This window comes from Epinephelus lanceolatus, chromosome 16 (assembly GCF_041903045.1).
Source record: "Epinephelus lanceolatus isolate andai-2023 chromosome 16, ASM4190304v1, whole genome shotgun sequence".
Lineage (NCBI taxonomy): Eukaryota > Metazoa > Chordata > Actinopteri > Perciformes > Serranidae > Epinephelus > Epinephelus lanceolatus.
This window is the reverse complement of record NC_135749.1, coordinates 3,927,870-3,991,200: the sequence shown is the minus strand read 5'-3', so window position 1 is coordinate 3,991,200 and position 63,331 is coordinate 3,927,870. Positions and strand designations below refer to the sequence as shown.

At 42.3% G+C, this 63,331-nt stretch overlaps 2 protein-coding genes across 3 annotated transcripts; both read right to left on the bottom strand.

Annotated features, from left to right (window-relative positions):
* Positions 1-2,899: 2,899 nt before the first annotated feature.
* LOC117262997 (putative histone deacetylase 1-B) lies at positions 2,900-19,305 on the bottom strand. Of its 2 annotated transcripts, none has more exons than XM_033636120.2 (12): positions 19,154-19,305; positions 16,920-17,032; positions 15,731-15,848; positions 15,569-15,643; positions 12,577-12,715; positions 11,342-11,483; positions 11,159-11,251; positions 10,959-11,067; positions 4,480-4,860; positions 4,231-4,386; positions 4,107-4,152; positions 2,900-3,827 (listed from the first exon to the last, which is right to left on the bottom strand). In XM_033636120.2, the coding sequence occupies exons 1-12, from the start codon at positions 19,200-19,202 to the stop codon at positions 3,800-3,802; spliced, it is 1,449 nt and encodes a 482-aa protein (XP_033492011.1). In that variant the 5' UTR covers positions 19,203-19,305; the 3' UTR covers positions 2,900-3,799. The 2 variants fall into 2 exon arrangements, with proteins under 2 accessions (XP_033492011.1, XP_033492012.1); XM_033636121.2 differs by having other exon boundaries at positions 4,107-4,149.
* Positions 19,306-26,560: 7,255 nt separating this feature from the next.
* marcksl1b (MARCKS-like 1b) lies at positions 26,561-29,279 on the bottom strand. The gene is made up of 2 exons (XM_033636309.2): positions 28,966-29,279; positions 26,561-27,980 (listed from the first exon to the last, which is right to left on the bottom strand). The coding sequence occupies exons 1-2, from the start codon at positions 29,050-29,052 to the stop codon at positions 27,444-27,446; spliced, it is 624 nt and encodes a 207-aa protein (XP_033492200.2). The 5' UTR covers positions 29,053-29,279; the 3' UTR covers positions 26,561-27,443.
* Positions 29,280-63,331: the final 34,052 nt, after the last annotated feature.

Genomic DNA, 63,331 nt, shown 5'->3' with positions numbered 1-63,331 from the left:
AAACTCGACCCCCTGCAGTTTGCATACAACCAACACACTGGAGTGAACGATGCTGTCCTCTACATGCTTCACCGTACCCTAGCTCATCTGGAGGAACCTGGCGCTTATGTGAGAATCATGTTCTTTGATTTTTCAGGCACATTCAACACCATCCAACCCAACATGCTCAAAGACAAGCTCACAGAGATGGCAGTGGATCCTTCCTTTATCTCCTGGATCACAGATTACCTGACAGGAAGGCCACAGTAATTCAGGTTGGGGAGCTGTGTTTCTGGGACATTAATGAGCAGCACGGGGGCTCCACAAGGGACTGTCCTGGTTCCATTCCTGTTCACACTGTACACGGCGGACTTCAAATACAACTCTGAGTCCTGCCGCATCCAGAAATACTCAGATGACACTGCTATTGTGCCGTGTATCAGGAATGGGCAGGAGTCTGAATATAGGGACCTGATAAAAGCCTTCAGTGACTGGAGTCACAAGATCTGTCTCCTCCTGAACACCTCAAAGACCAAGGAAATGATCATAGATTTCCGCAGGTCCAAGCCCCCTCTTCAGCCAGTGAATACCTGTGGGGTGGACATCGAGGTGGTGCCAAGCTATAAGTATCTAGGTGTACACCTGGATAATAACTTTGACTGGTCCCTAAACACAGACGCTCTCTACAAAAAGGGGAGGAGCCACCTCTTTTCTTGAGGAAGCTCAGATCTCTCGACATCTGTAGTAAGATGCTGCAGATGTTTTATCAGTCTGTGGTGGCAAGTGTGTTGTTTTATGCTGCAGTGTGCTGGGGAGGAAGCATCAGACACAAAGATGCAAGGCGGCTGGACAAACTAGTCAAAAGAGCTGGCTCTGTGATTGGAGTCAGGTTGGACACACTGAAGGAGGTGGTGGAGAGATGCACACTGAAGATGTTTGAGGCCATCATGAACAACCCAGATCATCCACTCCACAACACCTTGATGGACCAAAAAAACTGTGGTGGACGGCTCCTCTCTCTTCGGTGCAGGACAGAGAGATACATAGGATCCTATATACCAACAACCATCAGGCTTTATAATTCTTTGACATATAATAGATGAGCTGACAGATAATTGAATTTCCCCTTGGGGATGAATAAAGTAATTCTTATTACTTTTATTACCTGGAGAGGTTGGAAAAACATATACATTTCTTCCCTGTTCCAAAACCAAAACCAAACCCTGAAAAGTGTAGGGTTAGCTAGCTAGCTACTGAAGATATAGCCTACTGAATGTATACACATGCTGCTTTTGCTTTGTAATGATTATAACAGTGAAACAAAGACCGACCCTGCTGTACAGGAACCAGTGAAGGGAAGCAGGGAAACTTTGCTCATATTCAACCAGCTGTGTGTCATCGCAGTGTGTGCAGATGAATGTTGTTTGACTTCCCCCAGAAATCCCTGCCCGTCCAGCAGCGGAGGTCCAGGTGCTGTTGTGACTGTGTTATCTGTGGGCAGTCTGGAGAGATCCTAAGAAGGCCAAAGAGCACACCAAGCAGATCAACGACATCCAGACATCAGTGGATCTCACCATGTTCATCAGTACGATGCTAAGGTACGATGTCTGGGTCCTCTGAGGGCTGTACTACAAAGCCAGTTCAATTTACCCAGGATGAGCACCATGAAAGTGCTAAATTCAAGTTGTCTGTGTGATTTGTGAAACTCTCAATCGATCATTAACTGATAATTAACCGACAGCGTAAACACTGTTACCACAAATAGAAACCCTATCCACCTTATTCTGAGCCCCCATGATACCTAACGTGAATTATGTGTGCAACTTCCGGCGTTGAATCAAAACCGTTTATTTCTAATACTAACAGTTTATTTGCAGTTTGTTTACAGTCCTCTATTCTTCTTTCCAAGAGCAACTGGGAAATAAAACGTGGAACACACCACCTGTTATAACTCAAACAGGATCATGTGATCATACCTCTGCCATCTCTGACAGCCATCTCAAAGCAACCGAGCACGCTAGCAATTAGCTCGCCTCGCTCCGTGAAAATATTACTAACTTTAACATGTCCCGAGCAGCTTAAGGTAACATCTGCTCCTTCTAAAGATGATTTCTGATTTCTGATGACTTATTAAGAGACACTAGCACATAATTCAGTATTAACTGTAGCTCCATGTAAAGTGAATAAATGTGATGTTTCTCAGCTAATCCTCCGCTCGTCTGCATTAACCACGCAGTTTACACGATTTGTTGACTTCTGATTTATTAAAAACTGTTCTGAGTGAAACATGAAGCTGAATTTAGCAGCAGACTTCAGTAAAAATAAAGTAAATACATATTTCACAGTTTATTTTCTAATGTAGGTTGAGACTGAAGTCAGACTGGGATATCATGTACTGACGCTGAGTAACGCACCTGTCAGTCTACGTGTCATTCTCTTCTGATGATTATGATTTAAACTCTTGAGGTTTTGTTTCTCATATCAATGGTAACCATGGCAACAGGAACAATCCCTGTTTGTTCTGGTCACATGTTCAACACACAGTTGCTGAAGACACAGATGTAGCTCAGACTGGTTGTTAGTTGTTAGAGACACAGACAGTGCAACAGGTACCAGAGCTCCACAGAGACATTTTAGAAAATGCTAAGTTAACATTAGTTAAATATTTGTTAGAAATAAATCAGTATTTGCTAAACTGAAGGCAAATGACTTTGGAGAAGAACCAGCGTTGGCGGTTAGCCACCGAGAGTAGCCACTGGGGCTAACCACAGACAGTCTATGGGACTAACTAGCTCACCGCTACTTCTTCTATCTCACAGGAAGTTGTGACCATAATCATTTCTGCAGTCGTGACCTCAGGAATAAGGTGGGTAGAAAGCAATCTAAAAACAAAATGATGAACACAAGGGGTAAACGTGGATCAGTTTTCTGTATGTTTTATTACAAAGCTATGATAATGCAGATTTCACAAGGATCAAACTCCAAACAACCACATGTAGAGGAGCCATTTTACCAGCTCACTCCACCTTCATGTTTAATGGTACAAAATATCTAAAATCTCTCACTTCCACACACACGAGCCTCTGAAGAGGTTCTCAGCCATTCATACTTGAACATACAAACAATGCAGGAGGAGAAAAACACTGAGGAGATAATGACAGGATGACGGGCTGAAGGGACCGACTGTGTTCATGATATCAAATAAGTTAGAGAGGAGAGATGTGTCTGGGCAGAGGGAGCAGTATGTACATGCTAAAGACGACATCATCCTAAACATGCAGTCACTGATGAATTAACACAGCGAGCCAAACGCCAGTTTGCCAGCTGCTGGTTATTCCAACAGTGTCATAAATAGATGTTTAAAAACTAACAGAAAAGCTTTTTTGCATGTGAGCACGAGACTTAGAAATCATCTACATCTCTGCAGGCATTTCAGCGTGAGCCCCACAAACTGGTTTAAATCTGTAACATCATGATAGGAACAGTAATAATTTGGGTGCTTTTCGTCACAGTAAAGCAGACCTGGTTCACACCACAGCTAAGAAGGAATTGTGGCATTTGTTTTATACTATACGGAGCTCCAGGTGGGTTTACACTCGGCATACAGAACAGAAAGGGGCAAATTAGCAGTCACAGATTCATGCCTCTTCACTGAGGTTGAAACAAATGTAAATGTGAATAAAGTGTAAACCAGGTCTGCTGCAAGAACACAAGATCAAACAGGAATACAAACAGGTCCTATCATCGCAGCAGGAGAGTGTAGGAATCAGTGGGGCTCGAGGACGACAGTACAACCAACTATCACTCCCAGTAACGAACTTCAAGTTGTCTTCAACTCTTCTTTTGGTCTGAAACACAAACAGTTAAAGAATTCAAACAACAAAATCCCAGACAGCCCGTCAGTCCCCGTAACGTCTCTTTACTTCTTTGCACAACAGATTTGACGATGAGGGTTTCACAAGTCCCGCACTGCTCGGTGGAAACGGGGCTTTAGCGCCAAGTTCTCATTTGATCGCTCTGATTAATACATTTTACCATCCCTGTTCATCATGTCAGTAGCAGAAACAGTCTCTAACACAGCTGTCGATTTGTCAATCACTGCTTCTGAGCTGCAGTCAAACTCTTACCCTGATGTGTCCATCTTCTCCTCCTCCTTCTCCTCTTCTTTTACTTCTAGGGGGCAGAAAACGAGTGAGTATCACAGTGTTTGTTCATTTAAAAATACCTGTTGGATTTGTGAACAAGTCTTACCTTTCTTTTCCTCTCCTTCCTTCTCTTCCTCCTTCTTGACTCGTTTGGCCTTCTTGTGATTGGCTGCGTTCCTGCGGCCCCCTCCCTGACCCTCCGCCTCATCCTCCGAGTCAGAAAACTCCTCTTCACAGGCTATCCTCTTGTCGTGGGCCCGGACTGAAACACACGTAATACACCGTCAACTCCGACATACTGTAAGTGTTACATCTATGTTAACAACCATTTCCTTAGAACCCGTATAAATCTTACTAGAGACGCGTTTGTCAGGGTCCTCCTCATCCTCGTCTCCACTGTCTGGGTGGGGAGCGTCCTCAGGGATTGCCTGCATCTGGACACCCGGGGCATGAGGCAGCATACGGAGGTTTTCAAACAGACGCTGCTTTATCTTCTCCAGGTATTCGTTGGTGTTCTGGTTGGTCATATTGGACGGGCTGATGTGCAGCTTGAAGTCGGGCCCAAAGTACTCAAAGTAATCATTGTAGGGCAGCTCGTTAGGGATCGAACAGTCCAAGGCGACGGCGGTTTCATATGTCCAGCAACGGGCCACATTGCGAATGGTGTAGCCTCCGCCACCCAGCATTAGCAGGGGCAGGTTGAAACTTTTGATGTATTCAACACATTTGGCGTGTCCTGGAAGAACGAACATACATTCAGTTCTCCTATGTACAAAATGCATTTTTGAGTACTGTCTTAGGAGGTGAATCATGTTTATATTAGGGCTGAACAATATGATCAATATGAGATTAACGATAATGTTAAATATTATGATAATGCTATCATTTGTAATAATTTAACACATATCAAAGTGTGGCTCAGTTCTTGACTCAGAGTTTCACAGTACGTGTGTTTGTGTATATAAATTTATATTTATTGTACTGTGGTCTTGAAGAGCTGCAGTGTCAATTCTTTTATTCAATGTGGTGTGATCACAATACACTTTAGACAGTAGAGTATATCACAAAAATGTAATAAATGTCATCTATAATATGATGTAAGAAGGTCATAGTACAGCATGTCATCCAAAATCATGAAAAAACATCATAGTATAGCATGTCGTCCAAAATCATGAAAAAACAACATAGTATAGCATGTCGTCCAAAATCATGGAAAAACATAATAGTATAGTATGTCGTCCAAAATCATGAAAAAACATCATAGTATATAGTATGTTGTCGAAAATCATGAAACAAAAAAAAAAACGTCATAGTATAGCATGTCGTCCAAAATCATGAAAAAAATGTCATTGTATAGCATGTCGTCCAAAATCATGAAAAAACGTCATAGTATAGTATGTCGTCCAAAATCATGAAAAAACATCATAGTATATAGTATGTTGTCCAAAATCATGAAAAAAAAAAAACCATCATAGTATAACATGTCGTCCAAAATCATGAAAAAACGTCATAGTATAGTATGTCGTCCAAAATCATGAAAAAACGTCACAGTATAGCATGTCGTCCAAAATCATGAAAAAAACGTCATAGTATAGTATGTCGTCCAAAATCATGAAAAAAAACGTCATAGTATAGCATGTCGTCCAAAATCATGAAAAAAAGGTCATAGTATAGTATGTCGTCCAAAATCATGAAAAAAAACGTCATAGTATAGCATGTCGTCCAAAATCATGAAAAAACGTCATAGTGTAGTATGTCGTCCAAAATCATGACAAAAAGGTCATAGTATAGCATGTCGTCCAAAATCATGAAAAAAACGTCATAGTATAGTATGTCGTCCAAAATCATGAAAAAAAACGTCATAGTATAGCATGTCGTCCAAAATCATGAAAAAACGTCATAGTGTAGTATGTCGTCCAAAATCATGAAAAAAAATGTCATAGTATAGCATGTCGTCCAAAATCATGAAAAAACGTCATAGTGTAGCATGTCGTCCAAAATCATGGAAAAAAATGTCATAGTATAGCATGTCATCCAAAATCATGAAAAAAAAACGTCATAGTATAGTATGTCGTTAAAAATCATGAAAAAATGTCATAGTATAGCATGTCGTCAAAAATCATGGAAAAAAGTCATAGTATAGCATGTCGTCCAAAATCATGAGAAAAAAAAAAACGTCATAGTATAGTAGGTCGTCTAAAATAATGAAAAAAGTCATAGTATAGCATGTCGTCCAAAATCATGAGAAAAAAAAAAAACGTCATAGTATAGCATGTCGTCCAAAATCATGAGAAAAAAAAAAACGTCATAGTATAGCATGTCGTCCAAAATCATGGAAAAAAGTCACAGCATAGCATGTCGTCCAAAATCATGAAAAAACGTCATAGTATAGAATGTCGTCCAAAATCATGAAAAAAAAAAACCCTGTCATAGTATAGTATGTCACAAAAATGTCATGATATAATATTTAATAAAAAGTCAAAGTATATTATGTTGTAAGAAATACAGTATGTCGTCCAAAATCATGAAAAAAAAAAGTCATAGTATAGCATGTCGTTAAAAATCATGAAAAAAGTCATAGTATAGCATGTCGTTAAAAATCATGCAAAAAAACGTCATAGTATAGCATGTCGTTAAAAATCATGAAAAAAGTCATAGTATAGCATGTCGTCCAAAATCATGCAAAAAAACGTCATAGTATAGCATGTCGTTAAAAATCAGGAAAAATAGTCATAGTAAAGTTTGTCGTTCAAAATCATGCAAAAAAACGTCATAGTATAGTATGTCGTCAAAAATCAGGAAAAAAGTCATAGTATAGTAGGTCGTCTAAAATAATGAAAAAAGTCATAGTATAGCATGTCGTCCAAAATCATGAGAAAAAAAAAAAACGTCATAGTATAGCATGTCGTCCAAAATCATGAGAAAAAAAAAAAACGTCATAGTATAGCATGTCGTCCAAAATCATGGAAAAAAGTCACAGCATAGCATGTCGTCCAAAATCATGAAAAAACGTCATAGTATAGAATGTCGTCCAAAATCATGAAAAAAAAAACCCCGTCATAGTATAGTATGTCACAAAAATGTCATGATATAATATTTAATAAAAAGTCAAAGTATATTATGTTGTAAGAAACCAAAAAATATATGGTATAGTATGATGTTAGTGTTAAAATTTACTGGGTTGTAAAAAAAAAATCAAAAAATGTCTTGATGATATGTTAAGTGTGACCATGCCTTGTTATATTGTATCACTCATCCCTGATTGCTTTTTCTCCTCTTGCTCCCTCGCTCCCTCTCTCCCTCCTGTTTCCATTCTCTTGCTCCTCCCTACTTGTCTTCAAAGTGCAACACCTGACAGCACCTGGGAGGAAAGGATTAAAGGGAGCTGAGGGGCGGAGTGTGGACACACACCGACATACATCAGCCCCCAGCCACACATGCCTGCAGCCGCAGCAGCACAGGGATAATGGGGAAATGAGTTTCTTCTATTTAGTTCCCAGTCTAAAATGCATTGTTTGCTTTGTTATCTGAGTTTGGGTTGGAGGTTACCGGCAGTTCGGTTTTCAGATTGTGTTCGTGTTTCAGTTTCGTTAGTTAGGAGGATGAGCTGGGTCTGACGGCTCACTGCATGGTCGGCCCAGCGATTCCCCATCTTAAATTTCTTTTGGCCGTTATCTCCAACCCCCTTTTGTTTCCTGTCTTTAGTTCTAAGTATGGTTCTTTTTTTCTGTGTTTATAATAAACCTGGGGTTGTTTTTCCCCGTCAATGGTGCCTGGTGTCCTTTCATATGTTCCTGTCTCAGTTGAGCTTGTGTCTGTTTAGTGAGGCTGTAACATGGTGTGTTATGAAAACAAAAGTCATATTATAGCATCTCACAAAAAAATGTCATAGTATTTCATAAAAGGTTATAGTACAGTATGTCCAAAACTAGTCAAAAGATGTCATAGTATTGTATATCATAAAAAGGTAAAAGCATATTATATTGTAAAAAACAAAAAAACTCAAAACATGTTGTACTACAATAGTATGTTATAGTATGTTATGTTGTAAGAGTCATGGTATAGTATGTCATTGAAAATCACGGGAAAATAGTCAAAGTATAGCACGTCATCCAAAATCACTAAAGAAAAGTCATAGAACAGCATGTCGTCCAAAATCATTAAAAAAAAGTCATAGTATAGCATGTCGTCCAAAATCATGAAAAAAAAAACCCGTCATAGTATAGCATGTCGTTAAAAATCAGGAAAAAAAGTCATAGTATAGCATGTCGTTAAAAATCAGAAAAAAAAGTCATAGTATAGCATGTCGTTAAAAATCAGGAAAAATAGTCATAGTATAGTTTGTCGTCCAAAATCATGAAAAAAAACATCATAGTATAGCATGTCGTTTAAAATCATAAGACAAAGTCATAGTATAGCATGTCGTCCAAAATCATGAAAAAAAGTCATAGTATAGTATGTCGTCCAAAATCATGAAAGAAAACGTCATCGTATAGTATGTCGTCCAAAATTATGAAAAAAAGGTCATAGTATAGCATGTCGTTAAAAATCATGGAAAAAAGTCATAGTATAGCATGTCGTCCAAAATCTTAAAAAAAAAAGTCATAGTATAGCATGTCGTCCAAAATCATTAAAAACAAAGTCATAGTATAGCATGTTAAAAATCATGGAAAAAAAAAAAAACGTCATAGTATAGTATGTCGTCCAAAATCATGACAAAAAAAACGTCATAGTATAGCATGTCGTCCAAAATCATGGAAAAAAGTCATAGTATAGCATGTCATCCAAAATCTTAAAAAAAAGTCATAGTGTAGCATGTCGTTAAAAATCATGAAAAAAACGTCATAGTATAGTATGTCGTTAAAAATCATGAAAAAAAAAAAGTCATAGTATAGCATGGCGTTAAAAATCATGAAAAAAGTCATAGTATAGCATGTCGTTAAAAATCATGAAAAAAAAGTCATAGTATAGCATGTCGTTAAAAATCATGAAAAAAGTCATAGTATAGCATGTCCAAAATCCTGCAAAAAAACGTCATAGTATAGCATGTCGTTAAAAATCAGGAAAAATAGTCATAATATAGTTTGTCGTCCAAAATCATGGAAAAAAAAACGTCATAGTATAGCATGTCGTTAAAAATCAGGAAAAAACGTCATAGTATAGTATGTCGTCCAAAATCATGAAAAAAAAAAAAGTCATACTATAGCATGTCGTTAAAAATCATGAAAAAAGTCATAGTATAGCATGTCGTTAAAAATCATGAAAAAAAACGTCATAGTATAGCATGTCGTTAAAAATCATGAAAAAAGTCATAGTATAGCATGTCGTCCAAAATCATGCAAAAAAACGTCATAGTATAGCATGTCGTTAAAAATCAGGAAAAATAGTCATAGTATAGTTTGTCGTTCAAAATCATGCAAAAAAACGTCATAGTATAGTATGTCGTCAAAAATCAGGAAAAAAGTCATAGTATAGTATGTCGTCAAAAATCAGGAAAAAAGTCATAGTATAGCATGTCGTTAAAAATCATGGAAAAAAGTCATAGTATAGCATGTCGTCCAAAATCTTAAAAAAAAGTCATAGTGTAGCATGTTGTTAAAAATCATGAAAAAAAAAAAAACGTCATAGTATAGTATGTCATCCAAAATCATGAAAAAAAAACGTCATAGTATAGCATGTCGTTAAAAATCATGGAAAAAAGTCATAGTATAGCATGTCGTCCAAAATCTTAAAAAAAAGTCATAGTATAGCATGTTGTTAAAAATCATGAAAAAAAAAAAAACGTCATAGTATAGTATGTCATCCAAAATCATGAAAAAAAAACGTCATAGTATAGCATGTCGTCCAAAATCATGGAAAAAAGTCATAGTATAGCATGTCATCCAAAATCTTAAAAAAAAAAGTCATAGTGTAGCATGTCGTTAAAAATCATGAAAAAAACGTCATAGTATAGTATGTCGTCCAAAATCATGAAAAAAAAGTCATAGTATAGTATGTCGTCCAAAATCATGAAAAAAAAAAACCGTCATAGTATAGCATGTCGTTAAAAATCAGGAAAAAACGTCATAGTATAGCATGTCATCCAAAATCACGAAATAAAAGTCACAGTATAGCATGTCGTCCAAAATCATGAAAAAACATCATAGTATAGTATGTCGTCAAAAATCACGAACAAAAGTCATAGTATAGCATGTTGTCCAAAATCATAAAAAAGACAGTCATAGTATAGTATGACCTCAAAAATCACGAACAAAAGTCATAGTATAATGTCAAAAATAATGAAAAAACATCATAGTATTGAAAGAGGGGATAGCATAGTATAAATATTTGTTTACAAGTCATGTAAGTTATTTTCTACTTTTGATTTAACAATATTTAAAATCTATTTTGTTTGCATGACGCAAGTTATTCATTTTCTGCTTTTTTAGGGAACTTGACTTTTTACATTAAAAGTAAATGTGACCTTCGGACGACGTCATTTCAAGTAATGTGTGCTTTGATTTCAATCATGAAATATTAAATAAATAATCACAAATGGTTCATCTGTGTGTTTGCTTTCATTATTTTAAAATCACAAAGATCAGATGTGTACTCTTTCATTAGAAAAAGTATCCCAGCTTTAATAGTTGAGTATATTTACAGTGCAAATCTTGTCAGTGAACTATGAGGGCAAAAACGAAAAACAAAATTATCATTTATTAATCATAATAGAGGTAAAATGTTCAATTAATCGTGATATTGGTTTGAGGTCGTATCGCCCAGCTCTGGTTATGTTGTCGCAGAGAAGTTGACCTTTGACCTTCATTCACTTCATTATTTGATCCTAGTTTATACCTTTGATGGTGAGGTTGAAGCAGCCCAGTCTGTCTCCAGAAAGAGAATCTGCTCCACACTGGAGCACGACTGCACTTGGCTGGTACATCTCCATGACTTTAGCCATGATCTAACACACACAAACACATATTGACAGCATTGCTCTGATAAACAGTCTGATCGTGGTAACAGCATGAGTACCTAAATGAAAGCAGACTTACAGGTTTGAAGATGGCTTCATAGGACTCATCATCGATACCGTCTCTGAGCGGGTAGTTTACTGCATAGTACTTGCCCTTCCCAGCTCCGATGTCCTGCACACATTGGAGATATTGAATTCCTGTCCATGTGCACACAAGCCATGTTGATGATCTTAGAATGGAAATAAGAACAAACAAACTAACCCTCAGGTCTCCAGTGCCGGGGAAGTATTCCCCATATTTGTGAAAAGAGACAGTCATGACCCTGTCTGTGGTGTAGAACGCCTCCTCCACTCCGTCACCATGGTGGATGTCAATGTCTATGTATAACACCCTCTGGTGGTATCTGAAGAGGAGAAAGAGTTTGGTTAAGAATATCTTAAGAGGTGTTCAAATCAGGGGAGAAAACAGACAGCTGCCACAAGATAATAGGTCAATTTGCTCGATTAAGATCTTCCATGAGACAACTCAGTGTTGCTGCGTCCTTCCTGTCGACCAAGCGTTAGTCGACCAGAAGTCCGTTAGTCCGTTAGTCTGCAAGATTTCATTGGTCGCTTAGTCGCAGAAAATAAATTTAAAAAAGTGAAACTCTATCAGGAGCTGCATCTTGTCAGAATAAATCCAAACCTATCTAACTGGACCATGTGTGACTTTACTTTGAAAGGACAGACACAGGAAGTGTCCACGCTCAGCAGTCAGACAGGAGTCAGGTTAATTTCCAGGGCTGGTACCTGCGGTTATTCCACAGGCTAGTTAATAACATGTCGGGCAGGAAATCCAAAGTGTGGGATCATTTTGAGAAGGTGAAGGACGAACCCAAGGTGATATGTAAACTCATCTTCATTGGTCGACTACAAACATGACGTATCATCTGAAACATGGAAGTAGCTACATGCCCATTAGCCCACAGCGTCATTAACAGGCGGCTCGCTCAGTGTGTGACGTGCACTTGGAGATAAAATATAGGCCTATATTAATGAAAGTTCATTAGTACGGTTTCGACTCCTCCAAACAACCTCTGAAAGTGGTCCAAAGGGCTTTTGGCCACCTCCACAGCGAAGTGCTGAAGGTCTAAACATGCACATGTGAATCAAACAGGCCAAAATCTCAGACAAAAACATGACAACATAATTTTAAAATGAAAGTATTGATGGATGGGGAACGAGCACAACAAGGCACTTATTGTCATCTCTAAAAAAAAAAAGCATAAACACTGCAAGAAAAAGACAAAGGAAGAAATCTGGTGCTTGGCATGAAAAGACGAATTGTTTGATTGTGTGCATCAGACACAAAGCTCAGCAGCAGGTGTAGATCTAATCCGGCTAAACCAGGTCTAAAATGTTTGCGCCAGATTTCTTTGGGGACACAAAACAACTAAAACCTGGCAGATGGATAGAAAGGCAGGATGATTAAATTAAAAGACGAAGGCAGCAGCTTACTTGAGTAGCTCAAGGATGGCCAGGACGATGTCGTTGACGTAGCAGAAACCCGAGGCCTCAGACTTCTTGGCGTGGTGGAGTCCGCCGGCCCAGTTGATGGCGATGTCTGTCTGCTGCTTGTTTAACTTCAGTGCCCCGGCTGGAGAACAGAAAAAAACAGAGTAAAAGATTCAATTTGAGTTCTAATGGACTTTTATAAATGTGCAGTTACCATTCAGATATTATGGGCTTTTTCCAATCCAGTACAGATTTCATGAGCACCCTCTGGTCAGTGCTCTGTGTGCATGTTCTCCGTAGTAAGGACTGCTACAGGTTACCAAAACTATACTTAAATTCAAAGACACCAGTGTTTCTCACAGGTCAGAAATATAATCGTGGTGGTAGCTAGGGGTGGGAATCTTTGGGCACCTCATGATTCGATTACGATTCAGGGGCTACGATTCGATTATAAAACGATTATGGATGCATCTTTAATTTATGTACAGTACAGGCCAAAAGTTTGGACACACCTTCTCATTCAATGCGTTTTCTTTATTTTCATGACTATTTACATTGTAGATTCTCACTGAAGGCATCAAAACTATGAATGAACACATGTGGAGTTATGTACTTAACAAAAAAAGGTGAAATAACTGAAAACATGTTTTATATTCTAGTTTCTTCAAAATAGCCACCCTTTGCTCTGATTACTGCTTTGCACACTCTTGGCATTCTCTCCATGAGCTTCAAGAGGTAGTCACCTGAAATGGTTTTCCAACAGTCTTGAAGGAGTTCCCAGAGGTGTTTAGCACTTGTTGGCCCCTTTGCCTTCACTCTGCGGTCCAGCTCACCCCAAACCATCTGGATTGGGTTCAGGTCCGGTGACTGTGGAGGCCAGGTCATCTGCCGCAGCACTCCATCACTCTCCTTCTTGGTCAAATAGCCCTTACACAGCCTGGAGGTGTGTTTGGGGTCATTGTCCTGTTGAAAAATAAATGATCGTCCAACTAAACGCAAACCGGATGGGATGGCATGTCGCTGCAGGATGCTGTGGTAGCCATGCTGGTTCAGTGTGCCTTCAATTTTGAATAAATCCCCAACAGTGTCACCAGCAAAACACCCCCACACCATCACACCTCCTCCTCCATGCTTCACAGTGGGAACCAGGCATGTGGAATCCATCCGTTCACCTTTTCTGCGTCTCACAAAGACACGGCGGTTGGAACCAAAGATCTCAAATTTGGACTCATCAGACCAAAGCACAGATTTCCACTGGTCTAATGTCCATTCCTTGTGTTTCTTGCCATAATATGAATTTTAACAGTTGTCCAATAGGGCTGTCGGCTGTGTATTAACCTGACTTCTGCACAACACAACTGATGGTCCCAACCCCATTGATAAAGCAAGAAATTCCACTAATTAACCCTGATAAGGCACACCTGTGAAGTGGAAACCATTTCAGGTGACTACCTCTTGAAGCTCATGGAGAGAATGCCAAGAGTGTGCAAAGCAGTAATCAGAGCAAAGGGTGGCTATTTTGAAGAAACTAGAATATAAAACATGTTTTCAGTTATTTCACCTTTTTTTGTTAAGTACATAACTCCACATGTGTTCATTCATAGTTTTGATGCCTTCAGTGAGAATCTACAATGTAAATAGTCATGAAAATAAAGAAAACGCATTGAATGAGAAGGTGTGTCCAAACTTTTGGCCTGTACTGTATATTGATGCACTTTTTCACAACACACATTTCTTTTTGTCTCACTGAATAAGCATTCAACACTTGCAATTTTTAAAAACAGTGCATTTGTAATAAGAAAGAGTTGAATTCATTTCCATTATATTTTATTAAACATATAAATGGAAATGCGTGCAAACTGAAAAGTTACAACTTTGTTGTACGGAACCAAAGGTAACAACAGGTATCTTAAATCACAAGATAAAATGCATAGTTAGAGTAACAAATGATTCGGTGGCGACAGACGTCCACACATCACATGTAACTGCGTTCCTACCTACCTGCCTTCAACAGTGAGGCCATGACTTCTGTTTTGGTTTGATGGTAGAGTGTCGGTGAAATAGCGTCGGGATGGGATGGTGTATCTGGGCTCCAGTGTATGCAGCAGTGCTCGAAATCCCTGATTTTCCACGACAGAATAAGGACGCAAATCCTTGGCAATAAATGCCGCGATGGCCTTCGTAATTCGCTTCGCCTTTTCAGATGACGGTGGCAGCTTTGTAATCGCTTCCTCGATTGTTCTCTGGTCGGCAGCGCCACTAGTTGCCGCAGCAACAACAGCCTGCCGTCTCCCTGACTCCTCCGTCAGGTGGAATCGAGTTACATGGCTTCTCATGTTTGTTGTGTTGCCAAAGTATTTTATTTTAGCACGAGACAGCTTACTAAAACGTGGCTCTTGTAAAGTTCGCTTCCGCCGTCAACGTTGTAGAAGCCAAAGTATTTCCACACATCTGCTTTTAAATTAGAAGAAGCTGTTCAGCTCTCACAGCGAGGTGGGTAGCGGTCAGCCATGTTTGTTTTCCTCTGTGCGCGTGTCGGCGTGTCTGCTCCAGGTGCGCATCCCAAAGTGTCCCGGAGATGACACGTACCGCGCTTCTTAGTGCCGCATTATTTAGAACCTTCTGTATTACTCTAATTAACAGATTTAAATAATCGAAATTTGGACGTTTGTGAATCGATTCAGATTCGTCCATATCCGAATCGCGATGCATCTACGAATCGGAAATTTCCCCCACCCCTAGTGGTAGTCAATGGAAAGGTCTAGTGTAGCACAGTGCATTCTGGTAGTTGTAGGTTTTCTCTGGTCATGTAGCTGATGTCTAAAGTATGTGTCATTGTACAGCATAGACAGCCTCGTTTCATGAGAAGACCATCTTTTTGATGCTACGTTGAAGCTTTTACTTCAGATTTGTTCCACACACATTCATAAACGTCCCTCTATTCTGAAGGTGGTATGCCAGAGGGATCATGGGAAGTGTGTTTGGAGTAACTTACCGACAGATCCACCTGTTGAAAGCTGGCAAAACTCAAACAGACCATCGAACACTGGGCAGTCCTCTCCGACATTGACTGTGAGAAAAGTAACAAGACAAAAAAACATGTCACATGAACAGCGAGAACGCCTCAGCATCCATTGGAAGAGAAGCGGACACTCACATCTCTGCATCTGTTTGCTGTACTCAGACATGTTGTCTGGTCGAATGGACCTCAGGAACTTAATGTAGTCATCGCTGTGGTACTTTGTCATCTCTTCACCACTGGCTTTGTGCGGTCTCTGGAAACAGACAGACAGATTAGGAGGAAGACAGGAACAGCTGACACTTCACTTTTTGTCAGTCGTCACTGGGTACTGTCCGATTTTGACATGTTATGCTTTAAGTCTTTATAGCAGGTCTTAATTCATTTACTTATTCAAAACAGGGCTGGGGCAATATATAGATATATTAAACCAGATACCTCAATATTGATATTGTGATGATATTGTGGGACTGATTTTTGGTGCTTTCACAAAAACAAAAGCTGATTCCAAAAACGTTGGGACTCTGTGTAATAAATACATTAGAGCTGCCCGCAACTAAGAATTTTCCTAGTCGACCAATAGTCATCATTTAGGGCCTTTAGTTGAGTAATCACCCACATGTTTACGATATTCATTTAATTATAAAATTACATATTTTGGGCGGGGCAACACAATGATTTCAGTTTAAGGTCTGAGAACGTTTCAATATGGTTTCGACCTGTCGCAAATCTTTGGTCTGAACTGGGCTTAATAAACGGTCCTTAAAAAAAATTAAAAAACAATATGTGGTGCCAGATGTTGGCTGCCACACTTAATTGAATGTGTTAAATCCTGGGTGATGTAACACAGTGGTGAATATACTCCTGTCCCAATGGTTTTAAAACATGTTGCAAGCATCAAGTTCAGAGTTTTATTCACAAAAAACAAAAAAGGTTTTTCAGTTTGACGATTAAACATCTTCTATATTCAACTGATTATAAAAACCAAAAACTAAACTATATAATTTAATAATTATATTAATATTGTAAACATGTGGGCGACTAGTCAACTAATGGCCCTAAATGATGACTAGTAGTAAACACTACTAATAGGACAACTTATTAAACCACTGGGCCGTATCAGACTGTACCATCTGACATACAGACCTCGACTGCCTGCACTGAAAGGTTAATGAGGAATATGTTTTTTTAAATGCTGCATTCCCTCACCCGCCCCGTCCACTCTCTAGCTTTTAATATTGTAGTCTAATTTTCTCTTACAGAAGCAAAATGACACAAATACATGACGCATATGAAGTATAGATCTGACTGTTGTGATATAACTCACATAGATCTCCATTTTCCTGTACAGCCCATAGTTGAGAAGGAGGTTGTGTGTCATGCGGATCCTGTGGGGTTTCATGGGATGGCCCTGGCCGTAGTAGTAGTTCCCAACATCCCCTGGGAAAGACAAGATTATCAACACAAGGTTACATTATATAATTTGCTTAATACCTATTGCCGGGGTGCATTTTGGCTCTTCTGTGTGAAGACAACTTCATGCCAAACTCCATTCAAAAAAATGTGCCCTACTTATTTGCAAATGCTTTATACCTTTCAGTAAATAAAGTCTGACAATATTACGAACGGGGATGAACCTGTCCTACATTCAGCTTACATATTATCCAAGCAGTTTTTGTTGCAACTTTTGTTTTGTTGAGATTATTCACACAATCTTTAACTGCACATCACACTGTGGACACTGACATGACCTGATGTTAAAACCTGAGAAATAAAACCAGGAGATGGTCAATTTTCCAGACTGTAGCTTGAATTACTCATTGATACTTGACCTATAAGTTTGGCAGCACAGGAGATAGGTGTCAATGACCAGACGTGTCAGTAGGTATTGGAATTTTGTCACATACAATAACAAAAAAAGAAATTAGAAAGCGAGACAATTTCTCTTTAAGTGTGGGCAGAAGTGGTGAATCGTTTCACGCTACAACAGGAGGTTTATTTGCATAGATGCACGGCGTATGATCCTGAATTTAAGCCAGCATCACATGGATTTAGACAGTTGACATATTCTGGTATCACCTCCATATGAAAGATTTTGAAAAAATGGGAGCTTAAAAGTTTTGATAATCTATGTCAGAACATACGGCCTGGGCGGGCAGGACTTTTACAGGTATTTACAACTCCATGATTATTTCTGTTAAAGGTAAAATGTATTAACCCAAGAGAACCACCAACTGTCATTCATACATTTACTGAAGGTTTTATCAGTAAGGTACACCCTGGCATCACATCACTGAATAAGGGCATTACAGACTATGTGAAACAACAATGGAGAAAAGAGCTGGGCAGAGACCTCTGCTGGAAAAACCTGATTCACTTTTTCATCAGAAGTCTAAACAAACTGGCACCCAGCTGTGATGCTGGAGGGAATGTGGAGAAATCATGCTTGACAACGTCCATATGTTTTGGTTCTGGAGGGATATAGCAACGATCATTACCAAAACTTTGGGTTTACGTATAAGAACAACATTCACATCTGCGTTTCTTGGACACATGCCTGATGGATTCAGTACAGATGATATCTATCTACTACAGATCCTGCTGCAGCAAGTACAAAGGCCATCACCAGAAAAACTGCCCCACTGCTGCTGCTGTTATACACTGACATCCTCTGAAACAGACGACATATTCTGTACGACTTCATAAAGATTTGGGAGAAAATGGTGTATTTATTCAGCAAATGAAATACACCGCACTTGATTATTGTGTGTACCATACATGACACTTTAAACTAGAAAAAATTGCCATGTTTTTGCAACATCCCATGACCTCATATTTGTCTTTTTAACCCTGTGCATTGCTTTGTTTTCATTTTATTTTGTTCCTATACTTATTGGACGTAATAATGTTCATACATAAAAAGTATTTTTTAAACACCCTGATAATTAACACATTTAAATGAGCATTTCAGCAGTTTAACAATCCCACTTGTACTGTCTACACTTACATACAGTGTGAAGCATTTTTTTTTAAATATTTTTAACGTCATGCATGATAGAAATGGGACATGCAATATAACTTTAGGGGACTTCTTTGCACGAAAACTTTGCGCTAACTAATCACAGTGACAACCGGTGCACCGGTGCTCACTACTCGGAAGTTGTTAGCATGATGGGGGCACACTGATGTGATTAGCACCGGCTAAATGTAAGGCTAATCTGTTCCGCATGTAATGACCACATTGCGGCACATTCACACATCACAGTCCAATAAAAGGTTTGACTCCATTAAGGAAACGTGTCTGCTCTGTAGACTTAAAACCGAGAAAACACACCACACTACTGCGTGCAGCCTAAGCTAGCAGCTAGCTAAGCATACCATGTAGCTAACACAGGGTAGTTAGCCACTTTAGCATGCTAATGTTAGCTTGCTAGCCACCGGATGGCTAGCTAGCATGGTCGTACGGCACACTTATAAAAATACCAGTAAAATGTCCTAAACATTCACATTAAGGCCGCGTCATTCATCAGAGAAGCGGAGGTGCACGGGTTGGATATTTACCGTCATAGTAATAGCAAACTTTTTTCTTTGTTCCTTGAGACAGCGCCATTTTACACCAATTACCCCACTGATTCGTGCCCACCGGCTCCTCTCCTGCACCAAGGAACTAGCGCTGAGTTCTCATCAACCAATCACAGATGCTGTCCCGCCCGGCTGGGAGGCGCTGGTTTACAAACCAAGGACCACCGAGGCTGCAGCTACAACCAGACAGTGTCTAGACAGCCACAGAGCAAGTTGAGTTCACTGATGAAGAGGGGAGTGAAGAAGCTTGTGTGTGATGTCCAGCAGTGAATCAGACAGTTGATCATGTCTGTGTCTGTCTGACCCCACTCTGCAGGGAGGTCATAACCCACTGAGGCTCAGGGTCATGGTCATCATACAGTATGTCATCATATGACTGTCATGATTCTGCTCGAAGTGGACACTCAAGTGAAAATCAATAAGGACATGGGTATAAAGGCAAAGTTCTCTGAAGAAGGGGACCTCACGTCCACACACACACACACACACAGACCCTGTGGAGCCTGCAGGCCTGAAACCAGCCACACCAGTAACACAAATATATTTATACACTAAACAAAAATATAAACGCAACACATTTTTATACAGTCTATGAGAGCAACACATCTCCTTCGCATAGAGTTGATCAGGTTGTTGATTGTGGCCTGTGGAATGTTGGTCCACTCCTCTTCAATGGCTGTGCGAAGTTGCTGGATATTGGAGGAACTGGAACACGCTGTCGTATACGCCGATCCAGAGCATCCCAAACATGCTCAATGGGTGACATGTCCGGTGAGTATGCTGGCCATGCAAGAACTGGGATGTTTTCAGCTTCCAGGAACTGTGTACAGATCCTTGCAACATGGGGCCGTGCATTATCATGCTGCAACATGAGGTGATGGTCGTGGATGAATGGCACAACAATGGGCCTCAGGATCTCGTCACGGTATCTCTGTGCATTCAAAATGCCATCAATAAAATGCACTTGTGTTCGCTGTCCATAACATACGCCTGCCCATACCATAACCCCACCGCCACCATGGGCCACTCGATCCACAACGTTGACATCAGCAAACCGCTCACCCACATGACGCCACACACGCTGTCTGCCATCTTCCCTGAACAGTGAAAACCGGGATTCATCCGTGAAGAGAACACCTCTCCAACGTGCCAGACGCCATCGAATGTGAGCATTTGCCCACTCAAGTTGGTTACGACGACGAACTGCAGTCAGGTCGAGACCCTGATGAGGACAACGAGCATGCAGATGAGCTTCCCTGAGACGGTTTCTGACAGTTTGTGCAGAAATTCTTTGGTTATGCAAACCGATTGTTGCAGCAGCTGTCCGGGTGGCTGGTCTCAGACGATCTTGGAGGTGAACATGCTGGATGTGGAGGTCCTGGGCTGGTGTGGTTACACATGGTCTGCGTTTGTGAGGCCGGTTGGATGTACTGCCAAATTGTCTGAAACGCCTTTGGAGACAGCTTATGGTAGAGAAATGAACATTCAATTCACGGGCAACAGCTCTGGTGGACATTCCTGCAGTCAGCATGCCAATTGCACGCTCCCTCAAAACTTGCGACATCTGTGGCATTGTGCTGTGTGATAAAACTGCACATTTCAGAGTGGCCTTTTATTGTGGCCAGCCTAAGGCACACCTGTGCAATAATCATGCTGTCTAATCAGCATCTTGATATGCCACACCTGTGAGGTGGGATGGATTATCTCGGCAAAGGAGAAGTGCTCACTAACACAGATTTAGACAGATTTGTGAACAATATGTGAGGGAAATGGTCTTTTGTGTATATAAAAAATGTTTTAGATCTTTGAGTTCAGCTCATGAAAAATGGGAGCAAAAACAAAAGTGTTGCGTTTTTGTTCAGTGTATATCTAAATTGCAAGAGAATACAAAACACTAACAAAACACCTAAGACAGTGAATACAGGCCAGTAAATTAAGTGTTGTCAGGGGATAATGGGACAAGGTTATGTTGGCTGCAGTGTGTGTGTGTTTGTGTGTGTAAAATCAGAAACACTTAAATCCATTGATGAATTCAAGGGCATCATAAAGGAAGTGGTGACAGAGACGTGTGCTTGTTTTTCTTGAGAGACCACTATGTTTGAATCGTTGTTGTTTTATTGTGGATTTTTGTATTATATGTTGCATTTGTTGTATTTTAAATGTGTTCTGATTGGCTGCTACCTCGGACAGGTCTCTGTTGTTAAAGACATTTTCAATCTCAATGGGACTTCCTGGTTAAATAAAGGTTGAATAATTAAATAAACAGTTTTCCTTTGGGGATTATTTGCAGTTGAAAACAGGTAATAAATCGCAATCAGTCATTTTGTTCTTTACTGATTTGGATGTTTTGTGAAGTGTTTTCCAGACATGATCTCACTCTTCAGTCTCCTGTTTCCACTGATGATGTGTTCATCACTTTGTATAATTTTGTCTTTCTGTCTGACCGTTGATGTTAATTTAGTCTCGTGTTTCTGTCATCTTGGGTATGGTTACAGCTTCCCCTAAATATCTGGTCAACTGTGATCTTATCCGCTTTCGGTCATGTGGGTTTCTCATATCGTCTAAAGTTCTAATAGCCTTGGATTCCTAGTCATCATGTTTAAGTGGTCTACCATTCAACGTGACTCTATAGTTGTCCCACAATGGAGCGATGGGGGAGTTACTGACCTTAAAGTTGATCAGGTTCAGAAAAAAGCAGCATGCCACACTACAAAAACTGTTCAGAAATGGCCCGTGGAGCGTGACAAAAAGCTCCAGGTGTAAATTTCCCAGGTCCCAATCTGCTCAAGGATTCTTGGGATGTGCCGGTACCCCAGATGTACCCCTAATCCAAGGTGGGGCCTCCTTGGATCGGACTTGGCTCTGACCTGTCGAGGCATGGACACAGGATCTCTGGGAGTGTCCTGTGGTGTCTGGCACCAGTGCGTTGGCGGCAGATCCATTGAGTCCAGTGGGTTGTGAGGTGGGTTAATGGCACGTGCCACAGATGCTCATTCAGATTGGGATCTGGGGAATTTGGAGGCCAGGTTGACACTTTGAGGTCTTTGTCACATTCCTTGAGCCATTCCTGAGTGATGTTTGCAGTGTGGCCACTGCCACTGGGGAGTACTGTTGCCATGAGGGGGGGTACTTGGTGTGCAACGGTGTTTGAGTGGGTGGAACATGTCAGGTGGTCTCTACATGAATGCCAGAACCACAGGTTTCCCAGCAGAACAATGCATTGGAACACAATAATCAAAGTCATTCACTTCACCTGTCAGTGGTTTGAATGTTTTGGCTCATCAGTGAAGTGTCGTGTGTTTCGGCCATTCAGATGTTGCAAATAATGTCGGACAGGAACACGCATGTCATTGGCAATTTCTGCTCATTTTAGAACACAGCTGCAAACATGATTTGAAGAACGCATGAAATGTATATTTTTCCAAATGTAGTCACTGTGCTGCTTTACAGTGCTGCGTACAATGAGACTGATTGTGCATATTGGTGCAGGCTTAGTGCTGGAACAGACTGGGAAACCAGACAATAGGTGAGCAGCATCGTGGCGTTCCACATACTGACCACCAGGTGGCAGTGTAAGCTCACATGTGTTTGGCTCTAACTTCCAAATCTCTGCAGACCCTGTCTGTTAGTGCTGAATGAGAAATGAAGCACCCCTGAGCGGATCAGCCACAGAATCTCATGTGTAGTATGCAGCGCAAACAAAACAGCCATATAGTGAATAAACAGAACACTGGAAAGATTAACTCCTTGTGGAGCAGCCATGAATAATTTACAGCTCACTGAACCTGCTGCCAGCGTGCAGCATAAAGACGAGGAAGATTTACACAGTTTCTGTATGAGCTGTGATGATTCTGCTTGGTATTTAAAGACATGTATACTGAAATAAATCAAGTGTTAAGGCCTGAAGAAATCGTCTGCTTCCAGAGCTGGACAGCTGTATCGATGCAGAGCCACAGCTTTCTTTAAATAATTCATAATTGTTTGAAGACTGGGTCTAATATAGCTCAGATCTCAACTCATCATATCACCATGTGAACTAGGTCAGTTCACCCAGAGCAGGACTGCTGTGTTCAGGGAGGAATACTGTAGACGTGAGGAGGAGGAGGAGGAGGAGCGAGAGGAAGGGCAGAGGTAATGGTGCTGATCTCAGGGCCATAAGACTAATAGAGGGTCAGGGGTCACTGGAGCTGACATGGTACTGTTGCTGTGTTCATTTACTTTCAAACCAATCAGCTGAAAACACGAACGACCCGTGTGACGTGTCGATGGAGCGCCACGTGAAATAATTTGACACTTAATCTCATGTCAGTTAAAATACTGGCCGTTTGCTTTTATTTTTATTGGTGGATCAGTGTCTTTGTTGTTAAATGATTAATGTTTCTTTATGTCGAGGACAGAGGGTGCTGTACTGACTGTAAAGCCCTCCGATGCAAACGTGTGATTTGTGTTTCTGGGATCTGTAAATAAAATCTAGTCGACACGAGTGAGTGACAGTCCAATAACGGCTAATATTACATGAATGAGAAGCATAGAAATTTATTGATGCCAAAGTTTGGCCTGTTCAGATTTTATGGATTGCATTAACAAACCTTATCACTCCCACTGTAATAATGTGCATGTGCTGCAGCCACCTGGGGTCCACTTATTTGCTCATGTCACATCTATCAAAAAATGACGTTTCCTTGTGAAAATGACTGGCGTGTTAAAGCAAAATGTGTCACTGTGATTAATAACAGCCACAGTATCAACAGGTGATAATTACCAGATTATGGTGAATGGTTAAATGCAGCGTTTCAGGCACCACAAGTAGAAAACTGACTTGCTAACGTTAGCCACCATGAGCTTGACAGGCTGGAGCAGCAAAACCCCTGAGTGCGTTCAACTGAGACGTGTTTTATTGGTTATGAATTTAACCTTTAAAGGGGAGCTACGGCTATTTTCAAAATTCATACATTTTCCTCCTTTGGTCTGAAACAGTCCAAAAATATGACTCAATATGAAGAACTCTCTCCCAAATCCAAAAATTAGAGTGCTAAAACTCGAATTTGTGATGTAATTGGGTAAAAAGTCTGAAGGTCCTGTCTACATCCATAGAGACATTTTTGTATACATATTTTTCCTCTTCAGTTTTAGAAAATAATTCTGTCCCACACCCTCCATTTTATGTCGCCAAGGACCGCCGCTGTCTCTGTCCTCAGTGGTCTCCAAAGAGCACATTCGTATCTTAGCTTAGCTTTTTCAACACCGACTTGAGATATCATCACCGCTGATTCCCGCTCACCCCAAACATGCTAAATTCTATCTTCTATTCCTCATTGACAACAATCCGACCCTGTGTGGATCCAAATCCATTGTTTCTGGCAGACTTTAAACCACGGACACTGAGGTGGAGCAAAAACAGTGGGCGTAGGTAGCAGACGGCTCCACTCGTCCATGAAGTGGTGTAAAGTCGTCAGTTAGACCAAGCAGTGCTAACAACTTGTTTCTACGCTCATTATACAAATCAAGAATGAGCATGCATGAATTGAAGAGATGATGCCATCGTGTCCCAAATGCACTGTTTTACACGTCAAGGTGTTTTAAAAAATGTTGAGGTTTGTGTGCGGACAAGAGGTCCAGATGTAGATGAAACTATCCATCCATTTACATCTGTTTATCCAGGGCCGGGTCGCGGGGGCAGCAGGCTGAGCAGAGCACCCCAGCAACACTTTCCAGCTCCTCCTGGAGGACCCCGAGGTGTTCCCAGGCCAGATGAGATATATAATCCCTCCAGTGTGTCCTGGGTCTGCCCCGGGGCCTCCTACCAGTGGGACGTGCCTAGAACACCTCTAACAGGAGGCGTCGAGGAGGATCCTGATCAGATGCTGAACCACCTCAACTGACCCTTTTTGACGCGAAGGAGCAGCGGCTCTACTCTGAGCTCCCTCTGGATGTCCGAGCTCCTCATCCTATCTCTAAGGCTGAGCCCAGACACCCCACAGAGGAAACTCATTTCTGCCGCTTGTATCCGCGATCTCATTCTATCGGTCACTACCCAGAGCTCATGACCATAGGTGAGGGTTGGGACGTAGATGGACCAGTAAATCGAAAGCTTTGCCTTCTGGCTCAGCTCCCTCTTCACCACGACGGTTCGGAACATCACCTGCATCACTGCAGACGCTGCACCAAACCGCCGATCCATCTCACGCCCCATTCTACCCTCACTCGTGAACAAGACCCTGAGATACTTGAACTCCCTCACTAGAGGCCTTACCTGTCCCCCAACCTAGACCTAGAATCCACCTGTTTCCGGCAGAGAACCATGGCCTCAGATATGGAGGTGCTGAAAATATCTGTTTACAAATATATCTGTATAGACAGGGCTGAGGTGACACTGAGAGCTCCCAGGGGAATGTTGTGAGTATTCTGAGAACACTTCAACAGAATAAAGCTCATTTTACACCCTATGACATCACAAGTTTGAGACTTCCCTGGTTTCTGGCTTTGTGAGAGAGCAGCTCACGTTCACAAATATTGTTTGAGCTTTCCTCGGAAATGACAATAAAATACTGGAATTCCTCATTTAGGTGGTGTTCCCCTTTGATTTGTACAAAGATGAATGGATCATTTCGTCTTAGAAGAGTGAAAGTCTGGTTTTAAATTGGGTTTTGAGGTCAAATATGGAAGGACACGGTGCAGCTGCACTGATTTAAGTTTCTGTTTTCTTTCTTTCATTAGTCTTACAGACACCAAAGAAATGCAAACTGTCAGAGTCAGTGAAGTATCGGCCTGAAGGGGATGAATGTAAATTGTGTATCCCTGATCCTGTGACTAGATTACTGCCAGTGTGTGTTTGAAGACAGACATTTCCGTAGTAACTTTTAATGTGACAAGCAGGCTTCAGATCCTCTAATGAAAGTTTACCACTTATTATTAAGTGAACAGTGGAGGAAAGAAGTACAATTGTAGGGTACTTGTACTTTACTTGAGTATTTCCACTTTATGCCACTCAATACTTGTACTCCATTACATCTCAGCGGCAAATACTGTACTTTCTACTGCACATTTAATAACTTTTGTTCCAGATTAATAGAAAATATACTCGTAAATTCTGACGTAAATTAAACTACCTAGATTAGCTCCATCTTTAACAGCTGCACCATTTAAGTGATAAACACATGAATGCATCATCATAATCCAATAGTATGTTTATTTTTTATTACTTTTACTTTTGGTACTTTAAGTACATTTTGTTGTTTACACTACTGTACGTCTACTTAAGTAAGACTTTATATGCAGGACTTTATCTTGCAGTATTTCTACACTGTGGCATTAAGTCAAAGATCTGAGTGCCTCGACCTCTGCAAATGTAATGCAAGATGTAATAACCATAAGGACACACGAACAGGCAGGTAACCAACATTTATTTACCATTATCAACTTTACAATAAAACCAATAACATCTGTCAACATTAGCAAAATAAAGAACAGAAATCAATCCAATGTATTTACAGAGACAAAGCAGATTCAGGCTCACATACGACAGATAAACAACTCTGCTTCATATCAAACCGCAACAGTGAACATAGCAAGCTTAAGTGTTCTTTTTTCATAGTAAGGTAAAAATCAAAGTCGTCTATTTTTTTTTTCTTTAAACAAACAAGTAATAGCTTCTCTGAATCTTTAAGATGGTTTTCTATAATACACCACAAAATACTTCAAATTTGGGTTAAAATATAGGAATGTAAAAAGTTGGCGAGTCTCTGAATTTTCTGATTTCTTTTTTTTTTTCTTTTCTTTTTTTTGTTGTTGCTCTATTCAACAGTCATTTCAAGTGGTGGTGGTGTCCTAGTATCTCATCTAGTTTCGTTCCTTCAGCGAGGAGGCATCTCGATCTGCAGATTTTTAAGGGAAAAGATGCGTTGACTCCGTCCTTCTCCACCCATCCTTCATCTATACTTCATGGTGTCATTAGCTCGTGTTCTAGCCATTAAAATCCAGTTTCCACATAGCGACCAACCCACAGCCTCAATCTCAGTCCAGGTCCAGATGTCGAGCAGTAACCAGGGAGGTGATCTAGTGAATCTAGTCTGTCGTCTTGTTATCATGACGAAAAGTGGCACGTCGAAGGAGTCTCTCACATACATGTGTATATATTTACATATACATATATCCATATACATATGTATACATATACACATATATATATAAATATATATATATACTCTTAAATTTTCTCTCTCTCTCTTGAAAAACAGTTCACCCAGTTCATTGTGAGCTAAAGGTACAATCACTCTTTCTTTTCAGAGGGAGCGGGGGTCGAGCTGCTCTCCTCTGTTGGTTTCGTGGCCTCGGGGGCCGGGGCAGCTGCCTCCTTGGCCTCCTCCTTGGGGGCCTCCTCTTTAGCCGGCCCCTCCTCTGCCTTTGGGGACTCGGCCGCAGCAGCAGCCTCCTCCTTCACCTCCTCTTTCTTCTCCTCTGCAGGAGCAGCGGCTCCGTTCTCGGCAGGCTTCTCCTCAGCGGGGGCTGCGGCAGCGGCGGCCCCTTCCTCCTTGACAGCCTCGCTCTTCTTGCTCTTCTTCAGGTTCAGTTTGAAGTTGAAGGACTTCTTCAGGGAGAACTTCTTCTTCTTCTTCTTGGGGGTCTCCTTAGTTGCAGCCTCGCCTTCAGGTTTGGCAGCCTCTCCATCTGCAGCAGGCGCCGGCTCGATGGCGTCTCCTGCGCCGGCTTCAGGCTCCTTGGCTGCCTCGGCTGAGCCGTTGGTGGCGGCAGCATCACCATCAGGCTTTGTGGAGACATCACCGTTGGTTTTCACATGTCCATTCTCCTGAAATGAGGTTGACACAAATTAATCATCATGAGCCTCTAAAGGTGACACATCAGGATGAAATTAAAACAGAAACTGAATGCACATGCATGAAAAACAAAGGGGGCGATTTTACACGTTCATGTCTCGTTTCTTTTCAGAGCATCGTCGTGCTCATCAATTATCCACCGTGTCGCCCGGCTCAGAGGCGACGCCTTGCAGTAATCTAATCAGGCGATAGGCGGCGGTAGCGCCTCACAGACCGGCTGAGGTACCAGACAGACATCGGCTCAACAAAGACGAGACTGGAGCTCATCGATAGAAGGATGGAAACACTCCCAGTTGATTATTACAGTTATTTAAACCCAAATACCCACCTTGAAATGCAAATTGCTCAATTAAAACAATTAAATACAAATATAAAATCTATTTTTTTCATCTCTTGACAGGTGTAATTAACGTGTAATACAAATTTTTTTATTCATCATGATCCAATAATGCTCTAATGTATGACATGTATCATTAATGTGACTCAGCTCACTTGTTTAGATTTTTGGAAAGTCCCAGTTTGTCAACTAGGTGTCCAGACGACAGGCTCGTGCTTTAAACAGGGAGGAGTGCCTACGTGCGCTCGCGCTGCCCCCCCCTCCCCCTTTAATGCCTGGCACTATCAAACACACTGTGCGGATTTTGTGTCAGACCTCAGTCCCAAATAAACACACACTACACATGCTTCAGCTCAGCCTGTCAGCACACACACACACACACAACATGCTGGCTCCTTTATAATGGTTTTTTGGGGGGTGCTCTGAGACCACCTCGCGGCGGGAGACAGCGATGCTGAGCCCCACCTGACTTGCCCCAAAATGTCCTCACATATAACTGGTATCGACTCAGCGTCGAGTAAATTTGGTAAACAAGTGTTTTCGAGTGAGAAATTAAACTTTTACGGTGTGTCGCCGCCCCCCTCCATCACTAACACACAGCGACAGTGTGAGCTAATTACCTGTCCGTTGGTTTTGACAGCAGCACCGTCGGCGGCGGCAGCGTTCGCCTCCGCGGCCACATCTCCTTTGGATGACTGGGATCCCATTGTCTTCGGTGAGTTTGTTTCGTCTTCTAAAGCAAATTAAAAAGAAAAACTAAAAAAGAGTGGTGTCAAGTTAATCCAACCCCAGGGCGAGTGACGTATCCAGCGGTGAAACGACGAAAACAGAGTGTTTTGTTTCTTATTTCTCGGTTAACGTCCCCTCGGCGGCTCCTGTGCTCGGACTTGTCACCGCGGTAGACAGAGACCCTCTAAACTCAGCACTGGTTGAACGCAACGGTTGAACATACAGCAGGTTCAAGGCGCCACCCGTGGGCGGGACCTGCTGGGCTCTGACCAATCAGCTGGCAGTCTGAGGGCAAGTCTAGCCAGCGCCGGCCAATCACCTCTGACTCTCTAATTGTCCCCGCCCCTCAGAGGACCCCCAGCATTGAAATCAATTGAGTGGAGCTGAACTGTGTTTTAAGGCTTGAAGGTGAAAAACAACACTGACATGACATCAAGATAAAACATTAATATTATTCCCATTAAATTACCTGTTCTTATTTTATCAGTGCGTGTGTGACCATTTAATTCTGCTCATATGATGGCTGAATCTGTGCTCCTGAGGACTAATTAATATTGACACTTTTAAGACAAACTTTAAAACCTACATGTTTTTATGTGGTTTTATTATTTTTATTTATTTTATTTTATTTTTTATTTTAGTTATCATTTTATAAAATGTTTTTTTTTTTAACAATTTTATCCTGTTTTACATTTGTGTACATTTTATATTGCTATATATATGTATATTGTGTATCATTCTCTTTTTATTTTCTACAGCACCTGCGGTTGCTTTCAAATGTGCCATATAAATAAACTTGCATAAATAATTCAATAATGTAAATAAATAATATACAAAAATAAATAAATAAATTAAAAAAATACACTTAATAAATAATATAAATACATTTTAAATGTTTTCAGTGGTTGTGGTGGTTTTAATATTTTTTCAGTATTTTATAAAAAAAAAATTAACGTATGTAATTGCTTTTACTGGTTTTATCCTGTTTTGCATTTGTGTACATTTTATATCGCTATATATTTGTGTGTCATACTCTTTTTATTTTGTACAGCACTTTGGTTAACTGCGTTAAATGTTTTTAAATGTGCTATATAAATAAACTTGAATAAATAATTCAATAATATCTAAATAAATGAATGTAATACATTATATAAATAATCCAATTATATATTTAATTAATATAAATAAATTCAATAATATAAATTTGAAAAGCAGTTGCATTTGAGGGTATGTAGACGTGTGTGCAAGTGCTTAAACAAAATGTCCTTGGTTGCCCCACTACAATGAGTACTAGTACAAGCTAGTTTGACTTGAGTTTGATTTAATTGATTTAAAACATTAAAAAACAGAATATATTGTAGAAAAAAACCCTACAAAACAGAGACAAACAATAAATTATGAACATACTTACAATAAGAAACATAAATTAATGTCCGATAAGGAGAAGGAAGAAGCAACATGCTTGTATATACTGATCCATCACTAATCAAACTATGACATAAATACACTCTCCTCACCATCGATCAACCTCACCTTTACACCACTGCACTTCTTAATACCAAAGACCAAGCTCAAACAAACAGCAAGCCTTTTTCTTTTCTGTTTTTCTCGGCTTTGGCTTGACATAAATGATAAACAAACCATCAGCAATGATGCAGCTGGACTTTCTGTTCATCGATCAGTGGATAAATCAAGTGATGGTTTCAGTTTACTCTACTGCAGTTTCACTTTGGAATATTTATTATGCAAGCAGGAAAGTTTCTGTGTGTCTCTTTTGGTTTCATTATCACCAAAGATGCTCACACATATCTTAAATTACAATCTGATGCAGCACTTTGTCAGAGTTTCAGTAAAATCTAATTGTTGCCAGAAGCATATTTTTGACTCAGGGTCCTGTTGTAACAAGAGGAAGTGTTGGTAGTGACATAAGCACTTTGTGTGTCCTTTTCATACAGCAAATTCTGGAAAATCCAAAATGTTGATCTTATATGCTCTACCAGTTGATGCAGTTCACCAGAAACAGAGCACCTACATGCAATCTCAACATGTGACCAGTGTTCATTAGCCTTAGCTGGCTGGTTAGCACGGCAGTTATTTGAAATAACTGAATTATGATGGTCATGAGGTCGTCATGAGACAAATATATGACAGATGACATGACGCAGGACACAAACTGAGACAAAACTTCAGCCTACAGGTGAAAAGTTCAGGAAGATATGGAGAATCTGGACTTGAAATGTTACTTCAGAATATCTTGCATCTACTTTCCCTTCCCGTCAGCGCACCCTGCTCCTCTCTGTCCATCAGCTTCTGCCAGGAGCAGCTGAACAGTAAAATGGACCCACTTTTGTCATACAATGGTGAATAAGAGTTTAATCTATTGTCCGATGTTGTGCTCTCATTGTGGATGTGGGGACATGGTAACTGGGGAACAGGAGCGGCGTCGGGATGAACAGCATGTCACGCTGTCTCCTCATGGCTACATGACTAAATTTGTTGTTCACTTCCGCTTGTCAACAGCATACCAGAGGCAAAAACATGTCAATGTGATGATCATGCACATTCCACCTGATCATTTTCTCCCACACACATTCCTCCAACAGCTGTTAACGCCACAAATCTCAGTTACGGGAGGAAAAGACTTCAGTGTTCAGTGTCACAAACGCTCTCTGCTGCGACCAATCAGCCTAATTGATTTTGCAAGACTCGGGAACATTGGAATGCGTGTCAGCAGCTCGTCTTGATGCTGCGTCCACCAGCTCCGCACATCACATGTAAGTCAAAGCACTCTGTGGCCACATTACATAATTATTTTAAAAAATGTGTTCATAATGCAGTTAAGAGAGTTATATGAGTATTTCACAGTCCATGCAAACATTTTATATAATGTGTTAAACAACACGTTGTTAATACCATATTATGTAAAATGATAAATGCCACATTCATGTAACTGTATTAATTGGATTATGCTATCATTTGAAGTATTTCACTGTTACATACATAGTCTAGTTACGTCAATACAGAGATGAAGTCCCTCCCTTCTGGCGGACCACCAGAGGACCTCATTTTGGGAAAAAAAAGTCAATTTAAAAGATGACTTTGTAAGTAAATAAAGTTTTACATTTTCATGATGCTTCACCCGACACTTGTCGCTGCAGATTGGTGTTAAGCACCACAAATCAAAGCCGAGCTGCTCTCAACATTTTAAGCGCTCCAGTGATGTGGTGAAGGCTTAGTAAGCTAAATAGCTATGCTAGCTTTATGTGCAATGTGGTGCATGGGGCTGTGACATGATGTGAAAATGGGGCTCAGACACTGATGAAAAGTGAAAATATTTTTTAACCAGATACAAACTTATCATGACGTTCAGTCGATTTGCTTTGTGGTGAGTAGCAGCCGAAGACAACATCGCCATGTTAACAAACACTTGAGTAAAACTTCAACAGCAACAATAATGCAGCTAGCAGGTCACGGCATTGTGTTGTAGCTTGTTGTGTGAAAACAGCACAAGACTGTGAAAATGCCTATTTAGAATTACCACACAAGTGGCGTGGGTCAGTTGTGCCAGCAGCTGTAAACATTTTTTTCAACATGCTAATATTATTAGCACAAGCCTATGGTATTTTACATTGTATAAATTAGCCTAGCAGCTAGCAGACTTTTCCTCTGCTCATATGAAGCCAGGATAAATCACACACAAGACTTAAAATGCTATTTTAGTGGAGGCTTTATTGTCTTCACAATTTATTGTTTCTTATCTGTGAAATTAAAGTAAATCAAAGCTTTGTTTCCACTGAGGGAAATGGTTTCAGCTTACAGAGACAGACAGGAGGTCTGCGTCACTGTGATGTGTAGGTACATTTGCAGGAGGTGCACGTCAGGCGACGGCATAGGGTACGACATAGGCTTTACACCCACGCAGAGCCTGCAGTGCAGCAACGGCGTAGATTCGATGCAGAGGTATAAATCCAGCATAAGGAGCCTAAAGCCAAATCTACAATGAATAAATAAAAATGTCACGACTTTATGTTTGCAGGAGTGTCCTCACACTTTTGGTCATATTTCATGAATCATGCTGAAGATACGTATTTCTTATGTGGAGGCTGAAGAAAAGTGGAGTATAGAATTGTTCCTTTATTATTCACAGAAGTCTGATTCTCACCCTCTCTTGGAGTTTAAATAATTAGCAGCACATCACTGACATAAAGTTTTATTGTTGTATTTGCAGGTCTGGATTCCTGCATGCATCCAAATGTGATAAAACATAAATCAAACTTTTTCTGCTTTCCTTCTTGTGCTACTCTGATGTTTGCCCTCGCGCTGGCTTCATAGCAGTCACACTGAGAGGACCAGCTTTTCTCACACACATATCATGCTGTATCTATCTAGCTGGCCTTGTAAATGTCATAATAATGTGTCCACTGTGTACTGAGGAATGCCTGGCACGCAGGCCCTCCCGTCTCCTCAAGCCATCTTCTCCTGTGAATGGGCTTCTTCAGCCTGCCTGAGGTAACTCAGCCCTCGGTGGGGGAAGAGGCAGCGACCATCATGGGTAACTTTTGCAGATGGATCTACATCAAGTGCTCCTTTCTTCTTCTTCCATGAAAACCCAGTGCCTGTGTGATGGTAATGACCGCGGTGCTGAGGGCAGTGACGAGGCGCAGCCTCATCGTCTCCTCATCGCAGCACTTGACACTTTGCTCTGTGTAATGTGTGTCTGTGTGTGTTTGCACATGTGCGTCTGTGTGTTATGTGCATATAAGGGAAGCATTGTCATGGGACCAGTGAGCGTCAGGGGGTGAAAGGCACAGAGAAGCAATCCTTCACACACAGACACACAATATGTACCGGCACACACACATACAAAGCACGAAGGGCATCAGCTGTGACAGAGTTCATATAGATGGGCCGAGGGTTGGAATGCAGAGAGGAGGATGAGGGGGGTTTGATCTCTGTAACAGAGCCGAGGCCTGAGATGGAAAGAAAGGGAGAAAGATGACAGCCAGAGGTGTAGATGCAGTCACATCATTGTTTGGATGGCGTGCTGATAGCTGAGTGATAGCATCAGTGTTGCCAGGGGATGTGATAAGAGGTCATCAAACAACCGTTAAACCCACCCCACCATATACAAGTCTCCAAGAGGGGATGGATTCTGGAAGTGGGATGAAAACAAGATGAAAAAGTACAAAAATGGTACAAAACCAGGAGGATCCAGAAAGAAAACTGTGGATGGAAGGGCCAGGTTTCTACTTAAGGTCTAGCTACTAATAAAGATTTGATCGGGCCTAAAAAAAATCAGGCCTGATCCTACATAAACCAGCTCAGTTTCTGTCAAGCCTGACCCAAACCCAAATCATGGAAGCAGTTAAAAAAAAAAGTAAAGGCTAAAAACAACTAAATTCTTTATACAAAATATATTAGCTTTGTCAGCTGGTTCAGTTAGTTGGGTGACAGTTCCTGTAAATATTTAGAAACAACTACGTGTAAAAGTGAACTTATTAAACTACGCTGAGTGTGAATTTACAAGCAGCTGGTGCAACTGGCTCTTGATCAAAACTCTGATCATAATTCTTATCACACTCACGTACCTGTGTGGACTCTGATCAAGCTTTATGGTCTATTCACATTGCCAGCATCTAATATACACCACTGTAACCTTAATAAATTATAACCTGAATACATGCTGACATAATTATCCATCATATTAGAGCTAGATGACATCAGTAATGAATCAAGGAGGTAATATCGTCCTAACATGTCAGTCTGTCCCTGGCTACAAGGCTAATGGAAGAACATTAAGATAAAAAAGGAAGAATCAAGGATAAGGGTGTTTTTTGACATTGTTGCATGAATGGACACATTTTCAGTGGCCTGTTGTTCTGGTGGGTAAACAATCAGTGACATTCAACCTTCCTCTGAGGAAGTCACCTAACAGTCCGGTGGCTGTGTGTCACTGAGTCAGGGCGTGCTGCTGTGAGTAAGGTGCTTTCCAATCAGTCAGTGGTATCATGGTAAATAAGAAGGTGGGGAAACTGAAAGTATGATGTCATATTCATAAAGGCAAACACCCACCGATATGAAACCTTCAGTTGAGTGTGTATGGTTTGCAAAGGCTTCATATGAACTCCATTAAAGCTTAATGGAAAGTTAAGCCCCTGTTTCCACTGAGCAGTCCGGTTCAGTTCAGTTCAGTTCAGTTCAGTTCAGTTCAGTTCAGTTGAGTTCAGTGCGCTTTCTGTCTGTCTCCTCAGTGAAAAGTTGTGGATGGTCCCAACACAAGCGTTCCTTAGCGTCCCCATGTTTGGTCCCCCCTCTGTTGGGGTACCTAGCACACAGATCTGGTACTAAAAGGTGGAGCTGTGAACACTGCAGTCTGATTGGTCAGTAGAGGACGGTCACTCTGCTCAGGGCTGAGTTGTGTCTGGTTTTGAGGCTCATGTAACCACTGTTCATACTGTGGAGAGTTTTATTAGTAAACTGTAACTATAAAATGAAAGGATGTTTTGCTGCCTCTCACAGCAGCTGGAGTCTGAGAAAAAATAACTTCATTCACTGGGCCGACTGCCGGCAACTTTTAAGGTGGAACGTTAACTTGTAATGTTACTCAATGCATGAGTTGATGACGTGAATCCATCAGCACACCTTAAATTTCACTGTGACAACTTTGACCATCACTTTAGTTTTTATATGACACACACTTTTAGTAATGACTTTAAAAATATAGATGAATTTGGAGCGGATTATGTGAAGGTCATATATTCTAATCCTCACTTCCTGTGGGCTACAGCAACACTAAACCCCTGAGCTTGCCTGAGAAGGACTAAATGCAAAAACCCGCTGGTTCCAAAGGTACCACACCGAAAGTGTTTGGTGGAAACGGGAGCATCGTCTGTAAAAAAAAAAAAATCATGTTCCTTCTAATCACAGTGTTGAACTATGGTCAAAAAACAGCACTCATCAAATATGAATTAAGATTCTGTTACTACATTGAATATTTCTCACCTCAGATGTTTTCATAAACATATTTTAGTCACTGTTAAGCTGTGAAATCTAAAAGTTTGTGCCAGCTGTTGGGCGGTGTTTCATTATGGGTTTCTCATTTTACAGCTAAACAGTAAAACATGTTTCTAAAAACCAGAATCTTGATTCATATTTGATCAGCGTTGCCTAGTGTTTGACAGTCTGACCTCAGTTCACGAGCAGTGAATGACAGCTTTGTAAGAGACTCATTGGTTTTGGTTGGTTGTTTGTAGAAGCACTGTGAGGACAAGTGCTTTTCATGTCAGGCTGTTCTCATGCACTGTTTGTACATTTTCTTGCAAAAAGTGATGCACCATGTTTTTGGGAAGGCTGTGATCACATGTCGAATGTGCTGATGAGACTAAAGATGGATGCAGTCCCAGTAAGGAGGCAGGTTGGAGCAGTGGATGGATGACAACACACAGGACTTTCCTTCCAAACTTACCCAAGGAGAACTTTGACTGTGTGAACTTTGAGTCATTTTATGGTACGTCGTCACCATGTTTGTTTCACTAAAGGTAATCACAGTAACTTTACTTGCCTGAACCTGACCTATGTAACATTACGTGAAGTACCTAACTCGATGTTAGCAAGTGAAGAAGAACTAACTATTCAGAATCTAAGAGAAGGAGAGAAGGGGCTTGGTGTATTATAGGAGGTCCCCCGGCTTGTTCTCACGAGATTTCGGCCGCGCTTTGGAAAGCAGAGCTAGATGGTAAACAAACATGGCAGCACACCGGTAAGGTAAGACAACACGTTTACATGTCGTTTTCTATATGTTCTCTGACATTTATCCTAACGATATGAGGCGGTCTTTGTGGAAAAAAAGCTTGTTTAGTGGACTAACTTTGCACTTGAAGGTTGCCCGTTCACTTACGTTTTAACAGGTCTGACGCTACTATGCGCCCCGGCTGTATCTAGGCTAACGGCTAACATGCTAACTATTATTTTTATGTCACTAGTCACTTGAAACAAATTTAGGACGATAGGAAACAGGTTGAAATAAACCGAAATTTCCCTTTAAGGGCTATCTTGTGACTTTAAAATGGGACACCCCTCAAAGGCAAATACATCTTAAGACTGTGGGGGGCAGCAATCAATACGCCAAAACTCCATCCAGTCTGTCAATTCAGAAGAAGAAATATACGTCATCAGTCGTCGATAAAAAGACGCAACTTCTTTTTTGTTTTTTTTTCCGACACTTTATTTCAATTCTTGTACAAAACAAGCAGTGACAGGCATGAACAGAACAAATATGCCAGGGTTAAGAGAAAGAGAAATAAAACAAACAAATAAATAAATAAAAAAGTTCAGCAGCTCAAACAATTAAATTGTTTACATATTTTCAGAGTCTTTATAGCTTTGGAGTTTGTGGAGTGCTGAATGGTTTCTAAGTATATAGTATGTAGTATAGTTGATATAATTTTGAGGGTTTTTCAAGGGTTTTCTGTTACAAAACTTACTCTTATGAATATGGATTTTCGCTAAGATAATAGATAGATTAATGATATAGAACTGATTTTGTTTTGAAATGCTGACATCATAAAATCCAGACAGCACATCTTTGTACAGTAGTGAAAATAGAACATAAATGTTGCAACGAATATACTCGACAAAATCTTTCCAAAAAGTGACAGTACAGGGGCAGCAAAACAAATGTACAGTTACCAAACAATAATCTTCGACAATGCCGTCTGCAGCTGTGCTGATTTCATATTGAAACAGAATGCTTGATCACTAGGGGAACAGTTGCCGTTGTGACCGAGAATTATGTTATGAATATGAACAGTTCACAAGTTACACATTACTCACTCCCATAGTTTTTTTGGAGCCTGCTTGCTTTTTGTAAACTTGTCTTCATTGGTGGCCCTGAAATGGAACAGAGATAACAACATTACTTTCTTTTCTTTTTTTATTTTTTTGGGCTACCTGTCAGATATTCGTTAAGTTATTTGTTTAGTTACATGTAATATTGCAGGTATTATCACAATGAATACTGTAGTCAACAGCCAACAGAACTGGTGAGGCTGTTTACACAGTCACACAAGTGTTACCTGGTGACTTTCATCCACGTTAACGTTTCACTCTTTGTGTTATAAGTTGATATTCAACCAAATAACCTGTACCACAACAACCGACGTAACTTATTCAACGGAAAGTCACCAGATAATACGATCACTAACGTTAACCTGCAGCTGTAACGTTACCAGGTGCAGATTCTACGGCTACAGGAGATGACACCGTCCGGCCATCTTACAATAATGTCGATGAAAACATTTCACCTATATTAAAACAACAACTACATTATCACTGAGAAAAATGACTTTTTGTAACTGAATGACAGTATACCCGGTTATCAGAGAACCGGGGTTACGTGCAACGGCTTTGTTAGCTAGCCAAAAAAAATATGTGTGTTAAGCTACAAAGAGGTCTATAGTCCATAAAATGACGTTAAACTAAGATAATGCAATGGTTATCATCATTTTAAAACAACTATTAACAAGGAAAATACTCACATTGATAACTCTGCTTCCTTATGCTTGTCGCCGCCATCTTGCATTGACTGAATGGTCTGTACTCGGCCGGGTTCGGCTGGGCTCGGTGGATGATACGCAAAGGATTCTGGGATAGCACTCACTGCCAAGGGTGGTCCTGGAAAATCTTAAAAGTGAGGGCCATACAGCCCTTATTCTTGACCCTCAACAGCACTAGCACTTCGCGGGAGCGTGGATTTTTGAGACTTAGGGTTAAGATTGAGGGTTAAAATAGGAATTGGGGTTGGGCCATAGCGTCAGCAAAAAGTAAATTTTCTAAAAGTCACCATCTACAGCTTTAAAGCTTCCAACAGACTAGTCTCTCATCCTGAACTCATCTGTCACCACCAACCACCTCAAACACTGGAAGACATTTATTTTAAGATCTTGTTCCCTCACTGGAAGTTTAATTGAGCCAATCAGACCCTTTAAACTTTCTCCATGCCTCGCTGTCACCTTGTCACACCACGCTAAACTGTTCAGCCTCAGGGGATACTCCGAGTTGTCTCTGCCCTTTGACCCAGTCTTCTACCACCCTTTGATCGCATGGCTGGAGATCATCGCCCGGGGCTCATCGTATAAGTGCTGACTTCATCTCTGGGTCACTGTTACCTGCCCCGAGGCTTTTATCCCGTGGCTGTCGTAATTTATTTTCATGTCAGCTACTTCTTTTAAGTTATGTATGATCCCAGAGCCCACCCCCTCACTCTCGTTCTGTCTGGCAGCAGTCAATGAAGCCTTGTGTATGTATTCCTGGATGTTGGGCTGCGGGTGAGCTCCGTCTCCCCAAGGCTCCATTGTTCTGCGCTTCATCACCCTATGGATGAGCGTCACAAGTCTTGCTGGAGGGCGGAGAAGAGACAGCAGTGGCTGGGTGAAGACAGTGAAGGAAACAGAGCTGAGTTGACCGAAGGGACAAAGGATTATGGGTATTAAATCACCAGAAACTGAGCTCATGAATGCTATTTCTGGACGCTGCCATCATAAACAAAGATGTTTAGATGATTAAGTCAGGTTTTTTTAAAGCATCATTCATTCCCTGCCCTGGATTATAATCAGCCATTTTAATCAAAGCCAGCCAAGCTGCGGTCAATATCTCTTAAGTGCTCGCTCAATCGTATGAGCACAGATTCCCAGACCTCGTGGAGGGACAATAGATAGCATATGGCTCAGTGTTTGAGCTGACAGATGTCCATGCTGGACAAATAGAGAGCAGAGGAAAAAACAATCATGACTTTAGCTTTGAGCCCGAGTGGCCAGGGGTCAAGGGGGGTCAGAGTTAAGGGGCAAACAGCAATGGTGCAAGGAAATGGGGAGGTGGAGTGTTGTAGTACAACAGTCTTGTTAAATACCAGCTAAGTAGGTCACATTAACATGTTGTCTGGAGCGACAAAGACACACTTACAGTTATAGTGGTTGATTTTCCTCATTTTCCCGGGATCAAGTGGTTTCACTGTTGAGTTGTAATAAAAAGTCCAATGAGCAGCTTCAGAGAAATGTTTGGGACTTTCCATTTACAACTCAAATAGTATTATTGACCCATTTAAACCAGTGGATCACGCTGCCAAGCATACACCCGGCATTTTACTTTCACTTTCACTTCACTTCTTCTTTTTCTGCCTCTCATTGCGCTGTGGTCAGAGGGGGAATCCCTGTGGGGATTTCCCCAGAGAAGGTATTTCTGTGTGTGTGTGTGTGTGTGTGTCACAGTGTAAATACTGTAGTAAAGAGAAGACGTGTTGTTTGACATTTTAAAGCAATGTAAAAAATTACCTGTATTTTTTAGGAGTATTACTGCACGTCTCGATTGGGGAAATAGGCCCACATTTTCAGGAAATGAAGAAGAGTTTGTTCAAATGTGGAATTTCAGCATCACCGACGAAAAAATAACCCGACTCAGCCTTCCAGTTTGTCTTTGTTTAACATACTGTACACACACACACGCACACAAATACGCACACACGCCTGGCACATGCAGCACTGGAAATGGTGTCAGCCCAGTATAAATCCCTTTTGACATATGAGCATGCCAGTGACCTTATTACCATGACAACAGTATCTACATAATAATAACGTCGTGGCAATGCTGACACAATATGACACAACAGCGTGGACACTTATTGTGCGATGTGTTGCTGAGAGGTGACCCGCTCGCTTTATATTTTCCCTTTCTTCTGTATCCGCTCGCCTCTTGTGGTTCATGTATTTTTTCCTTGTTTTGCCCTGATTTTTCTGTGTGTGTGTGTGTGTGTGTGTGTGTGTGTGTGTTGAGTAATGTGTAGTGCATTTGGAGGACTCAGGTTTATGGAAAAGTCTTTGAGCTACAGAGAAAAGCATCCTTCCTGCAGCTCTCAAAGCAAGATTGATATAAAGGTAGGTCAGGCCTGTCTCTGGGCTTGTGAGCTTTCACTTCCAGTTTGTGCGTGTGTGCGTGTGTGTGTGTGTGTGTTTCAAATCTGTGTACACCCACGCAAGAGTCCTAAAATAAATGCTTCTTCTTTCATACATGTGAGCGCATTCAGCAGAACTGAACAACACATCCACCCCCTCCCTTTCCCTCTTCTGCCTCCTCCTCTCTACTTTGCTTTCCTCCATCCATCTTGAGAGGGAGAGAGATGGAGAGAACGTCAGAGGGAAGAAGGGGAATGGGAAGACCAGGACGGAGAGACAATCAGGGTTTAACGCTGCATTTTGACCAAACGTAGGAGAGTCTTAGGAATGCATGGAGGGCAGGCGACTTCGAGGAAAAGGAGAATGAAATAGAAATAAAAAGGAGATGCAGCGCTTACAGACTGTAGAAGAAGAGCTGGGTAATCAATATGGGAGCTCAGCTAAATTAACTGTGTGTAAATCAATCAGTATATTAATTCATTTGTCACACACAAGCTACATCTCCAGTAAAATGCATTCCCATCAGCTCCCGTCTTCCTGTATCGTTGGCTGCTGCTTTATAATTGTCCATGTTTGACGACCATGGAATGATTAAACTGTAGTTTTGGGTTCAGCTGCTTCTGTTGTTTCACAAATTAAATGCACCACTGACTCAGTGATGATGTCATCGGTGGTTGGTGCTCCTGACTGTGTCGTGTAGTGCAGACTATGAGGTGGCCTCTGATTGACTCCATCTAAGCAAGATGGCCGCCGGTTGCACCTCCCAAATATGGTCACCACACCTCTGAGTGGCATATTCACCTTATTCCTAGCCCCCATGATACCTTGCGTGAATTATGTGTGCAACTTCTGGCTTTGAACCGAAACCGGCAATTTCCAAGGCAACAGTTTGTTTAGTTTGTTTACAGTCCTCTGTTGAAACACACCACCTGTTATAGCTCAAACAGGATCATGTGGTCATACCTCTGCCATCTCTGACAGCCATCTCAAATCAACCGAGCACGCTAGCAATTAGCATGCTAACAGTTAGTACGCTAACAATTAGCTCGCCTTGTTCTGTTAAAGGGAAATTTCGGTTTATTTCAACCTGTCTCCTATCGTCCTAAATTTGTTTCAAGTGACTAGTGACATAAAAACAATAGTTAGCATGTTAGCCGTTAGCCTAGATACAGCCGGGGCGCATAGTAGCGTCAGACCTGTTAAAACGTAAGTGAACGGGCAATCTTCAAGTGCAAAGTTAGTCCACTAAACAAGCTTTTTTTCCACAAAGACTGCCTCATATCGTTAGGATAAATGTCAGAGAACATATAGAAAACGACATGTAAACGTGTTGTCTTACCTTACCGGTGTGCTGCCATGTTTGTTTACCATTTAGCTCTGCTTTCCAAAGCGCGGCCGAAATATATCTGGCGAGCTCTAGATAAAGCCCAGCTGGATACTACTCCAGGTGGAGGTGTCTCGTCCTCGGTCACATCCAGACCTTGAAAATAAGGCTGCAACCGGTCCCATTCCTTGCAACAGAGGCATTCCTCTTCTGTGGGCACTGGGGCACAGCATTCACAGGTACACCACCAATCTCCAGAGCTACGCAGCCTTGCAGCAGCCATTCCTCCTCTCTCGTCCTCTACCTGTTGCGCCTCTCTCTCTCTCCTCCTCCATTCAGGCTGCTGTCCGGTTCTGCCTTCCAGCTGTTGCTGCTTGTTCTCGCGATATTTCGGTCGCGCTTTGGAAAGCAGAGCTAGATGGTAAACAAACATGGCAGCACACCAGTAAGGTAAGACAACACGTTTACATGTCGTTTTCTATATGTTCTCTGACATTTATCCTAATTAATCCTCTGCTCGTCCATGGTGTCCCTCCATTGTGACTGGGATTGCTTGTCAAAAATGTAGAATGCAACTCAACCGCTAACTGTTCAGTTGGAGGTTTTATGTGTTATGTTAGTAGCTGCTCATGTAGCCTCAAGCAGAGATGGGCTTCTTTCCACATACTCTCACTCCGACCTCGTCACATGTCCACGTTTGGTCATGGACTTTCCACGTCCACATATGACGTCCAAGGTACCCTGGGTGTGTTGGTTGTTGACGTTCTGGGACGCTGTGTCAACGTCAGCCTGTTACATGCATTGTCTACTTTCATAATACACTTCTGTTTTCACAGGAAATTTAACGTTTACATCAAGTCTTCTTCAAAATAAAAGCACCATGTTCCAACTTCTTCATAACTCCACACACTTACTCAAACTTTTACTCAGTTTCAAACTTGCAGTCTTCAGCTCCAAACCAACGCTGTTTTTGCCAGCGCAAAATATGGCAGACCTCACACAGCTCCCCCTGAAGCCACAAAAGGCTTTACACAGCTGTTTTCACATACGGTGTGGTACAAGGCTACTGTATGGTTGATGGACTTTCCCTGTAAGAGGAAGATATTAGTGGCCGACAACATTTCAACCTACTGCTTTCCTACCTATGACCTACTTTTACCTGCCTTTATTTGGCTGAATTACGCCACAGGTTTCCTGCACGTTCACCCACGCTGAACAACTGACCCAACTGAGTTTTAAGGAAAATCATCCAGATCCCAGCTCATATTGGAAAATACAGGAAACACTGTAGATATGCTGAAGCTTTCCAGGAAGTCAGACCTCCATATTTTAATATCACATTACAGGTAAGAAGTTTCCAAAGCTGTTCTGACACGAGTTTCCTCACCGCCACCTGCACATTTCCATCTGTCGAATCCTTGCTGGGAATCCATTAACATTTTCACTGATTGCACACCCTGTTAGCCGACCTCATTTACACACCTCATTTGGCATTGTCAGTCCGAAGGAATTCATTCAGAACTCAGAGATAATCTGCATGTGGACAGTTGGCAAACTTAAGTGAGCAGGAGAGGGAGTGAGAGGCAGGTAGTGAGGGATGGATGGACGGGCGGTGAGTCAGAGGAGAGATGGAGGCAGGGAGAAGAGAGGGAGAAGTGCTGATGAATGGGTTGATGGCACACTGACCCACTAATATTGCAGCTGCATTGCCCATGGCTTTGCCTCGGCCTGGTGTAACACACACATACTCACAGTGATACATGCACACCCACATGTGCCTGGACTTACTGCTCCTTATATCAAAGGCCTCTCTGGACAAAGACTCTAAGGGTTACTTGTGCATCATTTCTTATGTTACGCTGCTGAATGAAGCACTGAAACCGCACGCTTCCGAATTTCGGCTAAATACCTCTGACTGTCTGCTATTAAAGGTCATGAAATAGAGGAAGCGGTGTAGCGCCCGCACAGGAAACATCCACCACCAGATTACACAACTTCTGCCCCAACTGGCTTTCTAAATCTGTCAACTGTATTTTTGGGTTAGACGCCAAATTAGTTTCAGGGTTTGGCCTTTTGACTGTGTGGGCAAAGGGAACTTCAGTTCAAGTGTGAAACATGTCAGGTCCTCTGAGGATGATCATCATGTGATGATGTGAAGTCGTTTGAGAGGAAACCTTTAACCCATAGCCTGGGGCCAAAATGTAGAGCTAAGGTTTAGGGTGCATAAAGTGTGTCGTTGTTTTAGTAAAGAGCTGAAGTTAGCGTTAGATGCAGACTGGTTGATTCTGTCATGTCTTTGTTTCAGACTCTCCGCTCCATGTGTCTGCTCTTCCTGCAACAGCATGAGTGACCTTGTTTTTATTCTTTGATTTACTTCGGAGTTGAGGGCTCCTTGACTCCCCCATCCTCTGTGGACAGTGATAGGTCCCTCCCTGTAGAGAATCAGAAGCAACTGGCTGCAGTGGGTGCTAGCAGTGTGTAGAGAGTCAGAAAGCACCTCTGACAGTGAGAGCAGTGTCTCCAACACGTTGTAATTGTATTTTGGAAACAACTGTACGCATCTAACAAGCATTTCCTGTGAAAACAGAAGTGTAATTTGAAAAGACACATGTGGGATGAGAACGCCTCTGTCAGTCATTATGCTGAGCTAAAATAAAAGTCTGCTGGCTGAAGGTTTCTCGAACTGTCAAACTGTTTGTTTAAGACTTCTGAGCTTCAACTTTAATGCACAGACGAGGAAAAAACTGACAACAAATTGACACTTGGCTAAATCCCACCCCTGGACGCAGACTGGCCAATCATAAGTGTCGTTGAGAGTTGTAAAAGCGCTGTATAAATAAAATGTATTATTATTATTATTATTATTATTATTATTATAACGTTCAGACCAGGGTCCCACAACAACACAGCTGTGCTCCATTGACTCTAATGCAGTCGTTTCAGATTTCCTTCATTTTCAGGCTGGTTTTGTGGATTTGGAGCTAAATGTTGTGTCTGGGGCACGTCGTGTATTAATGATACTCGTTACCTGGAGAGGTTGGAAACAGATATACGTTTCTTCCCTGTTCCAAAACCAAAATCAGACCCTGAAAAGTGTAGGGTTAGCTAGCTAGCTACTGAAGATATAGCCTACTGAATGTATACACATGCTGCTTTTGCTTTGTAATGATTATAACAGTGAAACAAAGACCGACCCTGCTGTACAGGAACCAGTGAATATTCAACCAGTTGTGTGTCATCGCATTGTGCACAGATGAGCGTTGGTTAGAGATCCGTGCCCGTCCGGTGGCGGAGGTCCAGGTGCTGGCAGCGGCACGGAGCGAAGCCAAACACTGTTCATCTGCCGGGCACCAACGGCAACTGGCCACGTATCATGCCAGCGTTAAAGGACGCCTTATTTGGTTGGTTTCTAATGCTGCTAGTCAATGCCCAAGTGTCAGATTTCGACGACTGGGCTCCATTTTGTAGACCCCTCTGTCTGCTTATCTCTGCAATCACTGTGTCATTTTTCAAAAAATATGATCATATTTCTCCAGGGAGTGCAGTTAGTGACAGTGTGGGCTCCATGCTTACTCTGACAGCTTGTCGGATCATCACAAAGGGGTGGGGCTTAGCCAAAGGTCAATTAGTATGAAATAAAGATTTCGTCCTTTTCAGAAGACAGAATCTCCTGCAGGATGTGGATGTCAAACATTTGCAGAATACCCTGACCACAGCTCTCTCTGTGAGAAAGCAAATGAAAATGGTTTATCAGCACCTGCCTTTAACATGAAGACCATAATTCTATGAACAGCACTGAAACGCTGTTGCTTATTTACAGTCTCTACAATCCAGATGCCTCAAACTCCCAGAATTCAATGTTTCCTGTGCAATATTTTTCCTTATTAGATTTGAAAAGCCTCTGAAACAACATTTAGACCATCTGGGGACACTTACATTTGATGCTCATCTCTGTTATATCTGCATTTATTATCATCATAGCTATAAAACTACCAAACAACCGACCATCACTCTGGGTGAGTTTGTCGTTACTGTATAGTTAACCAATTAAATCAATCTGAGCGGCTGATATAGATCTAATTAAAAGCTCAGCGCCTCAGTGGACATCAGTGCTGCCGCTGATGGATGCCTCTCTGAAATTTTATACACAAACACACCAAAAAAACAGGATGACACATATCCTCAGGGAGAGGAATCACACACACACACACACACACTCAGAGTGTGCAGTATTAGGATGTGATGTGACTGAGAGCTAGTGACAGCTCTGTGCGAGAACGCTGGCTGGATATGTGCTCTTTCAGGGTGGCTTGACACTGCCCCTTTAATATCACCATTACAGACAACGAAGAGGCACACCGGTGGGATGACATCCTCTTTCTGGGAAAAAAAAAAGGCCAGACAGAGTGTTGAGGACTCAGAGAACGCCACGTCTTTGTTTGTATTTGCAGTTGTTAGCACCACAAATCATTTTATCATCTCATTAAGTGTGAATAAACAGACGAGGAAGGTGAGACAGGTTCTCTGCCGGCCATATGGGGCTGTAGCCTACAGCGCTGCTCACACAAGACCAAGCAGTCAGCTGGTTGGAGGGAATAAAGGGCTACTATGTAAACCCAAGACCTTACACCACATCCTCAGCCTGACCCAACACAGCTCAACAGACCGCCGGCAGGTCACATCATTTCCAAAGAATGTGGAGAATCTGCATCATTCTCAGTGTGAGGTGAATCTGTTTATCATGTGGTCGGCGTGACGGTGAGGTAACGAGATCGAGTAGTTGGTGGAGGGGAAAGTAAACGAAAAGGGCAGCAGCACTGGCATACTGGCAGCCTGAGAAGCTACAGTAGCAAGGCTGCCCTTGGCATAAACACACACACACATACACACACACTCATCGACTTTACCCTCCCAGCACACCCTCCAGGCTGGCACATGGAGCGGTGGGGGGAGGGAGAGGCTGCGTGCCCAAGGATGAGACTGAAAAGAGAGAGCGATCCAGGGATGGCAAGATGGCTGCGTGGCTCAGCCTGCCCCTCGCACTCCCTGTTACACTAAAGACAGGCTGCTCAGCTAGACGTGGAATCATTCATCTGCTCAGATCAGAACATCTGCAGCTTCCACCATCAGCTGTCTCATCTGAAAATCCCATATCAAAGACACACACATCACACACTGGACCGATCCTGAAATGATTCCTGTTGGATCGTTTTTACTGGAAGTGCTCTCAGGTCTGAACGCAGACTGTGCACCTTTGAAATGGCGCCTAAAAGACATCCAGAATGTGATTAGTACATGTTTTTGGGTGGTGGTGATGTTGCACTACAGGCTGATGATTATATAAATTACAGTAAAGAGAAGTGATAACTAGGAAACCAGACGAGGCGAATGAGTTGGTAATCAGCAAAGACAGAGAAAGAAAGAAGGAGGGGTGTCGGTGGAGAAGTGTTGACCTAATTCTGTGCAAATGGCTGCTTGTGTGATAGACAGAACTGTTGGTGCTGTGTATTGTAATGCCTACGACTGGGGTTGAGCCAGGCATGTGTGTGTGTGTGTGTTTAGGCTGTGCACACATGTGCTATCTATGGCATGTGTTTAAATATGATATGGTATAGATATATTTTTGCCATACTGCTGAAAAATGTGTGTGTAGGGGGTTGTGTTGGGGGAGGAGAGACACTGCTGCAGAAAGGAGTGAGGGGAGAAACTGGAAACAAATTCAAGCATCTAGTTGAACATGTTGGACAGTTAAGTGGGATTTATAGTTGTGCGGCAGACACTGCGCTGTGGCCTACACCGTTGTGAGCATTTATACTTGTGCGGGGGTGTGTCTGTGTCACTCTGCAGTTACACCTCAAAAACACTAGTCGGTGGCGGGGTTTCTGTGAAGTGCTGTAAAGTTTAGTTGATTCAAAACACACATTAAACACACATTAAACATGGCTTAATAGAGACAGTTTCAAACACAAATCAGCTTCACTATAACTCGCAGCATTCACAGACAAACACTTGTCTTTATCTGGACACATTTTCCCCACAAATGCAACATGCTAACGTTATTAGCACAAGCCTATGGTATTTTACATTGTATAAATTAGCCTAGCAGCTAGCAGACTTTTCCTCTGCTCATATGAAGCCAGGATAAATCACACACAAGACTTATAATTTTAGTGGAGGCTTTATTGTCTTCACAATTTATTGTTTCTTATCTGTGAAATTAAAGTAAATCAAAGCTTTGTTTCCACTGAGGGAAATGTTTTCAGCTTACAGAGACAGACAGGAGGTCTGCGTCACTGTGACACTGTGGAGTTACATTACTGGGGAGGTGCATTTCTGCTGTCTTTAGGTTTTTGAATGTCAGGAAAATAATAGAATTTTGAGAAATCTAGACCAAATGTTTGTAGAGATTTGGCTCACTTCTGTGGATAAATCAAGGATTAACACAAGAAACAAAAAACTTGATACTTTGCATACATTTTGCAGATAATCTTTTCTGATTTTCTGCACAAGCTAATTTCAAACTAGCAAAACAGGAAAGAATAAAGTCTTTAGATCACAGTGGAAGGGAAATATACACTGCGACCAACATAAATGTCTGTGTGTCTGTCTTACTGTCTTCTCTCTCTTGTCTTCCTCTGTTTCTTGTTACCTGTTGTCCAAGTTGACAGAATCATACGTGGCACCAATTACCCTGGTCTCAGCCTGTCAACTGGAGGACAGCAAAGCCAGAGGAAGTCAAAATGACAGCTGAGTGTCTCCTTACCCGCCACTGCGGGGTCAGAGGCTCTCACGGTAACAGCGATGCACATCTCTGATCTGTGCTTTTGTGTGTGTAACAATAAGCAAATACAGTACGTCAGAACTTTACTGACTTTCAGCCACACTGGTCCAGATTAAAATATCTCAACATCTATTCGATGGCTGCAGGCTGTTCTCATGCACTGTTTTCCTTTGAAAAGTAATGCACCAAAATTCATACATATACCTGGTAATCGTGAGTCAGTATCGTGTATTTGGGAAGGCTGTGATCATGTGACCGATGCACTGATGGGAGTAAAGCAGGAAGCGGTCCCAGAAGGAGGCACAAACACAGGACCTTCCACCAGGAGAAGGGTAAATCAAAATAAATCCAAACCTATATGACTGGACCATGTGTGACTTTACTTTGAAAGGACAGACACAGGAAGTGTCCACGCTCAGCAGTCAGACAGGAGTCAGGTTAATCTCCAGGGCTGGTACCTGCGGTTATTCCACAGGCTAGTTAATAACATGTCGGGCAGGAAATCCAAAGTGTGGGATCATTTTGAGAAGGTGAAGAACGAACCCAAGGTGATATGTAAACTCATCTTCATTGGTCGACTACAAACATGACGTATCATCTGAAACATGGAAGTAGCTACATGCCCATTAGCCCACAGCGTCATTAACAGGCGGCTCGCTCAGTGTGTGACGTGCACTTGGAGTTAAAATATAGGCCTATATTAATGAAGGTTCATTAGTACGGTTTTGTATTTCTCTGTAATGTAGCACAGACGTGACCCCTAACAGGATAAGCGGTTACGGAAAATGAATGAATGAATGAATGTCACAGACTGTTGATGGAAAGGTCTTAACCTGAGCTGAGCACAGAGCAATATTTTATTTTGATTCCACCTAAATATCCATAAATATGTTTATTCCTATTTGTAAGCCGGACTTGAGAGCACCATTATCTTAATACTGCTGCAGAGGCTTTTCCATCCCTGCATTAATAAAACCAGATGAAATGTAATTGTGTTCACGGATTACAGTTTTCCCATCAAATGATTCTGAATATCGGCACAAAACATCTGCTATTGGCAGTTTCAATCCGACACCGCTGGTCATAAAATCATTATCAGTGTAACACCACAGTGTTTCGTGTCTGCACGTTTGTGTGAGCCAGCACCAGAACGCCTCTGCATCCTTAATCCAACAGTTATAAAGCGCCAAAGTGAAACCAAACAAACACTTCTGCTTTCCAAATGAGTGTCTATTTTTGAAGCGCATCTACCAGAAGCGAAGGAACGGCCTTGATCTGCTGTCAGTGATCAACAGATGGCTGATTAGCATTTCCAAATCTGTAGTCAAACTCTGGAATGAAATGGGGAATGATTGGAATTCAGCTGGAGACTTTATCTGCTCACACACACACACACACACACACACACACACACACTCACACCATTGAACAGTGTCTTTCTTTTACCTTTCCTCCCTTTGATTAGCAAGTAAACATTATTCCGATGGCTCATTGATCGCCTGGGAGTTTTACACAGATAGACTGTATTTATGGCCGTGTGCCTGTGGAAAAACACACATGAGAGCAGCACAATTTACTTCTCCTTTCACACTGCTGCCTCCTCATCTATAACACACACACACACACACACACACACACACACTCTTTCTCCCTCTGTCTTGCTATCTCTCTTGCCCTCTTCCATATCACTTTCCAATCAGCTAAATTCCCCTGGCACGGCTGAATAATGTGTCATCATTCACTATAGCAAGCGCCTGTGCACACCTCACACACACACACACACACACACACACACTCTGGTCCTATCCTATAATGTCATTATGGCACCCACTGAGTCAAATTACACTGAATCAATAGGTCTTGTTTATCTGCTGGGGGCCTCCCTGCTCTCAATTACAGCCCAGGGGAACGTCTAGGGAGGCGAGCGTGTGTGTGTGTGTGCGTGCACGCTCCACGGTGTGCTTGTGTGTGTGAGGTCTTTTTTAAGATGGCCCTGGCGTTATCAGCGTGCCTCTGTGGCGTGCCTCTACGTGACCTTGTGTAAAGGCACTGTTGTGAGTTCTTGTGGACAGTCCCATTGCCAGCCCTGCACGGGGACAACAACAACAACAACAACAACAACAACAACAACATGGCGGCAGATATTGCCAATAGCCAGATAAGCTAATTGACTCCCTGACTGTCTCAATGAAAAGCCCATTGAGATGCAGCCCAGCATCTGAGAAGCGGCACACAACAATGAGAGGAATGTTAATGACTTGCTTTTTTGACTGCAAGGTAAACAGCACACCAGCCCCAATGCCTCTTAGCATTCATTCAGCCACACTATCACATGGCACACAATGCAGCTGTTATAGGATTCAGCCAGAGACATTCCTGGAATCACAGGAAGTTACGGTAACAGTTGGAAGATGCCAGCACGAGGGGCTGTTCTGGACTAACACAAGGGAGGGGTGCACAGGTGAAACTTTAGTTTCATCTTCTGAGTAGATAACTCTTGTTTTGATGCTGATATGAGACACATCAACCTTAAGCACCTTTCACACATGCACTGCAACCCAGAGGAGCTGTATGTCCAAATGCAAATGTCCTGATCAGTACGACCAGACATTAAACTCTTTACTCTGCCAGCTGCCTGGTACAAAGCTGTTCTGCAGAATTCACAGCATTGGTTGTATTTTAGCGAGTCATCCCTGCCTTTTCAGTGGCTTTTTTCACCCCCCCTGTTACTGGGTTTCGGGGAATAGACATCGCTTCATTTCCTGCCAAGTAGTGCCACAAAAAGAGGAGGTTTCTTACCAAGACATTCCTGCGTTTCCTGCTGGGTAATGCCACAACACCAGGTGGGTTCTTACCACCACGAAAGCCACGAAAGCGATTGGTTTTTAGCGAGTTATCCCTTGCCAAGACACTGCTGCTGGAATAATGCCACAAAAAGTGATTGTTTTTTTCTGAACGGTGGTGTTTTTTAAGACTGGGATTATGTTACAAACACTGGTTATTTCAAGCCAAACATGATTTTTTTCCCAACCATAACCAAGTGGTTTTTGTGCTGCAAATTGCTGCATTTCCAATGAGGATAGTGCCACAAAAAGCGGCTGTTTTTTAGCCAGTTATCTGTGTTTTCAGCTGCTTTTTAGCCCCCATACATGGGTGTTTGTTTGCGAACCGTTACTGTGTTTCTGACGGGGTTAGTGTCACAGTTTTTTTTTTTTTTTTTAATGGAGACATCACTGTGTGTCCTGCTGGGTATTGCCACAAAAAGAAGTGGTTTCTTACGACATTGCTGCATTTCCAGATGGATAGTGCCACAAAAGCCAGTTATCCCTGTGTTTACAGCAGCTTTTTAGCCTCCAAACATGAGTGTTTTTTAGTGACCTGTTACTGTGTTTCTGACGGGGATAGTGACACGAAAAGTGGTGGGGTTTTTTACCCAGACATCGCTGTGTTTCCTGCTGGAATAATCCCACAAACAGCAAATGTTTTTTCTAAGATACTGTTGGTTTCCTGCCAAATTTGCGCCAGAAATAAGTATTGTTTCTACAGATACATTCCTGCTTTTCCAGCAGGGATCGTGCAGTGAAAAGCTGTGTTTTTTAATTTAAACATCACTGCATTTCCAGTGGAGATAGTGCCACAAAAAGCCATTGTTTTTTTTACCAAGTTATCCATGTTTTCAGCTGCTTTTTAGCCCCCAAACATGGGTGATTTTTACTGCCTGGTTACTGTGTTTCTGACGGGGATAGTGACACGAAAAGTGGTGGGGTTTTTTACCCAGACATCGCTGTGTTTCCTGCTGGAATAATCCCACAAACAGCAAATGTTTTTTTCTGAGATACTGTTGGGTTTCCTGCCAAGTTTGTGCCATAAATAAGTGTTTTTCTACTGATACATTTCTGCTTTTCCAGCTATTCTGTCCAATGAAAAGCAGTGTTTTATTATTTAGACATCACTGCATTTCCTGCTGGGTAGTGCCACAAGAAGAGATGGTTTCTTTTCAGGACATCATTGCGTTTCCAGTGGGGATAGTGCCATGAAAATCCACTGTTTTTTAGCAAGTTATCCCTGTGTTTTCAGCTGCTTTTAGCCTCCAAACATGAGTGTTTCTTAGTGACCTGTTGCTGTGTTTGTGACGGGGATAGTGCCACGAAAAGCGGTGTTGTTTTACCAAGACATCGCTGCGTTTCCTGCCAGAATGATGCCACAAAAAGTGATATAGTGAGATATTACTGGCTTTCCTGCCACGTTTGTGTCGGAAATAACAGTGTTTTTTTTACTGATACATTTCTGCTTTTCCAGCAGGGATTGTGCAGTGAAAAGCTGTGTTTTTTTAAAGACATCAGTGTTTTTTTCTGCCAGGTAATGCCACAAAAAGAGGTGGTCTCTTCAGTGCGTTTCTAGTGGGGATGGTGCAACAAAATGCATTTTTTTTTTTTTTTTTTTTTACCAAGACATTAGTGCGTTTCAAGCGGGGATTGTGCAACAAAAACTGGGTATTTTAAGCCAAACATGATCTTTTCCCGACCATAACCACATAGTTGTTGTGCTGACAGCTAAACACAGGTAACCATAGCGTATATCTGCAACATTAGTTTGCAGAAATGTCCAATGTCAGATGTCACATAGTTGATCTTGTCTGTCCTCTGTGATGACATTTGTGTACAAACTCACATTTGGATCAGTAATCGTCTGCATCTTTGTCCAGGTGACACCTGTGCTTAAAATGCAATGTCAACACATTAAACAATATCACCTCATTCATTTTGTTTTTTTGTTTTGACAATGATATTATAATCCCTACAAAAGGCGTTCTGGGTGGGCTGCAGTGATTGTCAGCAAAGGCGATAAACCCCTCCCAGGGGGTCGGTCAACCCTTGTGTGTGGACACTTTCACAGACAAGCAATTAGCACACTGAATACAGACCAGACAGCCAATTAGAGCAGCACCGTTAAGCCCCCCCCCACCGTATGTAAATGAGGACAGGAATTTGCAGAAAAGCACTGGAGTGCTGCAAAAGTATCGGCAGCAGAATTGAAAAAATGAATGCAGATGTAATTAGGAAGCTGCGGAGAACGAAACTAGATGAGGAATATGTGTGTGTTTAAAAGAGAGGAATCCAAATTATGAGAGTGGGAAGGAAGCAGAGTGATAAAGGGAGGGGTGGGGGATTAGGAACGAAGAAGCAAGGCGAAGGACAAGAGGGTGAGGGGGTGGAAACAGAGCAGAAGAAGAAGAAGAAGAAGAGAGAGAGACTGGGATGAGACCAAATGCAGGCCCACATGAATGTTTCAGAGACGTAGTGAAACAGGCTTCCAGTCACCCTGCATACTAACACGGCCCGCTGTGTATTTATAGGGCGGGTTGAGTGTGGGACTGTATGCAGGTGCAAACTGAGGCGCTCCTTTTGATCATATAGATGAGAGTGTGTGTGTGTGTGTGTGTGTGCATGGGAGGATAAGTTCAGCTGCAGAGGCTTGATGAAAACCCTGCCATGTGGTGAATTTTGTATGAGATCACAGTATCGCTCTTGATCACTTGAAAGACTTGTCATGGCGCAGCCCGTTGTTTGCAACACATCGATCTTCTTTTCCCTCCCCTGGGTTTCATCACGCCTCGTTTCTAGAAGCACGCCGCACATGTCCCGGCCCGCATTCGCTGTGAACAGGCTGTGTCTTATCTCACGGGTTTGCGAGGTTGTTTGTGTCTGTGGTCGGCCGGTGACGCCTGTCATCAGTTCATGTGTTCAGCCCCTCGTCACATTTAGTCATGTTTGTTAAAGTCAGCGTGTCAGGCTCAGCTGCTCCACTGTGGCTCAGCTGAGCCTGAGTATACGTGTGTTAATGGGACTGAGCTCATGATGATTAATCCAGTCACATTAATGCTGTTTCCTCTTTTTAATAATGAGGCTCTTTGAAAATAGATTCTCCAGCTGATATGATCAGACGCTGGAGGCTGATCACAGTTACTTATTTACAGTCATCTTTTAATAAATCAATACTGATCAATACTTCTATCAGTTCACTAGCAAAGAGGATGAAGATTTAAAATCCTTTATGGCAAATGATGGATTACAGGTTCAGAGGAAAGGGAGAAGGGGTGAGGATTGAGGCATGAGACAATGAAAGGATAAGGATGGAGGGATGATAGGGTGTACAATGAAGGGATGATTGTCAAGGGTTGAATTGATGAGGGATAAATGGATGAGGGATGAAGGGATGAGGGCTCAAGGGTTGAGGGATGAGGGGATGCGGGTCAAGGGATGAATGGATGAAAGGTTAGGGATGACAGGATGAGGATCAAGGGATGGGGGATGAAGGGGTGGGGTTGAATGGATGAGGGATGAAGGACAAAGGCTTGAGGGATAAAAGGATTAGGGGATGAGGGTCAAGGGACAAATGGATGAAGGGTGAGGAATGACAGGATGAGGATCAAGGGATGAAGAGTGAGGAATGAAGGGATGAGGGTTGAAGGGTTGAGGGGATGAGGGTCAATGGACAAAAGGATGAAGGGTTAGGGATGACAGGATGAGGATCAAGGGATGAAGACTGGGGAATGAAGGGATGAAGGGACGAAGGGATGATTGTCAAGGGTTGAATTGATGAGGGATGGAGGGATGAGGGTCGGATGAAGGGATGACGGTTGAAGGGTTGAGGGATGAGGGGATGCGGGTCAAGGGATGAATGGATGAAAGGTTAGGGATGACAGGATGAGGATCAAGGGATGGGGGATGAATGGATGAGGGATGAAGGACAAAGGGTTGAGGGATAAAAGGATTAGGGGATGAGGGTCAAGGGACAAATGGATGAAGGGTGAGGAATGACAGAATGAGGATCAAGGGATGAAGAGTGAGGAATGAAGGGATGAGGGTCAAAGGGTTGAGGGATGAAGGGATGAGGGTACAGTATGAGGGTCAAGGGTTGAATTGATGAGGGATGAAGGGATGAGGGTTGAAGGGTTGAGGGGATGAGGGTCAAGGGACAAAAGGATGAAGGGTTAGGGATGACAGGATGAGGATCAAGGGATGAAGACTGAGGAATAAAGGGATGAAGGGACGAAGGGATGATTGTCAGGGGTTGAATTGATGAGGGATGAAGGGATGAGGGTATCAGGGTTTAGGGATGAAGGGATAAGGGGATGAAGACTGAGGAATGAAGGGATGATTGTCAGGGGTTGAATTGATGAGGGATGAAGGGTTGAGGGTAGAAGGATTTAGGGATGAAGGGATAAGGGGATGGAGGGTGAGGAATGAAGGGATGAGGATCGAGGGTCGAATGGATGAGAGATGAGGGTCGAAGGGTTGAGGGGATGAGGGTCATGGGATGAATGGATGAAGGGTTAGGGATGACAGGATAAGAATCAAGGGATGAAGAGTGAGAGATGAAGGGATGAGGGTTGAGGGATAAATTGGTGAGGGTCAATAGATGAATGGATGACAGGTTAGAGATGACAGGATGAGGATCAAGGGATGAGGGATGAAGGGATGAGGGGATGAGGCTCAAGGGATGAATGGATGAAAGGTTAGGGATAACAGGATGAGGATCAAGGGATGAGGGTCGGATGGTTGAGGGATGAAGGGATGAGGGGATGAGGCTCAAGGGATGAATGGATGAAAGGTTAGGGATAACAGGATGAGGATCAACGGATGAGGGGTGAAGGGATGATTACCACAGTGTACCCATCTTCCTGTGGCTGCAGGTGCACTGGACTTTTAAAGGGAATTCATGTTACACCCAAAATGCACTTATGATAAATTAAGGGACTAAATAAAAGCACTTTGCTTCTTGTATCTTACTCTGCGCCCAGATTATGAGCCGTTTAACTAGAAAAAGTTGTTGGATAGATTGTTTACAAAGAGTTCTTGGTTAGCTGCTTCCACCTGTTTCCAGTCTTTATGCTAAGCTAAGCTAGGCTAACATAGCTAGCTCCAGCTTCATATTGAACAGAAATGTGAGAATGGTATCAAGGTTCTTATCTAACTCTCAGCAAGAAAGCAAATAAGTGTTTTTACCAAAATGTCAAACTATTGCTTTAATATCTTGGAAATCATCAGAGAAGCTGTTTTACTTTTGATTCTAAACGATCCCGTTCATTGGAGCATTTTTTTTCACAACAGTGAGACGTTCAAGATTCATATTGTTGAGGATTCCCTTTCTCTGTCTAATCCTGTGTTTACGTCTGGTCCCTGTTTCCCCTGCCTCATATCTCCCCCTCCATCCGTCTTCCATCCTGTGTATAGACTCCCTGCACAGTCTGTCTGTTTACAGAGGGAGCAAACAGTGGAATGAATGAGTGGGTCACTGTCAGGGTCACTTTCTCTGCATCCTCTCCTCCCTCCATCCATCCAACGCTCCCCGCGGCCACATCGCCCCGTCCTTCCCCTGCCCCTGATTATGTGCTGGTAATGAGAGGTCTAGACATGCTTGATCAGGATTAAGGCCCAGGGCGGCAGGCAGGCAGGCGGAGCAAGGTCAAGCAGGGAGAGGCGGCTTTAGCTTGGACACATACACCCCTGTGGGCCTGGGACGGGCACCAAAGAGCCCAGCCAGAGGTTTTTGAGGAACGTTTAAGGGTCATAGAGAGGGACAGGAATTAGGAGATAGAGGGGATGAACAAATGTAGCCATCACAGAAGTCCTAGTTTCTGCAGGCTGGCTGTGTGCTGACGCACTGCTGGTGTGCCAATATCAGGAACAACACAGATGTGTGTAGCAGGGGCGGATTATGAGACAACGGGCCCCTGGGCACAGACATGCAGAGGGCCCCACCACGTCTCCGACACAGGAGACGGACACAGAGTTCACAGCTGTTCATAGCCTCTTTTGATGTTGTTTTGCGTCTCTTTGTAGATGTTATGCATCTCTCTGTAGTTTGGTGTCTTTGTGATTGTTTTGCCTCTTTCCATAGTCATTGTGAGTCTCTTTGCAGCAGCACCTCTTTATAGTAGTTTGTGTCTCTTCCTGGTCGGTGTCTGTCTCCAGGGGGGCCCCTGAAATTTTGGGCCCCTGGGCCTGTGCCCAGCAGGCCCGTTCAGTAATCCATCCGCATTATTTAGTGGTAGTAGTGGTGGGGTAAAGTCCACAAACTAAGAGATGAAATCCTTTCGATACACTTTCAGTCAACAGACTGTATTTCTTGAAGTGTCCAGTAGAAAATAAGAGTTCTTATGTTTCCTTGCTGAAGTTTCCATCAACTGCACAATGTTCACCCTCAATGTCTCTCAGCTGTCCACTGAGCAGCAGTTCTCACTCGTTCTTCTGAGGTAGCTACGGCACAACAGACCTCTTAACTGAAGCGGTGACAAGAGCCTGGAAAGGCTTTGTCTCTAGATCCACTAGACTCCTCGAGGATTTCAGGATTAATGGGCAGGCTTGGAGGAAAGTGGTCAAGGATCTGGCCAATACAGCTGAGAGGTGCAGTCACTGGCTGTGGCTGAAGACAAAGGATACTGTCTGGGCCCCTGGGTGACCACGGAGGAAACTCCAGAGATGAAATATACAATGAAAACAACTAAAAATGGCCGACGTTGCTACGTTGATTTTAATGGGAATGTCTGTTCTCCTCTCACTCTCTTTATGTGGGTAAAGCTTGGTGATACAGTCGTCTGTTTTTCATTTGCAATGTGTCTGAAGTACAGCTGTGACATTTTAACCCTTCAGACTCTGTGTTTATAGACTTTGCCTTTTCAGGTGTGTGTGAGTGTGTTTGAGGTAAAGGACACCAGCTGTTGACATAGGTGGCTGTCTGTCCACTGGGTATAATACAGAAGACACAACATAGCCAGCGTCCAGGTCCGTCCTCAGAGCTCCCACATGGACCTGATTTATGATCCTTCCTAAACATCCAGGAGAGGACAGGGATCCTGACACGGGGGACGTCTGGGCCGTGACAGGATCCCTTGGTGAAAGTAGACGGACCAACAGGGAAAATAGCTTCCAGCAAGAACAAGAACTCCGAATTTAACCCTCATTACCTTTCTTTTTTGGAACCAGCATGGTCCAGAGAGAGCACTGCCCTTCTGCTGGTTGACATGATGGACAGTGTGTCTTCCCTGGTGACCTTCAGTGAAACATGGAGGGTCCAGCCATTTTTGGAAATGTTAACATGCTGCTTCAGAGTGGGATCTCTGAGGCCTGTTGGATACAGACAGGAAGACGAAGGTTAACTGAATGTTTCACTTTTATTCCTAACGTTCACACAGAGACGTAAAATAACACACAACTATTATTAATTAAATTAAACACGCAGCAGTTTTTTTTTTAAAGGTTTGTTGGGGTAAATGTTTTCATATGTGTTTGGTACCATTTCTTTGTGTCGCAGTTTGCCGAGCACATGGTTCACACGGAGGACGCCAGACGTGTCCACCTCAGTGTTCACCTGTGAATATAAGTAGAATACGCACTGATTAATAATTCATTGTCTCAGTAAGTTGTGCATTTTGAAGGATAAAGTGAGACTCAGCATGAGCAAACTGTTTTCGCATGAGTTGTTTCTTTGTGAGCACAAACTTACCTCTGCCCGTCTTCTTCCTCCTTCCTCAAGGTGTTCGGGCAAAAGAGTTCACCAGGGGTTTGAGCACCTTTTATTAGTTCTGGGAGGGAGATACCAAGTAGGAGGAAGGTGGAGGGGAGTTTAAGTGTCATGTGCATGTGTTAATATTTATGTAAATTATTAAGGATTATCTTTGCAATGGGTTGGTTTGTATAAATGTATTGATAATGTAACAGGTGTGTTTCATTGTTAACCTTATTTTTGGTACATGCCAGAGAGGGATCACGGAGGCTCAGGTATAAAAGCCAGTCAGTCTGTGTATGGTGTTGGAGCTTGAGAACATGGTGCTGAAAAAATAAAGGTACCCTAATTGGACGCCTCCTATGCTCGAGCCAGTTAACAGGAAATGTCTGGTGACTCAAGGTTAGACGTTTTGCTACGTTGCTGTGTGTTTGTGGCTGCTTAATGCACAGTGCAAAAGATCTGAAAGGCTCTGTGATCATTACTTTTGACATGCATGTAGAGTTTGTGTCAAATGTGTTTCATTCGAGCATGTCGACATATAACCACATAAATGTGCAAGTACAGTATCTAAATACACATACATGCAGATCGATCATAATATGCTCTTTTTCTTTTCTTCCCTGAACATATACTGAACAGTAATAACTCAGAAAACATCATTTTTGCAATGTAAACACAAATGTGTCGCCGACAAGGACGTGACAAGAACGTGTGTCATCAGCGCAGGATGTTGAGATTGTTTTGGTGACAGTGAGCTGATGCTCCATAACGGCCCATTTTTCAATTGAGTTGGACTAAAGTGGGATTTACACTTGTGCATCAGCTCTATGCAGAGCCTACACAGATCGCCTACACCTTTGTGAGCATTTATACTTGTGTAGTGGTGTGTCTGTGTCACTCTGCAGTTACACCTCCAAAACACTAGTCGGTGAAGTTTAGTTGATTCAAAACACACACTAAACACACACTAAACACACATTAAACATGACTTAATAGAGACAATTTCAAACACAAGTACACAAATCAGCTTCACTATAACTCGCAGCATTCACAGACAAACACTTGTCTTTATCTGGACATATTTCCCCCACAAATACAACATGCTAACGTTATTAGCACAAGCCTATGGTATTTTACATTGTATAAATTAGCCTAGCAGCTAGCAGAGATTTCCTCTGCTCATATGAAGCCAGGATAAATCACACACAGGATTTAAAATGCTATTTTTGTGGAGGCTTTATTGTCTTCACAATTTATTGTTTCTTATCTGTGAAATTAAAGTAAATCAAAGCTTTGTTTCCACTGAGGGAAATGGTTTCAGCTTACAGAGACAGACAGGAGGTCTGCGTCGCTGTGACGTGAAGTTACATTTCTGGGGAGGTGCACGTCAGGCTACAGCGTCGATTTAATGCAGAAGTATAAATCCTGCATAAGTGTGGTGTGACCGTCCATTGTTTCGCCCTGTGGAAGGAGAAATGTTAAATTCTGCTGACAGTGTTGGCTCCAGCTGTTCTGACACAACTGCTAACGTCACTGGTAAGAATACTAGTGAACAACTAGCAAGAGTGTGGACATAATAACTGTGCCCTGCCCTTTGACCTTCTAGTGTAAGTGTATGTAGACTGCTAGAGACGCATGATAGACACAGGTGTCCACTCTTTCTGTGCAGAGCATGCTGTATAGGATTTTTCAATGTAAGAAAATTAGAATTAATTCACATGATACCAATGTTTTGCTCCACAAGGCGTTCTCCATGTGACTCCTCTGTGTCGGCCCTGGCTTCAAACATTACGTGTTTGCATTAACGTGGCTCCAGTGTTGTCATACAACAGCAGAGAGCTTATGTAAAATATCCAGATAATGAGGGTAATTAAGAAGCACTTTTTTTCTGTGGAACATCTTGGCTGATGTGTAAATGGGTGTGTTGGCTCACACACACACTGTGACAGACTGTGATAGACTCAAATGGTTGAAAGACCCGTATTCATGCTTCATTCCCATTCACAGCTCCTTCACACACACATACAGTACACACACACACACACACACGAGGACACTGAGGGAATGATAACAAAGACATGTTAATGTGTGCTAATGATGTCGTTATCTCCTGACGGGTGCAAATGGAGCGAGAGATTAACACCGATGCAACAGGGGAATGAGGTGTGGGTTCACCGGCACATGTGCGAGTGTGAGATGTGTTGGAGGAGGTCGCTGCGTGGAAGATTGTCAAGAAAGAGGCGAGACACAAGAGGGTTATGCATGGCTGTGTGTGTGGGTGTCACACTCATTTTACAGACCCCACTTCCCCTTGAACCTTGACCTCCTCCTCTGCTTGCTAAGCATCCCACAGGAAGACACACTGACCCCCCCAGAGAGCGGCTGAGCGTCTCTGTGGATGTGTATTTGTGTGCCCTGCCTCCCAAATGTATTTTGTTTCCCTCTCTCTGTCTGAATTTCAGCTGAGTAAAAACATGTGCAGTGAGCCGATTGTCCCATTCATGTCACAAGCTCACTTAGGTCCATTTGACTCCACAGCGTGTCATTTAATTGCCACTATAGCTGTGTACGCCGGCGCCTGCTCGCTTTTATCATGTAGCTCATACGGCCACATGCTTTCACGAGCTTGCATCATGAACACCCACACATGTGGGCCTACACTCTCACTCCTCTTCAGATGAAATATCTCTCTGTGAGAGTCTTAAAGGAACACAACAGGGGTTTTAGGAAATTGCTCATGTAGGGCCAAAGTCATACGTGAGTTCCTGGTAAATTACAGCCATTATTACACCTTGAGTGTCAAAGGGTCGATGTCTTTGTCCTAATGGGACACTTGTTTAAATCCTGGCCAACAGACCTTTCACTGGCATGTGATATCAGGAGAAGCATATGTGGCAGGTGGCACAGAAGGAAAAAGGCGAGCAAGTAACAAAACGTGTAGCTCAGCGTGTGACGTAAACAGTGACGTGGGAGGGAAGCCGCGGCTGGTCAGTCCTTCGGCGATTCTCTCGTAAGTTGGTCCGTTCTTCACCGTCCCCGTCATCTGACGGTTAATGGCCTCTTTGTTTGCAAGGACAAGGAGGGCGCACAATTCCTTGTCTCCCCAGTTGCTCATCTTTACAGTGTCTGTCAGGTTTGTGTTTCCCTCTTGCTACTAGCTGCTCGCTAATTCCTGCTATCAGCTGTTTCCTGTTTATCCACCGCCAGTGGGTCACACGTGCAGCGTCATCAACAGCTCCTCCCACAAGTCTTCAACAGCCCCTCCCGTTGCGGAAGGCCGCCTCATTCTTTTTAAACCAAAAGGGTTCCACCAATATGTCTACCCTACGAGGCGGAAAATTGGGCGCCTTGGATCAACTCACCAATCCGGCTCTGTGTGTCTAAACGCTCGCAGCTTGCCGGCAAATCGGCCCAACATTCGTGGAAAATCTGGCAGTGTAAAAGGGGCTATAGAGACAGACAACCATTCACACCTACGGACGATTTAGAGTCACCAATTAACCTGCATGTCTTTGGACTGTGGGAGGAAGCTGGAGCACCTGGAGGAAACCCACGCTGACACAGGGAGAAACTCCACAAATCCTTAATATGCGTAGAGAAAAAAGTCTGCTAGCTGCTAGGCTAATTTATACAATGTAAAATGCCATAGGCTTGTGCTAATAACGTTAGCATGTTGTATTTGTGGGGAAAATGTG

Excerpts from the sequence above, each read along its gene's own strand:
- LOC117262997 (XM_033636120.2), bottom strand. The coding sequence starts at position 19,202 with ATGGCGCTGTCTCAAGGAACAAAGAAAAAAGTTTGCTATTACTATGAC. Across the intron at positions 4,861-10,958 it reads CTTCAACCTCACCATCAAAG|GACACGCCAAATGTGTTGAA; the intron begins GTATAAACTAGG and ends TCGTTCTTCCAG. Across the intron at positions 3,828-4,106 it reads GAGAAGATGGACACATCAGG|ACCAAAAGAAGAGTTGAAGA; the intron begins GTAAGAGTTTGA and ends TTTGTGTTTCAG.
- marcksl1b (XM_033636309.2), bottom strand. The coding sequence starts at position 29,052 with ATGGGATCCCAGTCATCCAAAGGAGATGTGGCCGCGGAGGCGAACGCT. Across the intron at positions 27,981-28,965 it reads CTGTCAAAACCAACGGACAG|GAGAATGGACATGTGAAAAC; the intron begins GTAATTAGCTCA and ends ACCTCATTTCAG.